Consider the following 50,513-nt stretch of genomic DNA (forward strand, 5'->3'; position numbering starts at 1 on the left):
CTCTTATTCACTTATAAATCCCTCTCTGTTTTTTTTTTTTTATTTTGTTCTTTTCAGAAGCTGGTGGTCTTGGAATACATAGTTAAATAATAGGAATACAATACAGATCAAACAAAATTGACAAATATTGGACTCTGTTCTTGATGTGATTGGAGTAATAAATTAAAGGAATAAAATTCTACCTTTCCCAGAAGAAATGCAACCAACACGTTCTCATAATAATAGAAAGCTACAGATATAAGGTATATGTGTAACAAATTAAAACCCTCTGGCCATAGTTTTCTTTTCCTTCAACTGATTGATAGATTATTCATGAGTAACCTATTTCAATCGTGAAGATTTGCAGGTGAACCCTAATAAACAAGTCATCGGCTCCACTTCAGCACCATCATCTTCATTCGTTTCTACTAGGATTTATTTGCATCTGCTACACATCACTCTTTCATCAGAGAGTGAATGTTAACTTAAGAGTAAAAGTGGTAGTCCTTGGCTTTAGTTATGATTGCCCTCAGTCCTCCAATAGGTGCCACGATCATTAAGCTCACTCCAAGCAAAATGCAAATCTGAGATCAATCCATTTAATTCCATATAGTTAATCAAAAAGGACAAATGTTTAATACCATCAAAAGAAAAATTCCCAACATACCCAGTTAGTCCACCAAGACAAGCTAAATCTCTTTGGATTGCGGATTTGTAAGCCATATGATGCGGGCAGCTGAAAGTTGAGAGAACATAAATTGTTAAGCCGAATGTTAATCCTCAGGGGAGATCTCGCTAGATTCAACTTTTCAAACATTCAAGACACTTACAAAGTATGTTGTTGGGGCAAAAGCAAATCCTCCAAAAAACCCTAGGAGACCATTGAAGAATGGGAAGGTGATAGCAACAAACATCGTGCACGCTGCAATGAAAGTATATATATGAATGTACTCTTACGAATCAAAGCGTATCCATTGAAAATGTTACAAACCCCTAAGAGTTATACTTACCCACATATACATTACGCACAACAAAACGAAGAAATTTAGTAGGTCTGAATTTCAGTTTCCTCACCAACACCGTTTCAATCATGTCAAACACTGCCATTGCATAAATCTAGACCAAGAAAAACAGAAAAACCATAAATATATTGCTTTAGGTGCTTTGCAGTGAGTAGAATAGAAGGAATCATTTATATCAAAGTATATGTATGTATCTTCATCACCTGATAGCTTCCAATTAAATGGATGACGACAAACATGTTAGCCATGGCAATAAGCCATGCTGGTGACTTTAATGCAATGAGAATATTTTCGTCTCGAACTCCATTTCCAAAAAACTCAATAACCAATGAGAGCAACTGGTACATAGCACACAGCCACGATTATATAGGCCGCAACCACTCCTCTCCACATAGGACCCTTGGATGGTTTCTCTGGTGTAGAGGGGATTGTTGCTTGGATTTCCAGCACCACGTTGTGTCCAGCATAGGCAAAAGCCACATTGCCGAGGGCATTAAAGAAGTTTAACACATTCCCTGCAGTACTATGATCTAATCTATACTTATCTACTTTGTGTACAATATCCTGCTTTAAACATGCTGCCCAGGCAATTGTACAATAACTGTAGGACAAAATAGAACAAATCAAACTTACTGCTTATCGTTTGGTCTCTTCTATCTAATTAATGGAAGCTGCAAAGATAAAAGAAGGGACATGGACGCATGTACCTCAAGGACATGACTGCGGCTGCCAAAGACACACCAGAAATAGCGTTGAAGTTGGGGAGATGGGATAGTACAAATTGAGCAGAGGCGAAGATCATAATGAAATAGGGCAATTTGATCTTATCGCAGCCAGGACAAACCGTTTCGTGGAACTTCTTCAATGACTCTCCTCCAGTGACCATGTAGACAATGTTTACACCAACTTCAACAAGAAGTTGCTGAGGCACCACAATATAGAGGCCCAGCTTTTCACCAAAAGCATACTGACCCAGTTCATGGTATCTGTCAAAAACGTCTTCCGGGACCATTTCATGCATCTCCACCATTTGCCAGAGAGTATACAGTGTAATGATCCATGAGAGGACTAGTACAGTCACGCCAGGACCCCTGTAGGAAAACAAATCGTAATTATCAAATCAACATACACTTGGTGGGCACAAGTGTGCTTGAATTTACACACGCTGGATTTTATTTTATTTTTTTTTTTTTTGGTTGCGTGATAATGGGATGAGATAATGTTAGCAAATTTGCAAAGAAATGGTGCTAAAATTAACGTAGTTGGGGTTCGAATACTCTTACCATCCTAGCTGAGCCATGTCATAAGGGAAACTGAGTACACCAGCTCCAATCATGGCGGTAACGTTGTGAAAAGCTGAGTAGTACCATTTCGCATTTCTCGAAGAAGTAACTGGAAGCCAATCATCAATTTCCTTCTGGCTTGCTAATGTTTCATCAAACTATTGAACATACAATTCATCTTATTCATAAGAACAGAGGTATATAAGAATAGATATGCAATGAATCAGAAAAATTCAATTTTGGTGGCATTAAAAACTAAGAAAGAGCTGGATATTGGCATGTACTTGAAGGGGTTGGCTTTTCCCCGGGCATGAAAAGTAATTGTGGAATCATAAAGGTGAGGGAGGCCATTTTTCATTTACATGCGAGTCCAATAGTTCGTCTTATCAAAAGCAAACAACGCACTCAAGGAACTCCCAAACTTTTCGGAGGTACAATACAAAGCAAAGGCGATTCGCTAGCCTGTGAAGTGCTTATCTTTATGTTCGATAGGTTAATCGGTTAATTAAACCTCTCTATAAACTTTTTCCTTCATAAAGCTAGAATTCAAATGAAACTCTCATGTTGCCCGAAATGATTAATTGGCGTGTTTAGCTTTGGTTTTTTAACCAAAGCAACGTGAGAGCAACTTTATCTTGAAAGTCGTGAAATCCTATTTTCAATGAGTTTCTAGTTTCCAATGGAAGTGGAGTCTTTTCACTTTTTTTTTTTCTTCATTTTTTTTTCATTTTTTCATTTCTCTATTTAAATATTTTATTAAATAATTTTTTTAAATGATAAAATATTTAAATTATTTTACTAAATAATTGTTTTAAATGATAAAATAATAAATGATGGAGATTGAAAAAGTAGAGGAAAATGGGTGGAAAAAAAAGTAAAGACACCCCTCTACCGTTTCGAAACATCGTATGCATAAAGGAGGACAGGTTGTCGCCTAGTTGGCTAATAAAATATAGAAGGAAGGGAGTTGTGTGTGACATAAGAAAAAAAAAAGTATGGCCAACTCTGAAATCTGAATATAATAGCAATACTAGCTCATAACCTTCCTTGTTCTTGCCTCTCGGGATAGAATCATAGAACACACTACACAAGTTATACGATTGTTTGAGCAAATACATAATTAACCCTAATCATTTTTTAATGCTTGCTAGTTTTTTGTTCTACGTCTCGCATTTAGACTCACCCAACTCAAGCTAAAAAAACTTAACAGGATCCATCCTAGTTAAGATTAAGCAATTGTGCAACCCTTTCGAGCGACAAGCTCTTCCATCAAGCATTAGAATCAATTGTATTCTTAAGAGTCAAATTCAAGACCCAATTTTAATTAAGTTGGTACAACTTTCATAGCAATTGAACCAATCACATGCTAGTTAATTGGTCATAATTCACAACATTCACTTTTTATGATGCCGTAGTAGCTGGATTTATATTTATAAGTCAAATAATGACAAGAGATTGATATATTGAAAGAAAGATTATTTTAAAAAAATTAATTATTTAATTTCTATAATTTTAACTCAATAAAAGCTTAATCCAAAATTTTGACTTGGTATAACTCAATTCATAATATTTTAATTAGGTTAAAATGTATTTCCTAAACATTGACTTGGTACAATTAACAATTTAAAATGCTGGTTCTTATATAAATTAATGAAAAAACTAATATTTTAAATGACTAAAACTATAAAAAATGAATTGCATCAATCTTTATAAAAATAAAGTTCAGGAATTAAGTTTTAATTGAATAAAAACTATCAAGATTAAAATACATTAAGTTTAATTTTAAAATTTAAAATTATAAAAACTAAGTGATTATTTTTCCTTGTTTTTTTAAATAATAGATTAACCTCACATAACCTTCAAGAAGAAGAAGAAGAATAAAACCGCACACAACCTCTTACAAGATCAAATAAAAATAGAAGACTGATCCAAATTTTGACATTCCCAACAAGCCTCCCGGTCAGGGAGATTACGTAAAGTTCATGTGACTTTAATAATATAGTTTTGAAAATTACCTTTTTTTTTGACAAAGTTTGAAAATAACTTGATATCATCTTCCCTACATGACGCATGAATGATAGTAATTTAATTTAAAAGTTTCTCAAATATTTTACTTCTTTTCTGTTATTTATACAGCTTTGGAAATATCTGACCGAGAAATATTATGAAATTATATATATATATATATATATGAAAAAAAAAAATTCTTTTCACAATAAATAATCTTTTTAACTAAAAATTATTTATAATTATAATATATACTTCTTCTCAATGTTACTTTAATATTAATTTTATTCTCGATCATTATTAGTATTAAAATTTATCATTACATTATTTTTAAAAAATAATAATAATAATTTTAAAACATTATTAATAAACTATCACCCCCACTAAAATTTTCTGGTCATTGTCCCTCGATCGCTTCATATTATCAGAAGATTTAAGCAGCCACAGGCAGAGGCAGCTTACCGGTGGAAGATGAAAAAGACGGGGTTCGTCATGAACCATTGAGTGAAAATAATTTTTCTTAAAATAACGATATTCTCGCATATATATATATATATATATATATTGCTTCCATTGATTTGTTAGCATGAAACTTAGAAGAATTTGCAGAAACAAAGATAGGAGCAGAAGGAAAAAGCAGCAGGGATTAAATGAAATGAAAAGCATGTTACAGAAGGAGAGGGAGAAAGAAGGGTCATACGATATTAGTGGAAGTGCCTGCATACGACTCATCGTTTTGTGCTTGAGTTCCCATGTGAGTCAGATCTCACAAACTGATATTTCCAGAGATGAGATCTCACAAGAAGCAACCTCTCAATATAACTCACTGTACAATTCCTTTATGTCATTTTTAATAATTCGTTGACTTTTCTCCCGGAGGAGACAACGCATTACATAGAACTTTCGCTAGTGTCATTTTTCTATTTCATACAATTTGGTCAACGCAACACCTCAGTGTGTGCTGGATAGAGGAAAAATCAATTTTCCTCCTCCAAAATCGATTTTCAGTAACTTAGCCAAACGGTCAGAAAAGACGAAAATCAATTTTGACCCCCATATGCACGTTTTCCCGTAAGCTACTTTGATAGCTTCTTGATAAACGTTTGTAAAAAATGTTGGGAAAAATTATAAAATAAGCCCAAGAAAAAATTACAAAGAAAGCACATAATTTAATACAAATAATTAAACTCTCTTCTTTTTTCTTTTTCCTTAATAAAATTTAAATTTTTGTATATTTAAAAAAATAATATTTGATATTTAAAATTAAATTAGTAATTTATATAGGTAAAATTAATTTTGATTAAATTATCCAAATATCTTCAATTTGTTAAAATCAATTTTAGAAAAATAGTATCCAAACAAATTGCGTCATAACATAATCAATTATGATTAAAATCTACCACTTAATCAATTATTTTCATAATCTATTATACCCAACTGAAATCCAAACGGACCCTCAATGACACATTTTTATTATTAATAAATAATTCCATCAATAATGACATCAGTAGAAACTTTGGCCAGTGTATTGCACGGGACATAGTAACTTGGGATGGACATGAAAATGTAATATACACATACACTGAAGTTTGAATCAAATCATGGCACAAGTTTCATTACCTTCTTACACGGCAAAGAGTTACACATAATAATTTACTCTCGTCCCAAAGTGCCATTCTCCCTAAAAAGAAAAAAATAAAACAGCCGATCAATAATTTAGATAACAACCAAATCATTTAGGATCATGACACTATTTTCTTTATATTAGTGCTTAAATTCAACATTTGACATTGACAATATAGAAAACATTAAATAAGCTTTAGAAGATAGAGAGAGACGCACGAACCTGCGGCAATTTGATTCGGAAACTTCTAGGAATAGGGATTGAGTAACACAGTTGTTGCAGTTGAATGGTTTGTCATAAGTTTAGAACATTGTCAACTGTTAGGAGTGATTTTTTTATGTAAAGAATATAAAATAAGGAAGAAAGTACGTGGCAAAACAATACGGTGGGAAGAAATCAGACTTGTCAACGTGTCGCTCGGGCCTATTGGACTTTATTAACAGCATTCTCTGACATCAGATTTGTTGAATTTCACTTGGTTGGATAATACACACTGGGTAGACTTTTGGAATCCAATTTTTTCTCTCTCTTTGACAGTAAAGATGCGTTCATTGATAACTTGATGAGAGTCAAAGCAAAGCAATGTTATGAATCTGGGATTTCGCAGAAAAAGGTTTTTGTAAACCATCTGACAAATTAATTCATTTTGAATCGCTATTTCTAATTAAAGAGGAAAGAAAATGGAGGAAGGCCAATCCCCCTTATTCTCCGCATAGAGAAGAAAATCCAATCCAGGCAAGTATAAATTTATTTTCCCTTTGATTCTCCATTTCATCTGAGTTCCAAATTATCCAATTTTGCAATGGAAAGACTAAATTGTATTCCGCCAAAAAGACTTCCTTGTGCCTTAAACATCCCATCGACAGATTGCAGACAGTTGTAAATCTGGTATTCCCTCATGTAGGGGCTAGATTACTAATTCACATAAATTAAGGATATAAGTAAATATAAAAAATGTGTGTTGATTTTTCCAAGGTATTTCTTTCTTTTTTTTTTGTAAATTATTTACATTGGAAAATGGAAACTACTCTTCATTGTACGCGTTTAATTGGGGTTTTACATTTCCAACCAAAACAAACTCTTTAACTCGCTCCTACAACATTTAGCACAGATGGGAGTGTTTTCTACCTAGAAGCATGACCCAGAAACCCTTATAAAACATAAATGTCGTCTAAATTGATCATCACCGTTTCCAAACATAACTAGAAAATATACTTTGGCTAGGAGATATTAACTTGGGATGGACATGAAACAAAAATAAACTCTCAAGTTTGTATCAAACTTACGGCATAGGTTTCAATCAATAATTTCAATTAAAACTGAACCAAACTGGATAATCCAATCAGTTGGACCGCCAATTAGTTCTTATTTTGGTTTACTTTGAACCACAAAATTGTTGTAACTTTTGAATTGGATTAGGTTACTTGGAACCTATGGTTGGACCCAAACACTTAAAAAACCATGAATCAAAGTGGTTTTGTAAAAATCAGGCACCTTATTTCTTTTCACTTTGTTCCAGTTTTAACCCTAAAAAAACCTCCCCCACTTTTTAGACACTTTGACAAGATAACAATGAATTTAGTTTATGCACTTTATTCCAATGTTAACCTTGCATCAAAATAATCAAAATAATACCTTTGTTTTCACTTTTTTTGGACACCTTCTTTGATAAATCATTGTCATTCTTTTTATATGTATTAATCTAAATAAATACTCAGGTTAAAAAAATCTAAATTGGTATAAAAATATCTATTATGAGTGTTGGTATTTGAATCATTTAATGTTACGTTGGTGTTATGAAATTTATTAACTCATAATTAACTTGAAATATTTGGATTTAGTTTTAAATTATGTAGTAATTTTATATTTATATTATATATATGTATATATTTTTAATTTAATTATTATGTTATTGGTTTGACCATTAGTCCAACTAATTTGACCATGCAAACTGTAAACCACTAGTATTTTTAGTTTGACATTTGATCTGATTTTAAAAATAATGGTTAAAATACGTTCTTATTTCTGGCCAAAAAGATATTGCCTTACGGAAACAGCTGCACATAAATAACTATTCTCTTTACAAGGTCTAAAGTATCATCCTCCCTTCAAAGAAAGAACAAAAGCAAACATGAGTCAGTCCATATTTAAATGCCTGTGTAGGCTTAGAAACTGAAAATGATATTGTCGGTTGCAAGCATCAGAAAGTTCTACCATCTCTTGTTCAACTCTAAATTTCCCCGTTGTGTGTGTGTGTGTGTGTTTTTTTTTTTTTTTTTTTCTCTTTTTAGAAGTTGGTGGTGTTGGAATGCATAACTGAATAATAGAAATATCGTAAAGATCAACAAAATTGACAAATAATGGACACTGCTCTAATCGTAATTGGAGTGATAATTAAAGGAATAAAAGTTCTAGTTTTCCCTGATGAAACACAACCAACATGTACTCGTAATAGAAAGCTACAAATATAATGTACATCTGTGTAACAGAATCCCTCTGGCCATAGTTTTCTTTTCCATCAACTGGTTGATAGATTTGCAGGCGAACCCCAATAAACGAGTCATTGGCTCCACCTCAGGACCATCAGCTTCATTCGTTTCGATTCATTTGCATATGCTACACATCACTCTTTCACCAGAGAGTGTGAATGTTAACTTAAGAGTAAAAGTGGTACGTCTTGGCTTCAGTTATGATTGCCCTCAGTCCTCCAATTGGTGCGACGATCATTAAGCTCACTCCAAGCGAAATGCAAATCTGAAATCAATCCATTTAATTCCATATATTCATCAAAAAGGGCAGCAAATAATTAATACCGTCAGAAGAAAAATTCCCAACACACCCAGTTAGTCCACCAAGACAAGCTAAATCTCTTTGGGTTCCGGATTGTAAGCCATATTATGCAAGGCAGCTGAAAGTTGAAAGAACATAAATTGTTAAGCCAAATGTTAATCCTCAGGAGAGATCTTACGAGATTCAACTTTTTAAACATTCAAGAGACTTACAAAGTAAGTTGTTGGGGCAAAAGCAAATCCTCCGAAAAACCCTAGGAGACCATTGAAGAATGGGAAGGTGATAGCAATAAACATTGTGTAGGCTGCAATGAAAGGATGTCAATGTACTCTCACGAATCAAAACACACAACAATAATAACAAATAACCTTGTCCCACTAAATGAAGTCGGTTATATGGATTCAAAACATAGATCCATTGAAAATATTGTAGAAACTCCTAAGAGTTATACTCACCCACATATACATTACGCACAACAAAACGAAGAAATTTAGTAGGTCTGAATCTCAGTTTCCTCACCAACACCGTTTCAATCATGTCAAACACTGCCATTGCAAAAATCTAAGAAACACAGAAAAACCAGGAATATATTGCTTTAGGTGCTTTGCAGCAAGCAGAAGGAATCATATGTGGTGGGTGTGTGTGTGTGTGTGTGTGTGTGTGTTCATCACCTGATAGCTTCCAATTAAATGGATAACGACAAACATGTTAGCCATGGCAATGAGCCATTCTGGTGTCTTTAATTCAATGAGAATATTTTCGTCGCCAACCTGATTTCCAAAAACCCAATAACCAATTAGAGCAACTGGGAAATAGCACACAGCCACGATTATATAGGCCACAATGACTCCTCTCCACATAGGACCCTTGGATGGATTCTCTGGTGTAGATGGGATTGTTGCTTGGATTTCCAGAACCACATTGTGTCCAGCAAAGCCAAAAGCCACAGTGCCAAGGGCATTAAAGAAGTTTAACACATTCCCTGCATTACTAAGATCTGATCTATACTTATAATCTACATTGTCTACAATACCGTGTTTTAAACACGCTGCCCAGGCAATTGTACAACAACTGTAGGACAAAGAAATAGAACAAATCAAACACTGCTGATCGTGTGGTTCCTTATATCTAATTAAAGGAAGCTGCATAGATAAAACAAGGGACATGGATGTACATACCTCAAGGACATGATTGCAGCTGCCAAAGATACACCAGAAATAGCATTGAAGTTGGGGAGATGGGATAATACAAATTGAGCAGAGGCGAAAATCATAATGAAATAGGACACTTTGATCTCATCACAGCCAGGACAGACGGTGCGGTGGAACTTCTGCAATGACAGTCCTCCAGTAACCATGTAGACAATGCTTACACCAACTTCAACGAGAAGTTGCTGGGGCACCACAATAAATAGGCCCAGCTTTTCACCAAAAGCATACTGACCCAGTTCATGGTATCTGTCAAAACGTCTTCCCGGAACCATTTCATGCATCTCCACCATTTGCCAGAGAGTATATAGTGTAATGATCCATGAGAGGACTAGTACAGTCACACCAGGACCCCTGCACAAAACAATATTGGAATCATAAAACCTTCAAACGCTTGGCATGCACAAGTGTATGCAGGATTTTTTTTTGGTTGTTGCACGATCATGGGACGAGATCATGTTAGAAAAATTCCAAAGACATGGGGCTAAAATTAATGCAATCGGGGTTTGAATACTCTTACCATCCTAGTTGGGCCATGCCATAAGGGAAACTGAGTACACCAGCTCCAACTATGGTCGTAACGTTGTGAAAAGTTGAGTAGTACCATTTCGCATTTCTCGAAGACGTAACTGGAAGCCAATCATCAATTTCCTTCTGGCTTGCTAATGTTTCATCAAACTATTGAATAGACAATTCATCTTATTCATAAGAACAGAGGTATATAAGAATAGATATGCAATGAATCAGAAAAATTCAATTTTGGTGGCATTTAAAAACTGAGAAGGAGCTGGATTTTGGTACGTACTTGTGGGGGTTGACTTTTCCTGGGGCATCAAAAGTAACTGTAGAATCATAAAGGTAAGGGAGGCCATTTTTCATTTACATGCGAGTCCAATGGTTCGTCTTATCAAAAGCAAACAACACACTCAGGGAACTCACAAACTTTTTGGAGGTACAACACGAAAGCAAAGGCTATTCTTAGTCTGCAAAGTGCTTATCTTTCTGTTAAATAGGTTAATCAAACTTCTTTATAAACTTTACCCTTCATAAAACCAGAATTCAAATGAAATTTTGCATGTTTCCCTGGCAGTGATTAATTAGTGTGTGCAGCTTTGATTTTTTAACCAAAGCAATATGAGAGCGACTATATCTTGAAAGTTGCGAATTCCTATTTTCAACGAGTTTCTGAACATGGTGTACATAATTCATCGATTTTGAGTAACAACTCTCTCTCTTTGCTCAAAAAAAAAAAAAAAACTCTCTCTCTCTCTCTCTACACACACACACACACACACACATCACATACTGAGGGAAGGACAGGTTGTCACCTAGCTGGCTAGTAAAATATAGAAGGAAGAGACATTGAGTGTGACATAAGAAAATAAAGTATGGCAAACTCTGAAGTCAGAAGATATTACTAGCCCATAATGGCATGACCTTCCTTGCTCTTGCCTCACCGGATAGAATCATAGAACACGCAAATTATATGATTGTTTGAGCAAATATATAATTAACCCCAGAATCATTCTTTTATGCTTGCTGTTTTTTTTTTCTTTTTGGCAGATGGCACCCAGTAGCCCGAGTCTACCCCACTTGAGGTAAAGGAACTTGACAGTGCCCATTCTGATCCAGATCGATCACTTGTGTGACCCTTTCAAGTGGGCAAACCCTTCCATATGCAGCTGCATTCTCAGGAGTCAAATTCTAGACCTCTAGTTAAGTTGATATAACTTTCTTACCAATTGAATTAAGCGGTAAATGGTTATGCTTGCTAGTTAATTAGTCACAACATTCATTTTTTCTGACACCATGTGGTAGCAGGATTATAAGTCAAATAATGACTAGATAGTGACATATTGAAAGAAAGAGATTATTTTAAGGAAAAATTAATCATTTAATTTTTAATTCAATCAAAACTCAATCCTTTAAACTTTGACTTGATACAATTCAATTTCTATAATTTTGACTCGATTAAAATTTATTATGTAAACTATGACTTAGAGCAACTCAGTCTGTATAGTGTTAGCAATTTAAAACATTGGTTTCTTACATTTTAGAAAATAAAATTATAAAGACCAAAGTTATTTCTAGAAAAGACTAATGTTTTAAATGGTTAAAATTATAAGGATTCAAATGCATCAAGTCAAAATACAGAAACTAAATTTTAACCGAATCAAAACTATAAGAATGAAATGCATCAAGTTAAAGATCAAGGATTATTAATTGAGTTATAATTATAGAAACCAAATAATTATTTTTTCCTTTTTTTAATAAAATATTAGCCTCACATAACCTTTTTTTAAAAAAATAACTGCACACAACCTACCAATCCTACTCAGATGTGCTGATCAACATAAAATAAGATTGGTCCAAATTTGGACATTCCCAACAAGCCTATTCAAATAGATAATAATTTAATTTAAAAGTTTCTCAATTATTTTACTCCTTTTATATTATTTATAGAACTTAGAAAAATATTTGACTAAGAAATTATTATTGAAATATATATACTCTCTCCATTCAAAAATGTAAGGCATTTTTTGAGGAATTCTATGTTAAAAAATGTAAGGCATTTTTAATCTTTCAAAGTGTAATCATTATTATTTTTTAAAAGTACTCCTATTGAATAAATCATTCATATTTATTTTAAGGTGAAACACCCTATTAAATAGAAGTAAATATGATAAAATAAGGCTAATTTGAACACAAGTAACTCTTTATAAGGGGTAAAATTCAGTTAAAAATACCTTACATTTTTTTTAACTAAATGATTCTTTTCACAATAAATGATTCTTTTAACTAAAAATTATTTATAATTATAATATATATTTTTGTCAATGTTAAAGTAATGTTTATTTTAATATTATCATATTCTTGATCATTTATTAGTTATTAAAATTTATTATTACATTATTTTTAATAAGTACTTATAATAATAGTTTTAAACATTGTTAATAAACTATCGCCCCCACTAAAATTTTCTGGCTACGTCCCTTGATCACTTCATATTATCCGAAGATTTAAGCTGCAACAGCCAGCTTACTGGGCAAGAGGTCACGAGTTGGGGGAAGATGAAAAAGCAAGGGGTTCGTCATGAACCATTGAGTGAAAAAAAATTCTTAAAAAACGTATTCTCACTACACATGCACGTGTGTCATATGTATTCCTTCCATTGAATTTTTGGCATGAAAATTTAGAACAATTTGCAGAAACAAAAATAGGAGCAGAACTAAAGAACAAAGGAATTAAATGAAACGAAAAGAGAGCGTAGAAAAGCATGTTATCAGTAGGAAGGAGAAAGAAGGGTCATACAGTATTAGTGGAAGTGCCAGCATACGAGTCATAGTTTGGTGCTTGAGTTCCATGATGAGTTGACAAAGACCTCACAAACTGCAGAGAAGATAGCTGGGCTCTGATAACATTAAAGATCACAAGAAGCATACCTCTAATATATAATGCGGTGTAGAATTCTTTCATGTGGTTTTTAACAACTTGTTGAATTTTCTACCGGAGGACATCACACAACATAGAACTTTTCTGGTGATACATTTTCTATTTGATAAAATTTGGTCAACGCAACACAACAATGACATTTTAATTATTAATTAATTCCGTCAGTAGTAACAAAAGTAGAAACTTTGGTCAGTGTGTTGCCCAGGAGATATTAACTTGGGATGGATATGAATACATATACACACACGCATTCCCTGAAGTTTGAATCAAATCATAGCACAAGTTTCATTACCCTCTTACACAGCAAAGAGTTACGCGTAAATAATTATTCATGTCCCATAGTGTCATTCTCCCTAAAAAGAAAAAACATAAAACAAAATTGACAAATATTGTACACTGCTCAAATTGTGGTTGGAGTGATAAATTAAAGGAATAGAATTTTGATGATGATTACTAAGAAAATGCGATGCAATGGATAGACAGATACAATATACACTGCGAGATTTAAAAACGTTCAACTTGGACTTTAAAAATTTTCTTCAAGGAACTGGGCTTAAAAGACACTTTTCTAATCACTCAAAAGTCTTAAACACTGAAAAGTCTTCATAGCCGATAAATAATTTAGATAATAACCAAATCACTTAATATCATGACATTATTTTTTTTTTTAATTAGTGCTCATTTTCAACATTTGACATTGACAATATAGGTAACAATAAATAAGCTTTAGAAGATAGAGATGAACGAACTTTCTGCAACTTGATTCAACCCCGAGATGAGCGTCATAATTCGGAAACTTCTAGGAATAGGGGAATGAATAACACAGTTGTTGCAGTTGAATGGTTCATTGGAACATTGCAACTGTTAGGAGTAATTTTTTTATAGAAAGAACATAAAATAGGGACGAAAGTACATGGCAAAACAATGTGGCGGGAAGAAATCAGTCAACGTTGTCACTCGGGCATATTGGATGACAACTGTGGGTTCATCATGGTGTCCTTGGTTTCATAGTTAGTAAGCAGCGTCATCATCCAGAATACAGTTGATGGTATTATTCCTCCATAAAAATATAAAGAAAAAGATCATTACCATGAGGCAAATTGTATTAAATAATGAAGAGTTTACAATGAAGATGCAAGTTAGTGGTAACTGGGGAATTGTATAAAGATGCGCTCATTGACAGCTTGATGAGAGTTAAAGCAGGAGCGATGTTATGAAACGGAGCTTTGATCCTGACCTCCAGTGGACCTCAAGGCAAGTACAACATCTTCCATCCTAAAGAAGATTTGTATCTCAGATTTCACTGAAAAAAGTTTTCGTAAACCATCGGACCTTCAAAGTTTTTCTAACCATTAATTCAGCATATAAGGGCTTAAACATAAAAAAATCTTTCATGTGCCACAACAACTTTCTCCCCACTCCCTTCTATGGTGTTTCTGAATTGGGATAAATGTTGGAAACAAAAGGGACACTTAAATGTTGTTTGAATTGCTTTTTCTAATTAAAGAGGAAAGAAAATGGAGGAAAGCCAATCCCCCTCATTCTCCACCTACAGAAGAAAATCCATTCCCTGTGGGGGCTCCAAACAACTACAAATTTCTTTTCCCTTCGATACCCCAACCAAAGTAGGTAAAATAGACTCCCCTCATATATTCTGTCATCACAGTTAGACACGACCAAGGCGAAGACCTCTCCTTTCATTCATTTTCCTTATCAACTCTCGGATGTAATGTGTGGGAGAACAATATCCAGGTCCTTCATTTCCTCTCGTAATGATTCCCTTCATTTTCTATGTTTCATTTTCTATTTTCATTCCAGAACACAGTCAGTATTAGCTGGCCCACCAGGTTTTCTTTGATTTCAGAGTCATTTGCCAACACTTTCTCCTGTTTGCAAGTGTCCGATGAATACGCATTGCACTCTGCAGATGAGTATCATCATTAAGACAGAGCAAAAAGCTGAGCGCTATCCATTCCCCAAAATATCATCCAGAATGCGAATTGGTCCCACATGACCCAAGTTGTTAAAGAAACAGTGAACCAAGACATTCCAAGTAGCGATATTGGGAAAGATTCCTTCAGTTGTCATTTTATGAAGATACACAATGGCCTCTTCAATGCCTAACGAATTACAAATGCCACACAAAAGACTAGTATATGCAACTATGTCTGGATGCCATTCCTTTTCTTCTGTAAGTTTATCAAAAAGTTGCGTGGCCATTCTAACCTTACCCCACTTACAGTATGCATAGATAACTATATTAATGGTAGTGGTATCTGGCTTTGCTCCGCTCACCAACATTTTCCCGAGAACCTGGAAAACCTGTTCTTGAATTCCAACACTAGAGAACCCATACATTATAGTATTATAAGTAACAGAAGTTAGTTCCAACTCCAGCTCTTCCAACTCCTTAATAAGCCCACTGGCTTCTTTAAATCTGTTAGCCCTAAATAAACCGTCCAACAACTCATTATATGTTATGATATTAGGCGAGCACTTATATTTCTCCATCACATCAAGCACACCCATTGCCCATTCCACTCGTCCCTTGGCACACAAGCCCTTAATAAATGTATTGAATGTAACAACAGTTGGAGGACAGCCATCATTGTTCATGATCTCAATAAGACGATTAGCTTGGTTAAACATAGAGTTTTGACAAAGGACATCCAGCATGCAGGAATATACCACAACATTAGGACGGCAACCACAAGTTATCATTTTGTTCCACGTCTTAGAAGCATCTAGCAAAGTCCCAGATTTTGCAAAACCATAAATAAGAGAACTGTATGTGGTAACATTTGGAGGGCACCAATTCTTTTCCATGTGATTATAAACAGATATAGCCTCTTCTATATAATTCTTGGTGCAGAGACCATATATTAAAGTGTTATATGCAACAACATTGGGCTTAACTCCCTCTTGAATCATACGACTCCACAGGCTAAGAACCTCACCTAATTGGCTGCACAAAAAATAGCCTTTCATCAAGGAAGCAAATGTATGAATATTTGGGCTACATCCTCTCATAAGCATCTGGCCAAGTACAGCAAGAGACATGTCAACATTCCCCAAGTCACAAAGACAATTGATAACTGTAGAGTAAGTGACAACATTTGGGTCAATGCCCTTATCTAGCATTTCAATGATCAAATCAAAGGCCTCTTTAAATTTATTATCTTTGCATACTCCATGTATCAAAGAATTATAGACAGGTACCAAAGGGGCAAATCTCGCAGCTAGCTTCTTTGCTTCCTCTACCTGACCAATCTTGCACATAGAAGATACGATAGTTGTGTAGCTCACAGCATCTGGAGGGCAACCCTTACTTGACATTTCTACAAGCAACTTGCAAGCCCCATCCACCTTTCCATTTTGACAAAGAGCCTTGATAAGAATGTTATATGTAAAAACATTTGGCTCCAAACCTTCCCCCTTCATGTTGTTATATACAGGATTGATCAACTGAAACCGATTTTCATCCAGCAACAAATCGAACAGGTGGTTGTATATCCTGACAGTGGGCTTGCACCCAAATTCCCTTATCCTATATAACATCTTCAAAGCTTGATCAGCTGACCCAGCTCGCCGATAACATTGTATAACATGGATGAATAAATCTTCAGAGCAATCCAACCCCTCCAACTTCATGTGTTGCAAAAGATACTGAACACCATCAATATTGCAATTTCTTCCCAGTTTCTCAATCATAATCTGGTATGTCAAGTGGGTGTGTTTGAAAGCTCTAGAATTGGCCAAGGACTTGAAGTATTCAATTGCCAACACAACATCTCGCTCATGTCTCAATCTTTTCACAACTTCAGATTCCTTAAGAACGGGCACATTTGCAGATTTGACTTGGGATTTATCAAGATCAAAAATTGGTTTTGTGCTGAGTACAAACGGGATTGAAGGCTTGTGCACTTTTAACACTAAAGAACACCCTTCCTTCAAATACATAGTATTATTATAATTTAATTGTAGCCTTCAGCTTCAGATTCAAGAACCTGAATACCCAAGAGAAAATAGACTGAGAAATCCGTCAAAAGGATGACTTCAAGATCGCCCAGCCCAAAAATTCTTTGTTCTCTGAATCTTCATGTTCAACTTAGTGACCTTCATAATCAGGATCCACAAAACACAGGATTCCAAATGCAGGAATTTAATCACTTGACAAATGAAAATATCACAATATTGTCTACTCCTGCCTCATGGAACTGAACCACCATAATGCCCAAAATTCACTACAAAGCAAGTCTATGAAGAAACTTTATTTGCCTCACGACCTGGACCTGGACAGAGACATGCGGTAGTCTCTAACTCGTTGAAGAATACAGTCTCCAACAAGGCCTCGCCCTGCCAGTACTCAAGTTTGAGACCATCAATGGTTAATGAGTCAGTGGATCAAAAGAATGGTTCGTGCCTGACCAATGGTGGCACAGTGCAGCAGTTTGTTGCTCAGAGGGGAAGGGCCTTTTCCCAGCAAAGCATGATATGCTGACTGTCTTTTTTAACTTTTTTTTTTTTTTTGGAGAACAACAAACAACTCCCAAGAGACTAGTCCAACATACAACAAACGTACACCATAAATAATGGCAATTTGCTTATAAAATTGCCTTTGAAGCTTTATCATGCACCCTTTTGATGAAGTTGTCTTCAACTCTAACAATAGCTAAGAATTTCAGTCATTGTTGTTGGCCCTGAAAAATTCAAAATCAAAGTTTTTTTAACTAGTTAGTAGAATAAGTGAAAATGATGCCGGCACATTGGTCCTCATGGTGAGCCATAGAATGACATTTTCATGAAGTACCACGTTTGAAGCTGGCGAGAGAAGGATGATAGAGGGGAAGAAAGAGAGAATAATTGAAATGATATTATAGTCTTGAAATGCCCATCCAAAATCATGTATTATATTAATCAATTTCTAAAGTTGTAGAAGCAAATGTAATCATTGCAAGGTTCCGTGTCTGCTCCTCAAGCAAGTAACAGCAAAAACTTTCCCAACAACAACACAACACACAATCCCCATAAACATAAATTCAAGAGGACAAAGATACCATGCTTGAAGTACCCAATTCTGGAGTTTCTAGGACTTGTAAAAAATGCTAGTAATTTCTAAAATAAGCTACCCCCCCCCCCCGGGGGGGACTTCTTAAATTCTTTAGACATTTAATCAAGCCAGTCAACTTTTTACCTCATGCTTTTTTCTCCTTCTCCATTATGATGCCAATTAAATTATGCCTGAAACAAATAATTCATTCGCTCCTAATTCAAAATGGAAAACGAAATTGCAAATCAAGGTACTGTAAGTTGCAAATCAAAGAAGTGTAGACGTGTAGTTGTAAATCATAAAAATAATTTCTTAAGAGACATTCAAATGTTAAGCCATCAAGAAATTTCTGAAGCAAATTTTAAATCTTGTCAAATAATAAGTTTAAAATTCATACAAACAGAGATAAACAATCTAAAAGCTGCAAAACAGTATTATGGAAGAGATAAATCAGAAGCCATTCATATGCTTATATTGAACAAATTTAAATCACTGAGATATTAATTTAATCCTACTTTTCTCTCTTGTTGCCAAGATTTCAATTGTATCATAACCCCGTGCTGCGAACATAGGCGTGTACCTATACTACGCTCAGTGGGGGCACTAGCATCTGACCCCACTGCAATCTTTGAAATATACGTAGTTGATATAATACCCTTTTAATTTTTGTTCCAGACACTTTGACACAACTCGAACCAAGTCATTCACAAGATCATACATCACAAATACCTTGAGAATTTCCAAAATTGATGATAATATAAAAAGATTAATAAACAGAATGCCGATACACAACAAATCCAACATCGCAAAACAACAAAATCCAAATCATACAAGTCGCTAGTAATCAAAATGAAAAGGGCAGAAGTATAATAGCCAATTACACACTATTCAACCAAATACTAGCACCCAACAAAAAAAAAAAAAAACAATATGTAAATATACCCAAATTCAAAGGCGTCAATATTCAACGGTTACACGACCAGATTCAAAGCCAAATTAAAATGAAAAATTTAAAATAAAGCAAGAACGGCCCCGCAGGGAACAGATAACAAAGGGAACAAATTCAAAACCAGATTGAACAAACAAATTTGACCGGATTTTGGGAATAGAAAAGGCCCTAGGGTTCGAACCATCTTCACTGCTTGGCCGAGAACAACCACGCAGGGCTGACAACGGTGAACGGCGTCCGACGGAATATGGGATGCCTGTACGCCGACGAAGAGTACTGGATCTGCCATTCACGATAATGGGTTTATCGGGGTTTAAAAACATATAATTAGTGCTTAATAATTAATTTTAGGAAGAATTTAGTATAGGTCGAAAATTAATTATTGAAATAAAAAATTAATTACTCTAATTAATAAAATTTTATTTTATTAATTTATTCTAAACTCCTCTTATACTAGTTTTATACCCCGTGAAATAGACAAGAATGTTTTAGTTTTAAAAATAAAAATAAATATAAATATTAAAAAATTATTTTAATATCTTAAAGTAAAATATATTACTCTTCTTTTTATTTTGTCTTACTTATAAAAAATTTTTATGTTTAAAATTTATATAAATTTCTTTTAGAATCAATAAATAAGAGTTATAATCTTTTATTTTAAAATATTTATTTTCACTCATTAAATAATTAGTTAACAGTTAAGTCACACATATTAAAATAAAATATTATTTTTAATGCATTCTTTTAAATTTTTATTTTTATTTTAATTTTTTAATTTATTAAAATAATATTTCTAACACGTATTTATAAAGAAAAAAATTAATAAAATAAGAGATAAATCAATCAATATCATTTATATTTTATGTTTATTTAAATTTTATAATTTTGACAAAATATTTTTAAATTATTATCATACTTAATTGTTAAAAGTTTTTTTAGCCAAAAATTGTTTTATGTCTATTCTACAATGTGCTACGCTTATATATATTAGAAAATAATATTATTTTTTAAAATGTCTCACTTCCTACATTTTGAAATATAATCTAGTTTGTTTTTTTTAAAAATGTATTGCCACATGTATCATCTTAAAAAAAATAAAACATATATTATAATGAATCGTATTATAATTTATGTGATAATATTATTTATAAATCATAATTATAATGTCTCTAAATCAAGTAAATCATATAATTCATATTTTACTACCATTTATGAATCATATGTACAAGTATTACAAGTGATACAAAGATTATTAAAGAAAGATTAGGTGAGAAATGGAAGATAAATTCATTAACATTATATAATTAACTTATAGCTTAGTTTTTTTGCTCAGACTTGAGGCATAAAACTACATCAATATTTTAACCATAATCAACTTTTACATATAAATAATACAATAATAGGTTTTTATACTTTATGCATTTGAAGCATATAAACAAAAACTTATTCTATATATGCTCACACAAATTATTTTGATTTGTTACCCTGTGTTAACAATAAGGATAATTTGGCACACTAGTCAGAAAAAAATACTACAGTTGGTAATTCAAGCGAGTTGGGCTTATTTGGGCCGAACTTAAAGTATCCTACTCCTTTTAAAAAGCTCATATAGTCAAACTCGACCCTAGCACCTTTAGGGTTCAAGCTTATTCGGACTGACCCAAATACCTAAAACTTTTTAAAAGTATTTTTTTATTTGTTGAACTAATTTTAATTTTTAAATAATTTTATTAAGGCATAAAATATTATCTTAATTTTAAAAGAATGAAATAAAAATAAATTATCAACTTTGTACTTAAGTAGCTCTGTTATTATTTTATTATATTATTTATAATTTATTCGTAAATGTTTTCTTTACTTGTAAATTAATGTCCTAGTTATTTAAATATTACTCTTATCATAGTCATATGTAAATATTTTATATATTTTAATTAAATTATATTATTTTAATTATGATTAAGTTAATCTCAATTTAATCACAGTTAGACTACTAACTTAAAATTATTATCCTAATTAGTTTAAAGTTTTTAATAACTTTTAGATAAATTGTACTTTACATTTTTATGAATATAAAAAAATTTGCCATCATTATATTATATAAAAAAATTATTTAATTATGAGTAAAATATTTTTGTTTTGAAATCATTTTTTTAACTTTTTATATTTTTAACTCTTACATAAAAGGGATTCTTATTCTAATTTAATCTTAACTTTTAACCAAATCTAGCATGGACAATAACCAAGTAATTATTAAAGAATATTATTCTATTTATTATGTTTATCTAGTAGTAGAGTTGGGAATTTGTACATGCCAAAATTTTATTTTTAAAATTATTTTTAATTTTATTTTACTTTAAAATTAATCATCTTAATTTATAAAAAATATAAAATTATTTTTTTATATGCAAGTGATTTATAGGACTCAAAATTTTTAAAAAAAATTGGGTCTTAAAATATTAAAATCAATATTAAAATATATTTTAAATATTATTTTGAGATATTTTATTGATTAAAAATAATAAAAATATGAAATATAACTATTTTTAATTTTTTTTAAAAAATAACTAAATTAAAACACTTATATATATAGTGTTTTGGTATACAATGATATAAAACTTAAAAAATTAATTAATATTTGTCATATTTTATATATTTTTAAAAAAATTATTTTTTTATTTGGATATTCGGGCCAAGCTCAAACCCGATCGAGCTTGGCCTGAATTTTCTCAAGCCTATTCAAACCTCCTGAATAGGCCTGAATAATAAAAAATTAATATTTTTTAGGCTTGGTCCTAAGTTTTTCGGGCGGGTTCAAGCTGGCCCATCGTGCTTGACCCAAATTACTAACTCTAAAAAATACTGTATTCAAAAAATATGGATTAAATTTTTAAAAATTTGGGAATATAGCCTGTTGTCATTGATATATAAGGAGTTTGCCATTGATATACAAGGAATTTATCATTAAAAATTTAAAACATACAAGAGGTTTATTATTGATATATAATGATATATCATTAACAAATATAATAAATTAATTATAATATAAATATAATAAATATTGGGCTGTTTATCTAGTTTGGTCCTATAATATGGGCTATATATGCAAAAACCTCATAATAATAAATATATAAAAAAAATTTGTATATCTAACACCTATTATTTTACTAAACTTTGGATGAATATTTATAAATAATAATATTTAAATTATTAAATATAAAAATATTAATATGTTAATAATATTTATTAAATTTTATTTTCATAAGACTTCAGGGTACCCACGCTTCTAGAAAAAGACTTTAAGATGTCTAGTACTCCTGAAAAAAAATTCAAGGGCAAATTAGTACCAAAGGACATGGTTGGAGTCTTATTTATTACTGTGCATGGGCCTCATGGGCATGTCTCGTCAGGAGAATGGAAAGTCTGCCCAAAAGGGGTGAATTGAGCAAAATAAAATTTAAAACAAATAATGTAAGAATTAAATGAGACTAGGAACAATTCACCGAACAGAGCCGAGTAAAGGAAAGAAAAGCTTTGCGCAAAGTATTTATCCTAATTTAGCTTTAACTATTTAAGCCTATGTCCAGTTCTTAAGATACGTTTGAGATTTTTCACTATCTCTACCAAGATTAAGCCAGGGTCTTGGTTATCATAGTACAATTTATAATCCTTATTGAGTCTACAACTATCTCCTTTACAAAGGTAATATCAACTCCCTTTAAGCTCCTTAAGCTTAAGTTCCTTTGTTTCAAATGACTAAATGAATGATGAATAGAGTAGGTTCAATAATGAACTGCTACTTGTTTAGAACTCTCTCTAGTGGATATATAATTAATAAAAGTACAGAAACAAAATATACTAGCAAAAAGTAGTTAGAGAATGAATGTAGATACTTGGCTCAAATTCGCTTCATATGTTCTTCTTCATAAATGCATCTAATTTATAGTCAATTCTGGATATTTATCTATTAGACTCATATAACTTATGTTGATTACTTCAACTTGGGTCCTCGAGGTCTTTCATCTTTTAGGACAATAGAACAATGCCTTTTTGGCAAGTTTGCATGTTGTTGGCACCTTAAGAAAAGTAACGGCCATATACATTAAATACCTTAACAAAACGTAGAAAAGATGGATACCAATAGAGAGAGGATAGACAGGTAGAAAGAATAAAATATATGATTAATTTCACCTGTGGTTGTGTTCAACAAAGTTCTAGGATGATAAGGAAGTGAATCACAACACTTTGAAGTTGAAAAGAAGAGGATTCTAAGATGGTCCAGGATGCTTTGTTTCTGGATCGAAAAACATAAGTGAAATCTTTAAAAACATACCAATAGAAGTTATGACATACCAATATGCATATGAATGTTTTAGAGAAAGCACATACCAGTAGATGAATGATATACTAGTAGAATTATTCATAAAACACGATGATTAAGGCTAACATCTATCGGTAGAAGAAAAAACATTTGGGTAAGAAATAGTCATTCAGTAGGTCTGATACATATACCGATAGAAGTAATCAAAAGATAAAAGAAAGAGAATAGGAGTGGACATTCGGGTAGATCTTACTTATATGGTGGAATTAGGATCTTCAGGTAGGTTTAGGATATACTGTGTAATGACATAGAATTTAATTGAAATTTAAATTAATGATAAGGTATTTTGAGGATATATATATATATATATATATATATAAGTATTAATTTATTAAGGAGGTAAGTTAGCCTAGTGGTAATTGAGCTAGTCTTTTATAAGGCAGGTTTTAGATTTGAACCCTTCTAAGGTAAGGGGAAAAAATTTTTATGTATACCAATAGTTTAGCTAAATTACTAGTTTGCCTCTTGGTGTAAAAAAAAAATAAATAGAAGAAGTAGATAGAGATTAGACACGCAAGCATGGGATCTTCTTTTTCTTCTTTCTTCTCTTATCCTTGTCATAAGATTCGAAGGCTTAGATTAAGAAGAGGGGGGAAAGAGCTTTGAACCATAGCTGCATCTCTTCCAATCTCCCTCCCTTGCTACTCTTTTCGTCTATCACTAGTGAACTTGAGCATGTTGCAGATTTCTTCTTCCTCTCCCTCTGTTTTGCGTCATTGATCGCTTAACATTGCGAGTCATTGTTCAACTCGTCCGTTTGTTGTGTCCATTCACATTGTCCGCTATTCTTCTCCTCTCTTAATATTATGCTAGGGTTCTTAAATTTTAGATTATAGGAGTGGTTGATTCCTACAAGAGGCTAATTTATTGGTTTTCTCCTTCCCCTATTCAGCATCGAACTCCTCGCCTTCCATCATCATTGTTACTTGTGGCTGGTATGAGGAAGCTCATCCTCCAATCTTCATCTTTGATGATTTTGTATAGTATATAATATGTTGGCTTTCCCTGCTTGCTTGTTCGGTGAGCTGAAACTGGCTATTTGGAATTGAAAATTTTTTCTAAGCTTAAATTGATTTTTAATGGGGAATTGGATTAAAAAAGTATGATGAATTTAATGATGGATGTATGGAATTTGTTGGGTAGGAGATTGAATATGAAAAGTTGTATGATGGCTTATAAGTGTGCACACAAGTGTTTGATATAAGGTTTAAGAGAGAATCATATCCCAATGGAATAATTAACTACGGCTAAAGTATTATAAAAAAAATTGTGATATAAATGATGATATTTAGAGTGATGAATCATTAACTAAATCTTTGTAAAATTGTAATAGGAGTTGTCTTCCACATCAACCTTCAATGAGAAAGTTTTCATTAACCTACTTGGTATTTATTTAAACCTTCAAATATGTAAAATAAAATGCTATGGTTTCAAGTTATAAAGTTGTGGAAAGAGTGTAAGTGTAAACAATGGTATTGTTTAGTTAAAATGTGTTAGTGGATTATTATGACTCGTGCACTAGAAAGGAATGCAAAAAAGATATGATTTTTTTTTGAATAAAAATTAAAAGATTGGGGTCCAAGAGCAATGCTAGAATATATTATAATAATTAAGTGAATGAACAATTATGAGTTTATAAAATTTTAGAGGTTAAATTATTATTATATTAGATATTTTAGGAATAAATCTTATTCTAAGGAATGCTAAGGGTAAATTATGGTGTTAAGATTGCCTCAGGTAAGTGGATAACATCCCGATAAATTTATTAACAAAATTCTTTTACTGAATATTTTTTTCTTTTCTTTTCTTTAAATGGATTTCATGTATTATTTCAAATGTTTAAATTTTTTTAGTTTTATTGCTTTAACTTTTGAAGGTTGATGAAAAAGTTTTGCTAGCTCTATATAGTACTCCTTGATTTGGTGAAGGCAAATTTAGAATTAGTGAAGAATTTTATATTGAAGAGAATTGAGGTTTTGAAACGTTCATGCAAGTTTAATATTAAAAGTATGAAACTTTATTTTGAAAATGATTAATTTCTTGCATGTTTGAAAAATTAATTTTTAGAGGATTGTACATAGAGCACTGGTTACTAACAGTAGTTCCATTAGCCCTTGGAGCGTCATAGTCAATGATTAGCTAGTTTGATTTTCGTGAGCTCTGTTCTCACATTTGTATTCGTGGGTGTAACACCTGTGTTTGTTTTTGTGACTTCAAGCCGCATTTGATTAGTATTACCCTTGTGTATGTGCAGTCCACCTTTGTTTCATGGCTTCAAGCCGCGTTTGGTTAGTATTATCTTTGTGGACTGTGTGTCCACATTTGTTTCATAGCTTAAGCTGTGTTTGGTTGGTATTACCCTCGTGAATTGTGTGTCTATGTTTGTTTCATGGCGTAAGGCGCGTTTAATTATTTACCTTCATGGACTTTGTATCCATGTTTGTTACCTATTCTACAAAGTGCTCAAATTTAATTGATTTGTGAAAATATATATATATATATATTGCACTTTAATGATTTTAAATAGTGATTGTCACTTTTTTTATTTACTTCATTCATTTTATTTTACAAGATCAAGTTTAAGGTTTTGTTATTATAAATTTACTGGTTCAATATTTTTGAATCGATATAGAATTTCTTAATTTTCAAGTTCAGCTATTATATTGATGTTCTCTTTTAATGGTGCATCAGTATACTTGATAACTTTATTATTTTGAATTTTGAATTTTATTATTGGGATGTTATTCAATGAATTTTTTTTTTTGGCCTCAAATATTGTAGACAACTATGGAACTCCAGAGGATCAATGAAAGGTATATTTTCAAATTGAGATTAAAGCATTAATTTGACTAAATTTCTATTTGTTGTAAAATTTGAATTTATATATTATACTATGTGATTTGAAAATTCTGTTTTAATGCTCCATATAGACCATATTTAGAATCCTTGTATTGATTAATTATTCATTTGTCTATTGATGAGAGCAAAACTCATTATTTCTGTATGTGCTAAAATTGTTGTAAAAATTTTGGGGAACTTTATTAAATTTCAAGGAAAATTTATGATTTTTGTTGTAAATAAAATAAAGAGCCCTGCTTAATAGTGTGAATGTTTTATAATTAAACTATGGTAGCTGGTATTAAGGCTAAGGGATGTGTGTTTCTATGCATATTCCAAGCCTATACCTAAATTTTGGGGTGTGACATACTACCAATAGGAATGACAAAATAATATAAGCATGAGACATTTGGGTAGGACAAAGATCTTTGGGTAGAAGATAAACATACCGATAGGTTTAAGATAATCAAAGAATTTGAACGCACGAGCCTTCTTTCCTTAAACCATGACAAATTTGCACTACAAAACAACTTCTCTATATTTTATAATTATCAAAACTAGGGTTCAATAGAGAAAACAACAAAGTTAATTAGCTAATTAATAAAAGGAGTTTTTTGCTCCTAAAAAATATAATTCAGGGAAAAATTGCCTTACTTATTAGTACAGGGTGCCCGTTGCTTTTAAAAAAATTTAAGGATAAAAATATATCTTAACCCTAGCATAAATTATGAAAAGATCATAATAGCCTCTATTTATGTAACACACCAAATTTTTTTTAAAAAAATAATTTAACTCCATCATAGTTGGGTTACAGCTACCCAACACATTTTATATCAATAAATTTAATATAAAAAAATATTTTATAATTAGCTTAAACTTGTACAATACAAAATTTCACATAATTTTTACCTCCCACATGCCATTAGGCTAAATCACATTTGTCCATCCTTATATTCCCAACTAATAAACTAAATCACATTTGTCCATCCTTATACTCCCAATAAGTAAAATAAGCAATTTAGTCAATTTTTAACACAAGCCAATTATTTGGCCTCATAATCATGCCATTTTAACCAATCCAAAGTAAACCAAATATTAAAATTATAGTCATCCAAAGTGTACTAAAAATAGAAATTGTTTGAAAGGTATGATTACATTTATATATTCATATAATTGTCAATAAACAAAAAGCCCTAATATTGACAATATAACACATTATAAATCATAAATCAAATACCCAAAAGAGACAGTGGATCTATGCCACTAAGTCTCTGGGACTCCTCCACGTGTGACTCGTGGCTCTTCTCCTGAAAATTGTTAACCACATAATGAGACTCAAAAGTCCTAGTAACCAAAGCCAATTTATGATAGTGTGTACAAACAGTTAAGTGTGTGCTTACTAAGTGGGAACCAAAATAATATAATTCTAACAAATATAAAAAATTACAATATACACAAATAACCATCCTTATATCCCTCCATTAATCTCGAGCCATAGCCCTTACTCGGTGCTAAATTACCCGACCAAAGGTAGATTAGCCTGAGCCCTTACAAGCCATCTATTGAGCTCCAATAGGGGCATACTACGTGACACATAAATATAACAACAATAGCAAGTCTCCCAACACCTCTCACAATAATCAAACAAATTCATAATAATATTGCACAATTATACAATATTACAAAATTCATAATTTTCTCAATAATCACCCAATTAACATGAAGTAACACTAATCACAAATTAAAAGCATGATTACCTCGTGGCTTTTTTAATAAATTATTTCTTACAATTTCTCTCCCACTTAATCTTCACCAATAACACAATCTACAAATAACATATTATTTATAAATATTAGTTTCAATTTTTGAAACTAATAAAATAATTCTAATAATAGAATTAAAAATGTGACATAATTCCTAGTCTCAATCTTAATACAAATCTAGAGTTAATACTATTAAGTAAATTTTTAACTTATCTTTTAGTCATCAATAAACATTAATAATCAAAAAATCAAATTTTAAATAATTTCTATTATCAAAATTTTCTTTTCATTTTATAAATTTACACCTAAAATATCCAAAGATTAAAAATTGAGTCTCTAGCTTAGAATCATAATCCTATAGCCATAATAATTCATTTCTCATCCCAAATAATCATCTAAACCTCAATAAATTAACATATATTTTTTGATCTAGTTTAGAATTTAATCCATAAGCCACAAATTCAAAGATTTTTTAATAAATTTATACTCTAGAACATTTATTATACTACCAACAACCTCAAAAACCATATTTGTTCAACATAAATTTATCCTTCTTCCAAATCCTAAATTTTCTACCACCACAAAATAAGAAACTAAAGAAAAAGGATGACTAAGAAAACTTTTTAGAACACTTACTTAGTCTTGAAAAACTTGAAATCACTCCCTAAATATCCTATTAAAAACTCTTACCTTAAAAACTCAGATCTCCCGCACCGGCGAAACTAGACGCTCTCGCAGCCTCAGCTCCCGCATAGGGAAGAATGAAGAAATGAAGGAAACAGGTGAGTTTTTTATAAAAATTCAGTAGGTCCCACATTTTTTTTATTATTTCTTCTTTCCTCTCTCTTCTTTCTTTCTTTATTTATTTATTATTATTATTATTAGATATATATATATATATATGTAATAATGGCACGAGGAAAAGCTGAAAGCATCCATTCCTTCTCTTCTTTTTCTTCTTTTTTTACCTTTTCCCTTTTTTTATTATAATAATAATAATTTAATAATATTTTTTAATTAATTTTTTTATTTTAATTTATAATGATATCCTAAGTTAGATTTAATAATTATTTTCTACTAATTGCTTACCTTTAAATATTTTTTAAAATTTTTATTAACCCAAATTAACTATTAAAATTTAAATTTTTTTATTATTTCTTCTTTCCTCTCTCTTCTTTCTTTCTTTATTTATTATTATTATTATTATTATATTATATATATATATATGTAATAATGGCACGAGGAAAAGCTGAAAGCATCCATTCCTTCTCTTCTTTTCTTCTTTTTTTTTACCTTTTCCCTTTTTTTATTATAATAATAATAATTTTAATAATATTTTTTTAATTTATTTTTTATTTTAATTTATAATGAATATCCTAAGTTAGATTTAATAATTATTTTCTACTAATTTGCTTACCTTTAAATATTTTTTAAAATTTTTATTAACCCAAATTAACTATTAAAATTTAAATTGGGATGTTACAATTTAAACATTAAAAAATAGTGGTCGGATTTACATATAATGTTAGAAAATTAACAATTAAAATTAGGAAATTAACAACAAAAGTTACTTCTTAAATTCAGATAAATTCATTAAACAAGTCTTCTCATTTTCTCACGGACTAACAAGTCAAGTAAAGTAATTTACCAATAATATTGAAGAATTAATAAGTAAAGTTGCGATATTAACAACTCATATTGTTTCATAAGTCAAGATAAATTAATTGAACAAATCAAGGAAGTGTCAAGAAAAGTAATTTACAACTAATATTAAGAAATTAAGAAGTAAAATTAAAAAAATTAATAACTGATGTTGTTTCATAAATTTAGATAAACTAATCAAACAAGTAACTTATAAAATAATTTTAATTGTTAATTTCCTAACATTAAATATGGACATTACCATTATTTTTTTAATATTTAAAAAAAAGTTATTTTGATCCTTTCATTATTTAGATTAATTTCATTTCAATCTTTCTGAAGATTAATTTTATTTCAATCTTTCTAAACTAAACTAATGCCCCGTTTGGTACACTAGAAATGGAGACATAGAAATGAAAATGGAATTGCAATTCACATTTTTTTTTATTTGGTATGCATGAAATGGATTTCCATGTGGAAATGAAATCCATCAAAATAGGTGAAATTGAATTTCATAATAAGATCCATGGAAATGAGATGGGTTCCATGGAAGTGAATTTTTTTGGACAAAAATAACCTCAGTTACAAAATTATTTGATAGATTTGCCCCTTCATCAATCATTGAAGTAAATCAAAAGTTTTTTTAGTAAATATGCATATATTAAATAAAAAATATATCATAATTTAAAAAAATTGGTAGGGGTATTTTAGTAAATTAATTATATAGATGCATATATTAAATAAAAATATATCTTAATTTTAAAAAATAGATAGGGGTATTTTAGTAAATTGATTATATAAGTGCATATATTAAATAAAAATATATCATAATTAAAAAATTGACAGGGGTATTTTAGTAAATTGATTATACAGATGCACATATTAAATAAAAAGTATATCATAATTAAAAAAATTAGATAGGGGTATTTTAATAAATTGATTATATAAATGCATATATTAATTAAAAAATATATCATAATTTAAAAAATAGATAGGGGTATTTTAGTAAATTGATTATATAAGTGCATATATTAAATAAAAATATATCATAATTAAAAAATTGACAGAGGTATTTTAGTAAATTGATTATCTAGATGCACATATTAAATAAAAAAAATATCATAATTTAAAAAATAGATAAAGATATTTTAGTAAATTGATTATATAAATGTATATATTAAATAAAAAGTATATTATAATTAAAAATTAACAGGGGTATTTTAGTATATTAATTATATAAATGCATATATTAAATAAAAAGTATATCATAATTCCATGTACATACCAATGTACTTTTAAAACTCACTTCTACCTTTATTTTTATTTCCATATTTATTTCTATTTTTATTTTTTTTTTCTATCAAAACATTTTCAGAATACCAAACGAGGCATAAAATTTCATATTTTAATAAAATTTATTTATTATTATGTCGCATCTAATTCTCCCAAACCATTATGTTTAATTTAACAGCAACAAAAGTTAGTGCGCTTGTAATAATACAATTCATACTTCACCTCAATTTTATTCGTTGACGAGCTCTCGAAACTCCATTCAAACAAACTTTCATCTGGGGGAAAAAAATCTTGTAACAGAAACGAAGACAGTGGCACATTTCTGGAAATGGAATAGGTTTTATTATTTAATCATTCTGAAAATAACACTTTTTATAACACAAATCGTCTATTGAAACAACAGCCGCCAACCCAGACTCGCATGGCATGACTGCGGTTTGTGTTGATGCTTTATACCTTTGCAGGCGCTAAGCAACTAGGCCAGAGATTACTCGGCTGAGATTCCAGTTCATGCAGTGTAGATGATAAGAAAGTAAGCATTTTTTTTTTAATAGATCATTTGATGCCTCCAGAGAATATTTTCACATAGTACCAAGGAAAAGAATTGTCACAAGCGATGCAAAACTAAAAACAGCATAGCAAGTTATGGCATCTAATAAGTCATCGCAGGGAGCATATATGAACAGACTGCTTCAAAAAGCATTAAGAGGTTCCCGGGGGATGAACATTTATGTCTCATATAGTTGGAACTTGGATGATGAAACCAAACTAGAAGCGAGAAATTCTCTTGCCTTTATCCAATTACCGCAGATTATTCTTCTGCTGTGAAGGTTGCCTCTCAAAAAGTTGAATTCATTTGGCTGCACAAATTACAATTAGAAATAAACTTGAGCAGTACTGATATGAGATTCTCCATGTGTTCAGCGCAATCAAATATTGAGAAAACAGGTATTCTACCAATCGTGATGAACGAGGATTGAGAGTGCTTAGGACCTAATATCTGGCTACTAAGCAAAGAGAAATGCAGGGTCTGCATTGGTTTGTAAGGTAAAGTAGACCCTTCTACACTTATATTATGCAGTAAATGACTTCTTTGTTGAGCATATATCTAGTATTTGGTGTTAAACACCATAATGATAGAAGCTCTAAATTGAACACAACGACAAATAGATGGAGTAATGGACGATACACTTGAACTCTTGCCTTGGACAAAGTGCTCATTATGAGACCTAAGAGTTTTAGATATGTGGCAGAATATTAAAATCTACCTTCAAGAGGCTGAAGAACTAATGTGTCGCTCTTCTTCTGAGGTTTCCTTTTCCTTTTCAGGGGGAATGGCCGGATGATGAATCTTGAGAAGCGGCTCAAAGGATCCTGTAGGCCATCCATCTCATAGTGGCCAAACCGCCAATCTCTCTCAACATAAGGTCGCTGAATGGGTTCATCGAGTCCACCTTCAATGAGGAACAAGGAAAACAGTGGTTTACTTTTATCCAAATTTTACCACTAATATAGAAAAGTCCAGCCTTCGCTCAGGAGTCACAAGGAATTATAGACATGTCAAACTACAGTTACATGGAATCAATGTAATTTGATCTGACTGGTCAGATACAAAATAGCCCATGAATTGAACAACTACTTGATATGATTTTTAAATTTGCTATGCAACAAGTCAGGGTAAGTCAAGATACAAGTACATAGAACTCAGAAAGGACCCAGAAATATTTGTCCTCAACTTCTGCGCATTGGTTTTATTATTACTTCTATAACCATGAACTGACAAAATTATTGGTTCGAAGTGACGCTGGCAAAACAATGCGACTGAATGAATTGGTGAGCAAATTGTTAATATGAGAAGGGGGATAGAGAAAGATGAGCAAGTGAAGTCCAAAGGCGCACGCACACATCACACGCACCATGAAAGCCTGAAACAGAATATAAGCTGAAAGCCCAGAATGTGAGTGATTATGACGGCTGTAGGGAGTTTACAATAGGATAGGGAAGAATGAACGAAAGGAAGATGAAGGGAGCCTATTTTTATACTAGAAGGAAGAAAAACACATAAGGACAAGGAGCTGGCAAGAGGGGCAAAATGGGGGGAAGCCCCAGTTTAACTACCTTTTTCTGGTACTGCGAGGGTAGGAGAGAATGGGAGCAGGACAGAATATTACAGAGGAAGGGAAGCTGGAGGAGGCAAGCAGAATTTGATTAGTGATAGGAAGAGGTCTTGGTCTCTCAAATACCAGGGAAAGCATTGTCATTTTCTCTTTTTCTTTTGTCGCTCTTTTCTCTTAGACATTCAGAACACTATTCTGTTAAGGCAACAGCAGCCTGCTTCCTTTGGTGGGCAATTGAATCAGAATCCAAAATAAGACAAACTCAGACTCTCAATGGATACCTGCATACATCAAACCATGCTTATTTACAGCCCGATAAAATGGTCTTGTTTTCTTCTCGTTGGCAGCTCTCTGGAGTTCATTCCATGCTCTGTCACGATCTTCACGTGTGACTTTCCCTGTGTTCACAATCTGGAATTAAGGATACATTAAAGGTGTCTGTTCAGAGAAAAATAGTGTCAAGTAAAACAACTATAGAAAGAGTTCTAACTTTAGAAAATAGGTAGTAAGAAGGGCGTGGGTTGCGTGCAAGATTATTAGCTCGGTCAACTGCAACGAGTCCAAACTTTGGACCATATCCATCAGCCCACTCCCAATTATCAGAAATAGTCCAAAACAAGTAACCAAGCACAGGCACGCCCTATAAAACCAGAAAAAGAAGGCCTGGCATGATAACAATCAATACAAGGAAATGAATGATTTAAAGCTGATCAATGGTAAATTCAGAGTCCAAACCATTATCATGGCTGCATATACAGCAAGCAAATGTTCCAACAGATATGGACCTCGAATTAGATCTGTCTCATCAGAGACCCCATTTTCAGTAATGATGAAGGGTACGTTTAGATGTTTGTATCTTTCATGGAACTGAAGCAACATGCGATACAAGCCATCAGGATATACCCCACGACCAGATTCACTGTACTCATCTGTTTCCACAAGTTTCAGTCCCGCACCAGAAACAACTTCCTAAATGTTAGAATAGTTATATAAGTATGAGCCTAATGCACATAGTGCATTCACCAATGTTATTAAAACAAACCTGCCCATAGTAGTTTATGCCTATAAAATCCAGCTTGCCAGAAATACTATCAATGTACGGGAAGAGAGTCATGGAGTTAGCCAGTGAAACAGCAGCAACATCAAACAGACCATAGGGTCGCATGAATGACACATGGTGTGCTACACCAACTATGGGTTTTAACGAGTCACTGCCAAAAGGTTTTCATGAATCAGAAACTTATAATTACAAAATCAGCAAAGAGGTCAACCATGGACATCAACTATGAAAGCATAACTTATTGATTAAGATGGATTCAAAAGAAAAAGGTCATAAAATATTGTTCAAGGTTCTATAAGCAAGCTACATATTCTGTAGCTTCTTTGAGAAAGGCAAACCTTTGTTCATGGATATAATCATATGCTTTTGAGTGTGCAATAGCCATCCAATGCATGGCCTGTTGGAAAACACCAGTTGGAAGAGCAGATGTAGCAACCTCCAGCATATCAGGATTACCACCAGGCCAAGCTCCAGCACAATAAGTAAGCATACAGAAGACATGAGGTTCATTAAAAGTAACCCAATATTCTACCAGATCAGATACATTGTTTACAACAAGCCTGCAACATGGAATATAAGAGATGAGGAAAAGCATCATTTCACATACTACCGAAAGATGAATAACTCATTGACACTGAATAAGAACATAATCATGTAGGGGAAGGAACATGAGGACAAGTTCCAAGCTGCTCAATGCAATCTCAAAGTAACCACTACATGCTGATACCAACATATGGGATTTAATAAATATCAGCAAACAAACAGTGTCATAATTCAAGATGGACAGTTTACTATGGAGGGCAACTAATGTTCAGTCATTCACAAACCTTCGCAACTGTCTTAAGTGATTTTTTATCACAAGGGATAGAAACCACTACTTTTTAACAACAAAATGTAACGATGGACAGATATATTAATCAACAAGGAGAAAGTTGGACAGCTCTGCCAATCAACATGCAGCTTAATTAAATTGTTTAATATGAAACCAGTGGTTTATATAATAGTATAATACAGCTCCAAGAATTGCTTCCAATTATTATATAATGGTTCAATATACAGGTCAGACAAACCTGGAAGACACGGAAAACCCAGTCAAATCAGGCCAGGTTTTTGGGTTGGGGCTTGTTAATCAGGCCAGGCTCAACATAAATTGTCATGAAAAGATAATGGTAGTGACAATGATCAAAACCCTGACCACCCAGTCAATGGGACATTATCAATGACCATAAATTACTGAAAGGTTAAGCTTTTAGAAGAAGGCCCAAAAATGGCTTTGATACCTTATCTTTATCTTTTGTTTTAATTTGCAGGCTTTTGTTTAGGGGAATATCTCGTACTCCCCTTTCTTTTGTAATACTTTTTTCCATTAAATTTTATTTTTTCCTTATCACACACACACACCTTAGTGAGAAAGAGAAAAAAGGCCCAGAAACAAGAAAATGATGCGATTCTGCAGTAAATTGCTCTCATATCATAATGGAGAAAAATCGAAAATCCAAATAGAAAGTTCAATCATGTTTGACATCACAATTGCTATATATATTGGGAAAATCATGATTGACATTAATATAATAAAGTTATAGAATAAATAATGCATGGAAAAATCCGCATGTCCTGATTCCATTGAAATAACAGTACCTTAAATATACAAGTTTGAGTACCTAAGTTTTTCTTTCTAAAAATCCCATTACATTGTGAAATAGGCATGCATGCACTGGTTTCCCTTACAAACAAGGATAGGCTGGCACAGTGCAGTGGTTGTTCTAACGCAAATGTCACTAGAAGCAGTTAGAGGAAATAACATAAATAACATATATGGACAACTAACACGAAGGAAAGACTAACCTGGTAAAGTCCATGAAATAATCAACAGTCTTTTCCAGCTTCCAACCTCCATACTCACCAGCCCAGGGTGGTAGTGAGTGATGAAAAAGAGTGAGCATGACCTTCATTCCATATGATCGAACCCTACTGATAATCCACTTATAACGCTCCAAAGCAGCATAATTAACCTAAGAAGATTGAGTAACTTACTCATAAAAGTAAAATATCTGGACCAGTTGAATTCACTGAACTGGTTTTTCATAAAACAATATCAGAAAACACCTCAGCTGTCTCCTTAAGAAGCTATCTAACAATACTAATTATCAGTTATCACACTTGCGAAGCAGTGAAAGATGGCATCTTTTAATACTTAATCAGTATGGAAAGCCATTAAGACACTCACAGATTGTTTCAGCCCATTTACAGGTTCCTTTGGCATTATTCTTGTCCAATCTATACCCATGCGAAAGACAGTAACACCAGTATCTTTGGCCAACTTCAGTTCTGTATCAGGATCAGACCAAAACCTTAATCTCTCCTTCCTGAGAATGAGGCATCATTTTATATTTTGAATGAACGTATCCCCTGTGACATGATTAAGATACTCCAAAAGCACACAATATCCATCTCTTTTACTAATTGATGCTTAAAAAATACATGATATCAACATTAAAATCTGGGCTTACGGGTTTGGAACATTATGCCAAGCAGTTACATTGTATTGCTGTTCCTCTTCCAGCACGGCAGCTGGTGCTTCTTCTTCTTCTTCTTTTGAGTACTTCTCAAATCCTCTGATCATGGCCTCCATAGCAACCTTTAAAGGCCTTTTCCTCTTTTTGACTGCATAATCATCACGTTGCTGAGATGAAGCAGCTTGGTGAGACCCACCATCACCAGTAGCAGAGCCCATTAAAGCATCAGCTTTTTGTTTGACCTCTTGTGAGTCAACATTAGGCTTTTGTTCTTCTGCAAACTGAATCCAAGCATCATTGAGCCTATCCTCAACATGCGCTGGTGCTGTAGCCAGGCCAAAGAGAAAACCATTTTTTTCTTCTGCAGGTAGTCATCACGAAAAGAAACTTCGTGACCCACTTTCAGATATACACAATTGCACATAATTACATACGCTAAGTAGGATCACCATATACATGAGAATGTTATATTATCAATGACAAGCCAAAAATTTAATAAAGTTGTTGAGTTTGACAAATATAGCTCGTCAAATCAATAATAATACGATAGCTTCGCAGTTGCGGGCCGTGTAGTTCTTGCTTAATTATTTGGTACATAGAGGACAAAGCCAAGAAACTTAAACGTAGTCACAATCCTGGTCAGAAGAACCCCTAGAATATAATCAAGAAACAGCGCTCCAACCCCTGGCGATGAGTAGTCAGCTTCTCGAATTGCAACATGCATTTGTCGAGAAATTTCTTGCCAACCAACGACTCCATGGCCCTCCCAATAACCGAGTAATTCTTACTTCTAATCCTTTGCATAAAACCCGAAACCAATTTCAGTTGAAGTAAGAACTTAAACTAAATTTCCTCCCATTAAAAATCAAGTTCGAGCTTCATACTTCTTCGGACTAAACCCTCGCAATTGCGTTATATACGATTCTCCGAACTTACTAAGAATTCCCCTGTCCCCAAGTTTATATGACCAGAAGTAGGACACCAACAATTAACAATACTCAATAATCACTTAGACTTTACTAACAATAACAAATCCCAGATTGCTCAAATAGTCTGAAAACGGAAGTGATCATTTCTAGTTGCTCACCGTCAACATTGAAGACAGCGAGCACGTTGGAGGACTCGTCAATAGGCGAGCGGAATGGGCGAAGATTCTTTCTCTTGAAACGGAAGAATGAGAAGGCATTAGCGGCGACGCTGATCGTGACGATTGCTCCAGCGAGCTTCGTGACGGTAACGAAGAGAGCCTCAAACGTCATTTCGTCCTGCCTCCGGGGTCGCGCGCACTCACTGAAACGAAACACAAGTGAGGCGGAGGATATCCACGTGTCTGAGAGATAACGAACTCATAAAGCGAGAGAGCTGCAAGGGGCCCACCGATAACATTATGTACACGTGGGCTTAGCCTCAACGAAATACGGCAACCTCTATCGGCGTTTTCTGGTACGTGGGCGTGGTCGCGGGGATATCTGATAGCTCCGTTCCGGTAAAAATCACTCAGAATCCAGCCCAAAGCAGAGTCCAATTCCCTACGGATTTGCAAGCTTCGTTATGATGATGATAATGAAATTATAATATCACTCAAAACACAATAGAGGGATGGGGTGTGGGTCCAAAAAAATTGGAAAAATAATAACACTCATATATTAATATAAAAATTAAGAACCCCCAAACTTTACCCAAAAAAATTACTGAACTTTTTAGACTAAGCTATAGATCAATCTATATGTCTTGTATATCAAAATGATTTCAAGCTACATAGAAAATGGCTCATATCCACTCGTTACCTATATTACTCTTTCATTGAATAGTTCTAGCTTTATTTTTTTGTTTAGCATCAGGCTTGCTGCTACAGGAAGTCAGCTTAAGAAAAGGTTCCATCCCTTTATTTTCAAATTTCAAAACTCTCTCCCAAATCTCAAATTTCAAAGAACAAAAAAGCTAATTACTCTACCATCTGCCGTCTACTACTCCACCCATCTTTTTCCTTTCTCCTTCTTTCCCCTCCTCCTCTCATCCCCTTCTGTTTTCTCCTTTAATTTTGCCTTCGACATTCCAAGCTTCCTCCATTCAGCTTTCAAGTTTTCCCCCTCCAATCTTCACTTACCCTATTTAGATTTGTTGCCTTTGCATCGATACATTTGCCTTTCTCCTTTATTCTTTTCGTCTCACCCTCTCTTCTGGTAGCTTTGCCTTAAGGTTCTGAGCTTCCTCCGATTAAGATTTCATGCCTTTCCACCCTGATCTCTACTTCCTCTGTTTAGATTCAAATGCAAATGTAAATGTGCATTTCATTCTTTATGCTTATCGGCCAGCTTTTGGTGATTCTAGATCAACTTATTGATTTTGACTCCCAGGTTCTCCTATTTGACAAGATTAGTTTGCACTATGAGTTTTGCATCTTTTAAATGACGCTATGTTATTTTATTTTTTTAGCTTACAGTGATCTAGTACTCTTCATCATCCTCTCATCTGGTCATTTGACGGCTTTCAAGTGAAGTATTGTCCAAAATATAACAAGCATCTCAGCCATTTCTCTACTTGCGAGGCGTATGGGAAAATGATTGGAAGCTTTCTCCTGAAAATTAACTCTCTTTGTATGGTAAGCTTTCATTTCTCGAATCCCACCATGTTTGAAGCTATTTCATTATATGAAAGGATTAGTGGCTTTTCAAATTTATTGATGGCATTTAAATTTATTGAACCAATTATCAGAGCTGATGTAACTACCTTCATGTAAATTTAGAGAGAAGTTTTTAGACATGTTCTTTATGTAAAAACAGGGCACTTAACCTAAGCCCACACTGTTAGGCAAGAAATAGCCTAATATCTATTTTGAACCTTATTTAACCTTTTACATCATTCTAGGCTCAATTTAAATCGTAGTTTGAAGCCTAATTACATGATTAACCATAAATAACTAGTGAGCTTAGTGCCTTGGCACACTAGTGTTTTGAAAAGAGGTTTTTGATGTGGATGTTAGTATTTAAGGGTTGTTCATATGATTTGTTTTGTTTACCATTGTAGAGGTTCTTCATCATGGATTTTTATATATTAGTGTTGACTCAATTTTAGGGGAAAGGTCAGAGCATTGCAACCTTTAGGAGTGTGCGAAGTATGCTAGATGAATATGCCCTAAAAAATATGGGTTGAATTAAATGATCAAGCGGGTTTTCAAGGTCCTTACCACAATTTCCTTAGAGAGTTAAATGCATGTGAGAAAAATAAAGGGCGCACCTTGTGATATGTAAAGCTCGATTGTATTTCTAGTGAATGAATACAACGGGGTGCTCTGTGAAGACAAAGAGGGAAAAAAAGTACAAACTAGCCTAGGAAGCTAAGCTTGCATAAAAGAAGTAGTTTGCATTGAGCGAAGTTATTTGACACGGGGTCAATATTAGCATTATGCATTAGGCAAGTCTTGTGTAAGTTTGATAGAGTGTTGGGAGTCCTTTAGTCATGCACTTGTTGTCTATTTATAAAAAAATAACAATGGTATGCTCCTTTTAAATTTAAGTTTGGCTCTATTAGTAGCAATTAATTGTTTATGCCACTTTATGGCAAAGGTGGGCCTCGTTGTGCAAAGTAAGGAGAATGAGTACTCTGAAATAATTGGGTAGTGGTCTAAAGTGGGAATGCTCTCATTGTTGCTTATCTAAATGTGGCATTCCACTTGTTTATGTGAAACCAACTCAACTCTAGGCTAAGTCTCCCCTCATATTAGATTGGGCTCCAGCTATTTTCCTCTTAGGCCCAGCATGCTAATTTTAGTCCAAACAATTAGAAAATCTCTTTTCAATCATGCATGGTAAGTTTTAAAGCTTATTTTTATTCTTTTTCCATTGTAGTTACATTGAAATTTTAAGTATAAATCTTTTATTAACTTAGTAGGATTTTGATTATAAGTTTATATTTTTTATAACATGGTTAACTATTATTTATTGGTTTTAAACTTTTTTACTATGATAGAATATTTAAATGAATTTCTTCCTTTTCTATCATAGTAGTATCGTGGGTTTGTTAAACTTAAGGTTGAGAGTTGTTTAGTTACATTATAATCAATTGTAGTGACATGTAATTTGGGCTTCAAATACCCGAGGTCCTAGTTTTTGGTTTAAAGAGATTTTCATTGATTTGTTGGACATGTTTTTTTGTTTGAAAAAATATGTGTTGAAAAATTGGGTGTAAGTTGGGGTTGTTACATTTTTTCCATCCATATGCAATCATCATGAATAGAAAGTCAACTTATGTCCAATAAAGGGAAATGCCTACTCAAACAAAAGGCTCAACTAAATATAACTTTATCAGTAATGTAACTAGAGACTGGTCTCTTGGCTTTATGGCTTTTTATTCCTAAAAGTGGTATCAAAATTTAATTTTTATTTTGGACCTAAATGAAAAAATCTATTATTGGAAGCTTATAATTATGCATAGGTTCAAGTCTCTTTATGAAACTATCTTTAATTGCAAGGGTAAGAACTTGTGTGTGCCACAACATTTAAAGCTTGAAAATTGAACTAGCAATAATTATGGAAGGTAGAGACTTGGTGTTTTACGGCATATTTAGGGAGTTTATGAATTACAACTGAGGACAAGATTGTTAATATATTCAAGAGTAAGTGAACTTAAGCTAATATGGAAGTCTTGCACCAGGTAAAGTTGTACATAATAGATAATATAGAATAAAGTGGAATTACTTATAAACTTGAGTTTTAAGATCTCAGAGTTAAAATATAGTGTCTTGCTATTCTCAACTGTTTATTTCTCATTTGTTCTCTCCCCCTTTTAATGAGACTTTTAAACATGAAAGCATATTATTCATTTGAATCACTAAAACCCTTGTATTGTAATGTATTTAGCCCAATATATATATATATATATATAAAAGCCTCAAGTAACATGAGTAACATGCTGTTACAATTGATAATTAATAGTAATCAACCCTAGTACATATGTTCTACACTCCTCCTCAAGTTTGGAACTTTATAACCCTTAGTTCCTAACTTGCTGAGAAGGTATTCATGTTGCTCTCTTTTTAATACTTTTGTAAGAACATATGCTAACTGTTGTGCGGATTTGACATGAAGGCAAATCATTCCTTGTACAAGTTTTTCCCTAATGAAGTGGCAATTAATCTCTATATGCTTCTTAAGCTCATAGAATACTTGATTAAAAGCAATGTAAATAGCCGCCTTGCTATCACAATGTACTTGTACTGGTTTTAAATTATTGAATTTTAAATCTTTCATCAAGACTAATATCCAAATTATTTTTACTATTATTGATCCAAGGGCTCTATATTATGCTCTAACTGATGATCTTAACATTATAGTTTGCTTTTTTTTATTTCCAAGAAATTAATGAATCTCTTAATTTTATTATATATCCTACTACAAATCTCCTTGACTCAGTACATCTTTCATGATCAAAATCACAATAGCATTCGAGCTTTATGTTATTTGCATATGAGAGGAATATTCCTTGTCTAGGGCTGCTCTTCAAATATTTGACTAATCTCATTGCAACATTCATGTGTGATGACTTAGGAGTTTGCATGTATTGACTCAAAAGTTGCACAAAAAAAGAGATATCAAGTCTGGTTAGGGTTAAATACAACAACTTACCTATCAATCTTTGATAGACCTTAGCATCTTCAAGGAACTTGTCTTCATCTATCTCTTTTGGGATAAGCTTAAGTTGTGTTTCATTAGAGTTGCTACTTCATATGCCTCATCCAATCCTATCTCATCAAGAAGTTCTAAATATACTTCCTTTAGCAAAGAAAAATTCTAATTTTTGTTCTCACCAATTCTATCCCAAGAAAGTATTTCATTTTTCCAATATCTTTAATTTTGAATTGACTATGTAGGTATTTCTTAGATTTATCAATGTACTTTTAACTAGTTTTAGTGATCATCAAGTCATTAACGTATGCTAATACAACAATAAAATTACTGACATGTTGCTTAAAAATAAAGAATAATTATGTTTACTTTGAACGAAACCCCCATTTATTAATGATTGAGTAAGTTTTCAATTCCATTGCCTTGATGCTTGTTTTAGTCTATAAAGAGACTTTTCAAGCTTACAAACTTTTGATTTATATCCTAGTTTTGTTTAAAACCCCTATAAGATAAACATATACAATTTTTTATGCAAGTCACCTTGTAAAAAAGTATTATCTACATCCATTTGATGTATTGCCCAATTATTTACAATAGTTAACATTAGTACAACCCTAGTAGTAACTATCTTGACAACAAGTGAACAAGTTTTATAAAAATCTATTCCCTCCTTTTGGTTGTAGCCTTTTACAACTAATCTAGCTTTCAGCTTATTAAGACTTCCATTTGCCTTGTATTTTGGTTTAAATACCCATTTACAACCTATGACCTTTTTTCCTTTAGGTAAAGGTACTGTTTTCCATGTCTTACTGGCTTTTAAGGCACTCATTTTTTGTTGCATGGCTTTTACCCATCTATTATCCTTAACAACATCCTCATAACATATAGGTTCAATTACATTATTAATAGTAGCAATAAAATTATGATAAGACAGTGAAAGATGATCAAATTGAATGCATTCAATATAACTTTTTGTAGCCATGATGTTAACTATTGCCTCATTAGAAGTAGAGTCTTTCTTTAACATTTCTAAAATTTATTTATATTCTTCTAAAGTAAAGAATGATTGATTTGAAAAATTATCTTCTTGTCCAGCTATGTTCTTTATCACAACTTCTTCAATTAATTTGTTAACACCATCATCATATGGCCTCTTACTATGACTAACGAAAAAATTTGAGAGAAAACTAATAAGTTGATAATATGTTTCCCTATTATGCCCTTTCTTGTGGCAATGGAAGCACTTATTTATGGAACTACTACATTCCCGTCCCTTACCATAGCCTGTGCTTGTTCTACGACAGAGCCTTCAAATGGAGTAGAAGAAGGCCTAATGGTAATTTGTCATTGAAATTCTTCTTGAATAATCATGGAATAAGCCTTATTTGTGAAGGGTAAAGGATTCTGGAGTAAAATATAACTGCATGCTTGGTGGAAAGGTTCGATAAGCCCTATGAGAAATTGAAACAACTTTTACACTTGAACAACCTTAGTGTAAACTTGTGAGGCATGGCACTAACAATTAGGTATGACAAGAGCTTAATATTCATCCTAGACTTCTTTAAGCTTTGTAAAGTAAGAAGAGACATTCATAGTCCCTTGAACCAATGTGTTGATGGCACGACGTAATGCAAAGTGAATATTTTGGTCCCATTAGTTTTGTCAAATCTTTCTTTTAAGTCTTACCATACTAAATGAGCATTTTTGGAGAATCCAATGCTGTTGGCAATCTATTTATCAACAGAATTAAAAAGCCAAAAAAGAATAACATTGCAATGATCCTACTAACCTTGTAAAGAGGGATGTTGCTTCCCTTTGAGATAAGAACCATCAATAAAACCTAATTTATTTCATCCAAGAAAAGCAATATGCAATGAACGACTCCATACAGGGTAATTTTCAAATCCTAAAAGAACTTGTGAAACTAAGAAGAGAGTTTGAATGTCAAAGGGATACAAAGGATAAGAGAAATCAATAAGAGAGGCAGGTGATTTAAGGTGACCAGACTCACTCGAGGTATCCACTGGAGATAGTAATGAAAAAGGAGATATTAAAAAAAAGAACTCTAACAAACACAACCTTGTCACAGCAGCAAGAACACAAGATGTAAAGGGAGATAAACTATAAAAAAGAACTATCATGGTTGTACTTAAGCAGCATGGGCAAAAGTAACTGGGAACAATCTTAAGAAAGGAGTTGTCAACGTAACTTTGATTGAGTAGCGTCAACAAACGAGAACAATCTTAAAGGAAAAAAACTAAAAGAGATAGATGTGTGGATACAGGAACCAAGAAAATCAAATCTAGTGTATGCATTTGAAGATGAAAGAGTAGGCAAGAAAACAACACTTAACAGCCACTTTGAGAGCTCAAGAACAAAAAAGAGAAATGGGTACATTAAACAGGCGGAGCTTTAAGATCTTGCATTTGCTCTGGTACTATCTTAAACATATGAGCCCAAGACAAATGTGAAAGGGAAAACATATTATTAATTAGAATCATTAAAACCCCTGTACCCTAATGTATTTAGCCCAATATATATATATAGGCCCTAAGTAATATCATTAACAAGTTGTTACAATTGATACTTAATAGTAATCAACCCTAATACATATGTTCTATAATGACCACTCCTTATTCTTCAATAAATGATATTAGAACCAAGTTTCATCCTAGACTTATATGAAGCATGTTTAAAACTTGTAATTATTGCATTATATATGTACTATTTTTTTTAACCATATGCATGCACAAACAAGATAATACTTTTACCAATGAATGTATATGCGCATGAAGCCAATATTAAAATACACCCTTAAAATCACTTGTAATAAAGATAGTCTTGATATTAGAAAATGACAATATTCATGCACAAACTTATATAATCCTTCCTATCAAACAATGCATGATGCCAAATAATGCATTATATGAGAAAACATGATACATAAGGTTAATATAAAAAAATGTACCTTTAAAATCTCTTAAAGAAAGTAAACTAAATATTGATGAAAAGCCACATCCATGTATCATTTTATTGTGTTTCTGGTTTTTATGACAAAATGATGCATGAACTAATATAATTTTGAGTATCGATGCATACACATAAAGTTAGTGTAAAAAATGCTCTTACAAAATCATTTGAAAAAAAAATATGCTCTAGATATTTTAAGGAATGTAACATTTATGGCTTGTTTTTAATTTTAATTTTAATTTTTCATACCCAACAATGCATGAACAAGTTGAGTAACATTTTAAGAGAAAAGTGTATATGGAACATAGTAAATGTTAATTATATTTAATTCTTCTCACTAAACAATGTATGAATGGGCATGATATAACTTTTTTTTTTTATAAAAAAAGTATATACTTGAGAACAATAAAGATATATAACCTAAATGTATACACACCAAGCAAATGTACAATCAATCACTAGTATAAATTTGGCTTTTTACAAGAGACTTTTTACATCAGTTACTAGGCAAACGATGTAGAAAGCTAAAGTGGTACAATTTTGTACTTATTAGCTTCATTGTTGAACTTTCTATGTCGGCTCCTCAAGAAATTGATGTAGAAAAGACTTTTTACATTCGTTCCTTCAGGAACTGATGTAAAAAGTAATATTTTTTTACATAAATTGCCTAGTCAATCGATGTAGAAAGTATTTAAAATTTTAAAAAAGTAATTACTTTCTCTATAAGTTTTAGTTATTATTGATATAGAAAGTATTTCCTAGAACTAATGTGAAAAGTTTTTTAAACTTTTACATCATTATCTTCCTCTCATATAGATGTCATTTTTCATGTTTTGTCACTCATAGACATAATTTTCTCCTCAATCTTCACCATTTTCCTTGCCTAAAATCACATATCTTTAATGGCGTTGATCCTCCTTACTTATTCTCTTCCTTTTCTCGAACTCCATCTTCCATTTGTGCAAAAATCTCCCTCCCCTTTCTTTGTCTTCTCCATTTTCAACTGTGTTCATGTTAGTTTCTTTAGTGGGTTGCTCGTGGGTTTAGTGTAGGTATTAGTTCCAAGCATTTTTTTAGGATTATCACTGAGGTAAGCTCTTCTAATCTCATTCTTACCCTCCAATCTCTTCTTTAAGCTAGTTTTTGTAGAGTTTATGGTTAGAGTTTTCGTTTTTGGAGATACTCAACCATTAGGTCTAAATTTTATGGCAATTTTAAAGTTAAATAGGTGTTATTTATATTGTTTTGGTGGTGATTATGATAATAAGGAGCTTAAATCTAAAACTCTAGTTAGACCAAGTTGATGAATTTTTATGATGATTTGAGATTGTGAAAGCTAAATAGGTGATATGTAAATGTAATGATGATTATGATGATTAAGTTTAAAGGTTTAGATAGATTTAACAGTATTGGCTAAATAATGACATGTACATATTATTGACTTGACAAGGTGAAAAATCATGCATGAACTTGAATTTAGCAGTGTTGGCTAAAGAAAAATTATGATTATGATTTTTGTATATATCACTTTCAAATATTTAGCATATTTTATGTGATTTAATGATGAATCAATTAGTTCTATTCTTACAATTCATAAGGCCAACTTGTTCTTTATTAGGCTTTGGAGCCTTTGAGGTAGGGCTAAGCAAACAACCCATGACTTGGTATACTTGCCAAAACCCTATCAAAACGAGCGAGTAAACAAAAAAAAATGTGTAGGCCACTTATACGAGCTAGCTCATTAACAAGATGAATGTGCGGCACAAGCTACAAGTTACCCCTCAAGCTAGCCTGTCCCGACTTGTATATGATTAATTTAAAAATTGAAAAAAAAATATCATACACGTGAGTAAACCTTCAAAGCAAAATAAGTAAAATAATTTAATTTCAATTCTCAAACTCTCTTAGCCAATCTAGCACGCAAGATTTGACACTAGGTGCCTCACTCTTGCACACATTTTGAATTCCAAGAATTGATTAGGCATAGCAATCTGCTATCTTCATCCCCTTCCTTCTCCCTTGTGTCAACCAGTGTAGAGAATAGAGATCTAATCAGTTGCCCTTTGCCCTCATCCCTCGACATGTAACGCCTCCCCTCAATGCCATAGTTGCTCTACTCCTTCCTTAAGGGATCTCAAACTCAAACGGAGTTTGATCTCAAGACAAAATCTCCTCTTCTTTTACAAACTATAAAGCCTTGTGCTGCATCCTTCCACTCCAGATCTAGAGTCCAAATTTAGAGAGTTAACCTTATCACCACCTCAAACTCATAGAATCACCATTGCAACTGCCTCACTCCTGAAGTCACCATCATTCCCTCTCCCATCACTTACCATCGACGCCGTGTAGCTCATCACGTTTGTTCTTAATCAACTTATTATTTATCTCTCTTATTGCTTAAGCTTTGTTCTAGATCTGTAAATTTTATTGAATGTATTCTAGATCTCTCCTGTTGCTTTGTTTTAGATTTGTAAATTTATTGGTTGTGATATGGATCTAAAACTCGATTTATCCTCTTCTTGATTTTATCTTTTTATTTCTTATGTAAATTTATGGTCTTACAAGTGAAATCAGGCTAGCCCATACCTGGTCTAACACAGCTCATTTTTAAACGGGTAATGACAGGCTAACTATGGGCACGGGCTATAGGTAGCCCTTCAGGCTAGCCCATCCTATAAAATATGCTTACTTAAACTCCATTAACTACCAAATTCATAGCAATTAAGAGTCTAAATTCAATAAGGATTACTAAGTTTATCAAATTTACACAAAACGGGATCTCAAGTTTTTATAATGTAAAATACTCCCGTAAATCATCAAACATTCACAAATTAGAGTTTAAAACTTATGCAAAAGCATAAGAATTGAGAGAATCAAAACATTTGCATATTAACTTCAAAATAATGAACTGTGTAAAAAAATAGCACATATGTTGAGGCTAACTATAGGTGTGCCATGGTATGCCCACCTCTGTGCCATGCACCGTGACGTGAAGGGCCATGCGCCACGACACATTGCATGAATTTAATAGGAAATTGTGTTGTTATATGATAGCACTCAGGATGAACTTTTAACACATCCTAATTCTTCATCTGATGTCTGATTGAGGTAATCTAGGTGTCTATAGAGAGCTTTCTCCTAGCTCTAGCTAATAGCATAAGTTTTACAATCAAATCATTTTTTATAAAAAGTTAGACACCCAATACAAATCTTACTTCTTTTTCACATTAACTTATATTTTAGTTGTCCAAACTCCAATCAATGTGCCAAAAGCCTATACTAATCTTTAGACCATATTCAATGAACTATTTTGGACTCGTGCAACAGACCATGACTAAATCAACATGCATATATCATAAATTCACTACTTAACTCCTTAGATTCTCAAAAACAAGAAGGGGGTGATAACTTTCATAAACACATTAATATCCATCCAAAAACAACTCAATTACACTTTACCTTATTTACACTAGTATTTCGATTCTATTTAAACTTTACAACTATATATCACTAGTTTAGGGCATGAAATACACAAAATCAGTTATAATGTAAGTAGACAAAATAATAGAATAAAATTCTAGTTGATAAATTAACAATATTTAATACACATAATTTAAACTAAAAGGCCTATAAGTAAGACTTACTCAAAATCTTATGCCTCTAGTCATTTTCCCGATCTTGATTCGATGAACTATGCCCTGAAATATTGAATAATGGAGTGAGTACAACTACTCAGTAACTAAGGTTAATCTAGTTTATATAGTTGCATATCAATTAATTATAGATGCAAAAGGCAATAAACTCAATCTCTTTTTACACAAAATCACATATAGCCTCGGCCATAAAAATAATAATCATGTGATAGGCCATGCAGCTCATGTCATTAGGTATTGCAATTATACATATCTTGGGATTGCAAAAATAACAACCACGTACCCTTAAAACACGGTGAACCATAATAACAACAACTATATAGCCGGAACTAAATGTATGATTAATGCCAACCTTATACTCTCTTGATACCTCCGACATAAAATCTGTGACTATTAAGTGGCTACATTCGTAACTCATATTATATTCCTGTAGCTATATCCGCAACTCACATTAACCACATCATATTACGTTCCCATAATTCTCTTTCTCTAATATACTCTATATATCAATATCACATAAGAACATATTCTCAATCATCATCATCATTTATCACATATGTATAAATATACATTTTGCTTTTAATAATTTATCACAGCTTCAAACAATGTCAAATTTGTATCAATGGGTTTTCAAAACACCATACAAGTTTCAAATAATTAAATTCAACAAATAATTAATTAATAAACAATTATACAAACTAGATATTCCTCCAATTATCTCAAACTTTAAGAGATTAAAAATTTATCTTTCAAAATGCTAACTTCTAAAGCTCCTTTTAAGCTTGAATGGTGCCAAAACTAGACAATCTATAACCAATCACAAGGACATTTATTAACATCCCCTTTTTGAGTAATTTCTAATTTTATAACTCCTCATTCTCCCTTTCATCAAAGTTATAAACTCACTCCCAATTACACCCATTAGGTTTATTAAGTTTCAATGACCCACATTATCATTATTAAGCTAACAATCACCATTAATAACAATAAAACACTCCCAACAACCTTACTTATTGCCATTTTTAAATATTAATGGCCCCTAACAATCAACAATTCAAAAAATCATAGATGTGAGGTTTAAATACTTTAAGCCACTCCCATTATTCATGTCTTAGCCATTAGATTCAGACCCATGACTCATATAAATTGAAAATCATTATTTTAACTCAAACCCTAGCTTAAATCCTCATAAAATGAAAGGAAAGGGAAGAGAGAAGCATAATGCATTTACCTTTAGTGTTAGGAAGCCCAAAATGTCTCCAAGGTTCCCTAAATTTGTGCCTTAGTAGAGCCAA

General features: G+C 32.4%; 3 protein-coding genes and 1 pseudogene across 5 annotated transcripts; all 4 read right to left on the reverse strand.

Annotated features, from left to right (window-relative positions):
* Positions 1 to 271: 271 nt before the first annotated feature.
* On the reverse strand, positions 272 to 5,040 carry LOC129297115 (lysine histidine transporter 1-like; annotated as a pseudogene).
* A 3,248-nt stretch (positions 5,041 to 8,288) lies between these two features.
* LOC129297114 (lysine histidine transporter 1-like) lies at positions 8,289 to 11,423 on the reverse strand. Its single transcript, XM_054935488.1, has 8 exons — positions 10,719 to 11,423; positions 10,434 to 10,591; positions 9,884 to 10,267; positions 9,377 to 9,776; positions 9,161 to 9,266; positions 8,918 to 9,009; positions 8,755 to 8,823; positions 8,289 to 8,669 (listed from the first exon to the last, which is right to left on the reverse strand). The coding sequence occupies exons 2-8, from the start codon at positions 10,448 to 10,450 to the stop codon at positions 8,571 to 8,573; spliced, it is 1,167 nt and encodes a 388-aa protein (XP_054791463.1). The 5' UTR covers positions 10,451 to 10,591; positions 10,719 to 11,423; the 3' UTR covers positions 8,289 to 8,570.
* A 2,897-nt stretch (positions 11,424 to 14,320) lies between these two features.
* On the reverse strand, positions 14,321 to 19,653 carry LOC129297113 (pentatricopeptide repeat-containing protein At3g48810-like). Of its 2 annotated transcripts, none has more exons than XR_008590117.1 (2): positions 14,456 to 19,653; positions 14,321 to 14,423 (listed from the first exon to the last, which is right to left on the reverse strand). XR_008590117.1 is itself a non-coding variant. In XM_054935487.1 (2 exons), exon 2 carries the CDS (start codon positions 17,324 to 17,326, stop codon positions 15,332 to 15,334), a length of 1,995 nt encoding a protein of 664 aa, XP_054791462.1. In that variant the 5' UTR covers positions 17,327 to 18,066; positions 19,547 to 19,642; the 3' UTR covers positions 14,437 to 15,331. The 2 variants fall into 2 exon arrangements, 1 of the variants encoding a protein (XP_054791462.1); XM_054935487.1 differs by lacking the exon at positions 14,321 to 14,423 and having other exon boundaries at positions 14,437 to 18,066; positions 19,547 to 19,642.
* Positions 19,654 to 31,800: 12,147 nt separating this feature from the next.
* LOC129297112 (beta-glucosidase-like SFR2, chloroplastic) lies at positions 31,801 to 38,473 on the reverse strand. Of its 2 annotated transcripts, XM_054935485.1 has the most exons (11): positions 38,059 to 38,467; positions 36,966 to 37,332; positions 36,683 to 36,821; positions 36,301 to 36,467; positions 34,794 to 35,015; positions 34,438 to 34,606; positions 34,131 to 34,364; positions 33,886 to 34,035; positions 33,677 to 33,806; positions 32,547 to 32,732; positions 31,801 to 32,138 (listed from the first exon to the last, which is right to left on the reverse strand). In XM_054935485.1, the coding sequence occupies exons 1-11, from the start codon at positions 38,228 to 38,230 to the stop codon at positions 32,131 to 32,133; spliced, it is 1,944 nt and encodes a 647-aa protein (XP_054791460.1). In that variant the 5' UTR covers positions 38,231 to 38,467; the 3' UTR covers positions 31,801 to 32,130. The 2 variants fall into 2 exon arrangements, with proteins under 2 accessions (XP_054791460.1, XP_054791461.1); XM_054935486.1 differs by lacking the exon at positions 31,801 to 32,138 and having other exon boundaries at positions 32,593 to 32,732; positions 33,677 to 33,793; positions 38,059 to 38,473.
* Between the last annotated feature and the right edge of the window lie 12,040 nt (positions 38,474 to 50,513).

This window comes from Prosopis cineraria, unplaced genomic scaffold, assembly GCF_029017545.1.
Source record: "Prosopis cineraria cultivar Desert tree isolate PC_DT_omini unplaced genomic scaffold, ASM2901754v1 PC439, whole genome shotgun sequence".
In the NCBI taxonomy this organism is placed as follows: domain Eukaryota; kingdom Viridiplantae; phylum Streptophyta; class Magnoliopsida; order Fabales; family Fabaceae; genus Prosopis; species Prosopis cineraria.

Bases quoted from the DNA above. Each gene is read 5' to 3' on its own strand.
- LOC129297114 (XM_054935488.1), bottom strand. The intron at 8,824-8,917 runs GTAAGTCTCTTG...TTCAACTTTCAG, and splicing joins TTGCCCCAACAACTTACTTT to CTGCCTTGCATAATATGGCT. The intron at 8,670-8,754 runs GTGTGTTGGGAA...GATTGATTTCAG, and splicing joins TGTCTTGGTGGACTAACTGG to ATTTGCATTTCGCTTGGAGT.
- LOC129297112 (XM_054935485.1), bottom strand. From the start codon at position 38,230: ATGACGTTTGAGGCTCTCTTCGTTACCGTCACGAAGCTCGCTGGAGCA. The intron at 36,822-36,965 runs GTAAGCCCAGAT...CCTCATTCTCAG, and splicing joins TGGCATAATGTTCCAAACCC to GAAGGAGAGATTAAGGTTTT. The intron at 36,468-36,682 runs GTGAGTGTCTTA...CAATCTTCTTAG, and splicing joins TAAATGGGCTGAAACAATCT to GTTAATTATGCTGCTTTGGA.
- LOC129297113 (XM_054935487.1), bottom strand. From the start codon at position 17,326: ATGTATTTGAAGGAAGGGTGTTCTTTAGTGTTAAAAGTGCACAAGCCT.